Source organism: Ascaphus truei, chromosome 5 (genome assembly GCF_040206685.1).
Source record: "Ascaphus truei isolate aAscTru1 chromosome 5, aAscTru1.hap1, whole genome shotgun sequence".
Classification (NCBI taxonomy): domain Eukaryota; kingdom Metazoa; phylum Chordata; class Amphibia; order Anura; family Ascaphidae; genus Ascaphus; species Ascaphus truei.
This window is the reverse complement of record NC_134487.1, coordinates 41254449-41326537: the sequence shown is the minus strand read 5'-3', so window position 1 is coordinate 41326537 and position 72089 is coordinate 41254449. Positions and strand designations below refer to the sequence as shown.

Here is a 72089-nt window from a genome sequence, read left to right as displayed (position 1 = left end):
TTCACAAGGAAAAATGACAAATTCTAGTTAATTGTGGGTTACATTTAGTTATTAGAGCCCTCAGCATTTTTTTTTTAAACTATACCTACAAAACATAACTGACATTTCTTCAAAGTGTTTGTATGGGTTTAACCCCTCAATGTGCAATATTATATACTGCACACACCCGCCAACTATAGTGACGGTGCCTTGGCGCACCAAAGGGTTAATTGATGTTTTATGCTACATTTGCTATTTGGATGACCCAAAAACCATTACATTTGGGTCCTCTATGTAAAGCAAAATAAGTGTTTAACACAACAAGGTCCAATATCATGGTATGGTTTTTTTGTACATAGTAATAACTACATTTGGAAGCATGAAACATATAGACGTATATGCACACAGCCACACTATTATACTACAGGACTAATACGGCTACACAAATTAGAAATATTTTCTTACTAAAGGGATTATAAAGAGATATTGTTTTGCGTACAAATTTCTTAACATACTATAACCAACAAAACACAGATTAAAGTGCCGTGTATAAAAGTCACTTTGACAGAAGAGGTGATTGTTTTGCAAAAAAGTCGCAGACTCTTCTAGAACTGGTAGCCATGCCAATTTACATCCTGTACTAAATATACTGTTACTTACTTTGGGATTTTCGTCTGAAACCTGCTGTTGACTGGAATTCTCCCCTTGTTGTCGAGCTCAATGCCTAGTTCTTGCAAACCAAGGTTCTGGGTGAAGGGACGTCGACCGACACATACAAGCAAAACGTCACAAATGATGACTTCCGATTTGCCGCCAGCTGCTGCTTCAATCCTAACGGCCACACATAAGACTGCATTAGAAAACGCACGCAAGTACAACCCCCCCATCCCCCTGTATAGCAGTGCAATTTAGGCCCAGATCCAGCAAAGTGTACTAAGTTTTAAATTAATAGAAGACATGATGTGATGGACCCTTTAGTGAATCTGGGCCTTACAGACACTAAAAGCGATTAGTACATGTACCCGAATTGCCTGCATCAAATCAATGTAACAATGTAAAAATACGCAACTAAAAATCGCTTTCTGCTTCAAGCTCAGCATTTAGATTTTGCTCTATTCTGAGCAATTTTAAACCATTTTGCAAGCAAATAAATGTATATCTTCTAACTCTAGCAGCAAAAGAACTCAAATATACTCAGGAATAACAAAGTTACGTTGAGGTCTCCCAAAAATACATATTACTCCCAAGCTACAGGTGGTAACTTTTTTGTAAAGAGCCAAAAAGTATTTACATTTTTATTGAAGAGGCAGTCCCAAGTAGGGGGCAAAAAAACAACTCAGTAACTCATTTAGAAAGATTCAATCCCCCTTAGGTTACAAAGGCGTTTTAGTCCAGTTGCAACAGTGCAGGGTAAATGAGTACTTCAGAACCTTTTTTATTTGGACTAATTATTGATATTTAAGGAAACGCTGTCGAGTGCGCACTCAAAATACTCAGTCCAAGCAATATTAAATTACAGAGACTCCAGGATCTTAACACATTTTGTTGAAGATTGAGTAGAATAGTAGTAAAATATCAATTGTTCGTCCAAGAAAACAAATATGAAGTATCCGATGGAGAAAAATAAATTGATTAAATTAATTTGATTTGATTAATTAAATTGATTATATTTTCCATTTCTCAAGGACTTTGAATTCATGCTCATCATGTAATTATTTTTTTTTTGTTTTTTTTAAAGAAGTAGAGAAAATCTGAGTGGCACCTCCATGTGGTTTCATATGTGCATTGTCCATCAACGGTTTTTAAAATGTCTCAATAGAAAGGTAACAAATGAAAGTTTAAAAAAAATATTTTTTTACATGTTTGAATTTAAAGCGGTGTTAGCTTTTGGGCTAGGTGGGAAGCAGGGGGTCTCCAGTGGTGGGGACCTCTGCTTCTCAAGATACTTACATGTAAAGGGGCTGCCGGAGGCAGCACTGGCTGGGCATGGAAGAGGTCTGTTTAAAAAAGGTAATGCGGGCCAATAGGAAGCCGAGATGCCCGGCTTTCGATTGGCCCGCATGACGTGGGACCTTTAAACAGATCGGATATACCGGCAGCCCCTTTAGAGGTACGAATCTCGGGAAGCAGGGGGTCCCCGGACCTGAAAGGACAGGTCACAGGGTCCGTACTAAATAAACACCAAGCGATTCTTCAAAGCGCATTGAAGCCATACTTACGACACATCAATTTTTCCATCCGGCCTCCTTGAGGCACCAGTGACCTTGGTGTTTAGCTTGAACTTCAGACCCTGTTTCTGAAGGATCCGCTGGAAATTTTTGGAGATCTCCATGTCAATGCCCATTCCACCAACATGGCCCAAAAATTCAACCGCAGTAACATCTGATCCCAACCGCTGCCACACAGAGCCCTGAAAATACCAATAAGACAGGAGTGGTTATTTCCACTGGGTACAAAAGCAGGGTGTTTTATGGGAAGAAGAATAATTCTGCTTCAAGAATGTGAAACAAAATGATTCCATTTACAATTTGACCCCAAAAGGAGCAGCTCCAAGTTTGTATTTGTAGGATCACCGTACACATTTTTTTAAATTAACATTTAATTTAACATGCAGCATTTCTCATCTGAGATCTGACTGCAAGACTGTTCATGGTCCCAAGGTTCAACAAAGTATCTGGCCGCTCCTCCTCTTACCGTGCACCCCACAACTGGAACACTGTACCGGAGACTCTCACAGCCGCCACCAGTATAAGGTCTTTCACAACTAAAGCGGTCTCACATTTTAATCTGGTCTGTAATTGTTACATACGCCTATAATATATATCATCTTTAACTGTGTATGCAATGTCTTGTATATAATGTATAACCCTATTCACTTAATGTAGCTATGTATTTGTCATCATAACTATGTCCAGGACATACCTGGTAAAACATTCTATAAATAAATAATTCAGTTGTGGCCATCGGTAGTGTGAAAATACAGCACTTCTATTAAAATAATCCAGTTTATGAAGAGTAAGTGGGGAGTTCAAAGTTGGAAGCCCTGTAATGTATACTATGGAGTATACAATGCATACATTTTCCTGTTTTGTATAATGACAAGCTTTACATTTAAATGGGTCAAGTTGACATTTTAACTAAAAGCCTTTACTGTATATGAAAAATGTCTAAAACATAGCGACACACAGGCACCTAAGGGTCACAAAACGATTTAATTTTAAAGGACATAGTAGATATGCTCAGAGCGTCAGAAAGTTGGAATATAGAGGAATTTTGAGGGTGTGTGGGTAATATGCGATGGAAACAGAACATAAGTATATTAATTAAATTACCAGTTCCACACCAATTACACCAGCGCCAATAATCACCATCTTCTCAGGCACTTGCTTCAGAGACAGTGCACCAGTTGATGAAACAACAGTTTCTTCATCAATCTGTAAGCAATTCATGATCAATAAATTAGAGACTTAATGTCTTCTCACCACAACGTTACAAGATGTTCATTATTAAGCATAATTTTTTTTTACGAAGATGGAAGAAAATATATCAGTCCCTCACTCTAATATAGATCAGGAAACAAAACAGGTAAAAGGCTACAAATGTAAGCAAAAACAAACACTTCCTGAATATGACATTATCGGTCAGCAATAATGAGTTTCAAAGGCATTTCCTGTAGCTAAAATATGATTATAAGCCTAAAGCGGAAATATCACAAACAATTCAGTGTCATTAAATTAAGACAAAGCATCTAAGTTTCCACCAATATTCATCTAGTTCCTAGATAAAGGTCCATTGATAAGCAGGTGTAAATGTGCAATTATTTCTTAACCCCCTTGGAGACACACACACACACACACACACACGATTGCTTTAGCTCAGTATTACTAATTTCTAGTTGCAGAAGATCTTACACCCTAGTATTCTAACTTTCATAGGGCCCCACGGGTCTGAAGCAACAGGTTTCAGTGGGACAATTGGAATGTAAAACAAAAGGTGATAAGGATGGAACAGAGCTTGGAAGCTGGTAACGCAAGGTCAAGATGGGCAATACCCAGACAGAAAGAGGAAACACTACAAAAAAAAGCCAATTAGTTTCCAATAGAAAAAATTAGAATAAACTCTAGTGAACTATTTAAATTATAATATTGATTAGGTGTTGCCCAAATGCATGAAAATATGATGACAATCAGGCAGTAATGAATAGTGGATAAGTTTGATTGCTTTCACATATTTCTTTGTCGCAGTTTTTTCCTGACCTGCTCTTATTCTGTTTATGAGATGCAGAATAAATGATATACGGAGACAAACCCTACCTGGATTATTTATTGTCAAACCTTTAGAAACATTACATTGTACCGACTTCCAACTCCTTATATAAAAAGGGTACTATTACTACTACTACCACCACCACTAGATTAATGGTTTTGATTCCTAAAGGCAGTCTGAAATACTCAGCAAAGTTCTTCAAAAAGATCTCAAACTACATTCTCAGAAGAAAGGTAATACCAAAATGAGAGTTAAAATTAGTCAGGTCACATAAAAAGTATTACGATTCAGGCGTTTGTAGTTTGTGATACCTCAATTCCTGGGAATGGAGAAACCTCTGAGCCTGTAGCTATGAGAATGTTCTTTGTATTGACAATCTGAGTGCTTCCGTCAGCTTTTGTTGCCGTTACTTGGTTTTTGCCTGTGATCTTCCCAAGACCTTCAACGTGTGCAACCTGTGTGGTAGAGGATTTTACTCATCGAAAATGCAAGAGAACCAAACAGGGAGGACAGATATATCAGACATGCCTCATAAAAATAGCAGGTTTTGCTTTTAATCTCGCCGTGTTAACTAGTCTATGTAGTTTCTGTAAATTACAAACCACACACCGGTAGGCATTACAATGACCAAAAAAAAAAAAGGACAACACTTACATGTGAAAGGAATAACTTGGGAAAAAATCAAGAACAGTATAAACTGCAATTTTAATATCTTGTTACGGTTTTCAAAATGCAATTCTTTAAATGCAGTAGTGACTATGAATGCATCAAAATCTGAATTACAGATAGATGTAGACAAATCTATTTACTTGGCCTTAATATACATGAGTCCAGAACAGGACTAGAACAATTGATAGACAGGGGCACATGAGACAGTACCATACTTCGTTTTTCTGTTTCTAGATACGTTTTCTATTTGTGCCTTCTTAGTCTGGCCATGCAAACCTGAAAGTGTGAGCGATCATACATTGGCGCCTGTCAATCATGACCTCCATTATCTTTGCTGGAGACTCAACAGCAAAATGTGTTTTGAATTCTAGAGCATCAGAGCATGTGAGCAGTCAGGGCAGATACTGATGCCATCAATAAACGTAAGATACAGCGGAGAGGATCCCCAGGGAACATTGCCAGGAATGAAAGTTGGCTTAGTTTGCGGTGCATGGGAAAGTGTGGTTGCATAGTTCAACGCCCCGATACGGAAATACAGCAAAAATACAAGGTTACAAAAAAAGGTCCCCGTTCTTCATATCAGACCTGTTTACAAAAAACTGGCAATTCATTCTAAAATACTCCACGCGCCAGATTTCCCCATTTAGTTTCCATGTACAAATGGCCGCACTCTCTTTATGAAGGGCCAGAGACAACAAAACCATATATTTCTTTGCAGCTCTAATAAATGTTGTTCTTTCATGCAGTAAAACAAGATTTTATACTTGCCCTGCACTAGTTACCATTTCTTTTGAAGTAGTAAGATTTTCAAAACGGTATTTCACACGGTGCCGAGAATCTGTATGACGAGGTCTCCCACAAACCCTAACTGCAGCAAGTTTTTCAACCAGGAATATATACGCACTCTGTTAAGTGAAAAGGGATCTTTTAGACCGTCTACTGAATATACAAAATATTGACAGAGCACAAGGTTTTGGGGTGTTATTGCACCTGATATATATATATGGTCTAAAAGACCCCTTTTCACTTAATCGAGTGCGTATATCTATTTCTGAATGAAAAACTTAAAGTAAAACAAATCTTTGAGGAGTAACTAAATGCATACGCAAAAACATTGTTATTTTTTATTAATCACTGCAGCAACAATAGGTACGCCATATGTTCATTACCTAGAGATTTATGCAAGTATTACAGATCACTAAAGTATTAGTTAAAAATCAGGCAAAGGAAAATCTGACCTTGTTCTGTTTGAATAAGTGAGCAATTCCAGTTGTAAGGGACTTTACTGCTCCACTTTTCTGCTCCATCATCTTTTCTAGGTTTAAACGGATGCCGGTCACTGAGAAAACAAGCAGAAAACACAATATCACAAATTGATTTATATTAGCTTTTGAGGAAATCATTGATTTCACACCATTCTCTGATATAAATAGTCTATATCAGGGCTAGCAAACTAGAGTCCTCAAGAGCCACCAACCGGTCAGATTTTCCGGATATCCCTGCTTCAGAACAGGTGGCTCAATCAGTTGCCAGTCAACGACAGAGCCACATGTGCTGAAACAGGAATATCCTGGAAACCTGACCTGTTGGTGGCCCTTGAAGACTGGAGTTGTTCAGCCCCTGGTCTAGATGTAAATGAAAATTGTATCAGTCAAATAAAAGTATATACAGCTGTAGGAAAGTGATATGAAGTGATATTTTCAGTTGTGTGGCAGAAATGGGGGCGGGGGGGAGCATTAGATCTCTGAATTACAGCAATAGAAGGGCAGAATGTGATTATAACGACCATATTTTAATAAACTTAAGCCCCAGCCATATTCTGACCTCTACAGTCCCCAGAACGAATATAGCTAACAGCCGGCACACCAAGAATCCACAGTAAGTCAGTCTACAGGGAAGCGGATGCGGGGCTGATATCGGGCTGTAATAATGTCACCATACCCAGAACGCCAGAAAAGGACACAAACCGGCAAATTTTTTTGGGGGGGATATTTGTTTGAATTGACAGATCATCTCTTACTCAGCATGTCAAAGTATAAACACAGAAAAGGGAGCTATACCGTAATCAAGTAATTTCACAGCCAGACACCTAATATTAAGTCCGTCCTCTTGTGGGGATATTTAACAAAAATAGCATACATAAAACACAGCAAACAAAAAAAACAGCTGAAGGCCATAGTTGAGAGAAACTGTTTTTATTCTCTCTCTTGGAGTCAATGCTTCCAAATCCTTTAGCGCAGGGGTTCTTAACTCCAGTCCTCAAATTTTTAATAACTACAGAACCATTGGGGCTTGTAACTAGTTTCTGGTACCGCCACGCTTTGCTAGAAGGGGCAAAACTTTGTGGGGGAAAAACCCAGAGTCTCGGGGAACCTCTTCCTGGTTTAAAAAAAAAAAAAGAGGATTCTTTTCCTGGAAGGAATCAGTTTTTTATCACTTTCTCTGAAAAGCACAAATCTGCTAAATTGCCCTAACATTGGTTCTGGAGGTCCTAGGAACTCCCCGCCAGGGTCCCTCGATAGTGGACCCTGGGAGCCAGTAAGACAGCCTACCCCCAAGAATCCTAATCCTTTAATGGATTTGGTGTTCACCCCAGTAAGAAAGTGGATATTGGAAGTCTTACCCCACTGGCCAGGTGACGACCCTTCCTTGCATCGCAATGCCTCTGCTTGCATATCCAATGAAGTCATGGGGGCTACTTCTCACACCTTCTAGCTTGTCAGCCAGGAAATGTCTTGGGTGTAATATAACATTCCAAGGGAAGAGTGTCAGCAGTTTGCGCCTAACTCAGCCAGATCAAGAGAGGCCAGAACAAACCCTTCGATGCGTGCAGACATTCTGGCATCTCTCTGAAGCACGCGATATAACTGAAACCCCCAACCTGTACTCGTGTGTGTCTTGGGACAGCTCAGACTGTGTCAGCCTATCGTCTGGGTGAGGAGCCCTATTCCATACGCTCTGGTGCGTCCTGAGCCAAGAAACCAAGCCAAAGCTACAAACGACTTTTTGAAGAATTTCTTCAGCCATCAGCTTCCGACTGCCGCAGAGAGCTGATACCTTTAGCCCTTGCACCGCTAGTGGAGGTCAGTCCCTGAACTAGTGGGACAACCTCTACCGGTAATAGCACCAAGGACAGTTTTTATCCGTTGTGCACCCCCTCTCCAAGCGGCCCCAAGACACTGCTATACCCCTTAACGGACTGTTTCCCCAACCCAGAAAAAGAGGGACTACGGCGGCCAACCCTGGCACCACCTCCTGGTAAACCTACTCTGTGGGGAAAAGTCCAATCCCTTCCCAGGTTAGAGGTGGGTCCCAAAGTGGATAATTGTGTGGGTTTTGTGTACGTTTGTATGCTTCTATTCTGTTGCCCTCTGCGTCTTGGGTTGGCGATCCAACGAACTTGCGGGGTCTACTCAGTACCATTACGTGACGGACCCCGTGGCTGGATTTTCCCCCATGTCAAACACAAGTCTGATTAAATAGGATCCTAGGACCTCGGTAATTTGTCTTTCAAGATTTAGCAGAAAGCTCCAGTACAGCATTTACCTTCAATTCCTCGGCTTGCAAAATCTTTTCCATGCGCTATATGATACAGGTGAGAGTTGTTCAGCAAAGCCTGGAAGTAAGAGGTTTTATTAAACATTATACTCCTTGACAATTCATATATACAAATCTTAATGGCTGTAATAAATGCTCAGAAGCAGCAAACCATGTGTACACCTAGTGCAAGGGCATAAAGATTAAGAGCATTAAATAATAAAAACATTTTCAGTTTCTCTATTTGTGGCGACGAGTCAATTGTAAATAGCAGAAAGTAGCGTTGCCACTGATCAAATGAATGTACCAAACACGTTTTTCTTTGTTATTCTCTTTACTAACCCTTGCAACCATTCATGTTAGACGGTTGTTGTTCCCCAAGGACTGAAGAAAGTGATGCACTGGATAAAATGGTACCAGCAACTCATTTTCTAAATGATTCGCAGATACTACATACAAATGTACTTGTACACACCTTAGAAGGGATACAGCCCACGTTCAAGCAAGTTCCGCCCAGAGTTTCATTTTTCTCCACACAAATGGTCTAAAAGTATGGAAAAAATAAAAGCCAGAAATCAAATATTTATAGAGACAATGTCAGTTGAATCTAAACATTTATAGCATAATCGTTCTGTCACGCAAAAATAAATTACAAAAGTAGATCATATTTGATCCCGCAACCCATTCGGTGCGAGCCTGGTGCTATGGAAACGCTATATACGGTAGATGACGTGCCATATATCTGGAAAGGAACTGAGGAAGACCTTGAGAAATTCAAAAACTTCCTAAACACAAGAGTTGGAATCTGAAATTCACCATTTCAAGTAATAGTACTACTATAGATTTTCTGGACTTAACTATTTGTACCCCGGGGTCCCAGAGCTGAAATTAACGGGGTTCAGCCCCCCACTTCAATACTAGAAGAAAAAAAAGAGAGCAAGCAACGGAGCCCGCAGTGTTGCTTTTAGTCCTTTGCCAAATGTACAGTTTTATATTTGCACCCTGTCCTACTTTAGTTGCCATTTCTAACTGTCTGCCCATCCCTATCTGGGGATGTGAACTAAACAAAATAGGCGAAACAAGAGACCAAGCGATATCACTTCTTCACTGGGATACCTTCCATCCCATCATAAGACTGACTCTCCGAAGCCTTAACACAGTTTCTTTATGCAAGATGTGGTAACTACGCACACGGCTCATCTGTTATCAGTACCAATATCTGCCACTATAAAGAACAAGACTTCTTTTCTATACACTGATAACATTTCTAAATTGGGTTATCGCAGTGAAACTAAAATGGGGGGGGGGGGGGGGGGGGGAGAAAAAAAAAAAAAAACCTACCTTCGCTTCCAAATTTGAATGGAAAATACTGAATTGTTGTAGGCTACAATTTATTAAGCTACTTCAACAATGCGAAAGAAAGTGTCACGTTCCTGGAACCGTTGTAATATGTGTTTTTCTTTTGATAACACAGGAAAGTCATGTTCTGACAGATCCAATTATATCACATGTATACCCCCTGAGCCCTGTAAATGGTGGAGTGAACGGTCTTTATTTCATGTTGCTACTCACATGCTATGCTAGGAGTTCTACAAAAGCGATCGTGTCGTGTGATACAAACTCACCTTGAAACCCAGCTGTGCAGCTTTAATTGCAGCAACATAACCTCCAGGACCAGAGCCAATGACTGTGACATCTGCTTCCACTTTAGGAGACAAATATAGCGTACGGAAAAATATTAACACAATGTTTTGCCAACTTATCACTTCAGTCTCTCTAAAAATAAAAGAAACACTATGGACAATAATCCGTTTCACTCTGCATCAGGGGTGGCCAATTCCAATCCTCAAGGGCCACCAACAGGTCAGGTTTTAAGGATATCCCTGCTTCAGCACAGGTGGCTCAGTCGCTGCTGAAGCAGGGATATCCTTAAAACTTGACCTGTTGGTGGCCCTTGAGGACCGGAGCTGGCCACCCCTGCTCTACATTATGCTGTTATTTAATAGTTATTGACCCACTGATACATAGTACAATGTTTGTGTTAACTGCATTGTAAATATGCAAAATTATTACTTTTCTACTTCCCATGGAACCACACGCTGTACAAAGAACACACAATTTTGTTTAGGGGAAAATGTCTCCTTAAGAGCGACGGTTTAACAAGGCATTAAATAGGTGTTTTAGTGGTTTAACACAGGGGTGCGCAAACTTTTTTTGGTGCGCCCCCCCCGTGCCTGCTCTCCTCCTTGGTGCACTCCCCCCTCCTTCGTCGTCATTTTACGCAGCGGGGTCGTGTGACGTCACGTGACGTCACGTCACCGTGGCAACCGTGACGTTACATGACCCAGCTGTGTCATTTGATGCCACGGTAACGCGTCCTGGAGCCTGCTGAACCTCGGTAAGTAGAGATTGTAGAGGCCTTGCTCGGTCCCCCAGCATTTTATTTAAATGCCCTGGGGGGAAAGCGTGGGACTTCTGCAACCGCCTCCCCCCCCCCCAAAAAAATCTTGCGCCCACCTTGGTTGTCGCACCCCCCAGTTTGCGCACCGCTGGTTTAACAGCTGCGACTTCAACATTTAAATACATTGAACTAATATTGTCAATATTACAATCTGTACCAAATCTGTGTGAAGAAATATGGTGGTGACCTGTAAATCGAATAGATTTAATTTAACGTAGCCACCGGCAAACTAGGACCCTACTATCCCAAAATGGTCCCACCTCGAGGTACACACCGGGAATGGCAGACGGGAGGCTTGTGTGTATTTAAATCCCTCACATAACGCAGGCAAATAGAAAGCTGCAACGGATGATGGTGTGGCTTCCAAGCCCACAAGATGCAGGTGATTTAGACTGCAATTTTGTTTCTCCTTGCGTGGAGTGTACCAGTGCTACCTTTTCCAGTATATCTGGGACCCTGGGGTCCTCAGAACTAAAAAATAGCATGTTTCAAGCTCAGGGGACCCCCTGCTTCCCCACATTTAAACAAAAAAAAGGGAGGGATAAACACACACACACACACAGAGGAACTGCCCCTTTATCACCAAATTCCAAAGTAACGATTGTGTGAATGATTATTTCATGGTTGCACAGTTAACACTATACAGGTCAGGCAGAAATCATTACAACTTACATGCTTTGTCTGAGTAGGTTCTCAGCGGCACAGCACATATCCTCTGTAACCCATGTGGGATACGGCTCAAGTGGCTTTTCTAACATGCAGAAGAGAAAACATTACTGTTAATGATGCCCATTTTGCGATGAGTTTTTAACCATATGTCCAATTTGGAAACACAAGTTCCCTTATCGAGTTGAGCACCCCGAGACATGCAATTATGATTTCTTCTAAAATGGGAATTCGCTATAGTATTTGCTCCAAACGCCAATCAGGGGAAAAAACGTTACAAGATCTAAAACATCTGAGAGGTGCGCTAATAAAATAGCCCCCTGACATACGACATAGATATCTATATCACTCATGTTGCTTCTATATGCAGATCACATGGCTGGGGAGTGACAGGGGGTCCACTGTGCTGTCACAAATGTTAAGGACATCAATGTAAATGTCACCGCCACTAAGGCATACAGAAGAATTTCTTCATCTTTATTGAGTTGAGTGCAGTGGTGAGATTTACCTTGAAAAAAAAAAAAAAGATATATATTAATTAAAACAGATAGAAGTTAAAGAGTTTTACAGGTCAATTAATGCTTAGACTGAAATTGAGATAAAGGCAGAATACAACTATATTCACAGAATTTGGGGTATTAAAATGTAGCAGTCCTGGAAGCATGAAGAACCGCTAAACAAGTCCTTCCCTGTCTCCATCTACTCCAATTATATTTGTTCTGCAGTTGCAGCAGATTCAAGACCCAGAGCAGCTGATCTTGTCCAGTTTCAAATACAAATGAGTCCTTTAAAAAGGACTGCTTTTACAATGACAAGACGAAGTAAAGGTAAAACAGGATAAGGCGAGTTTGACCTGCGGTACGACTACATACACTGTTAAAGAAAGTGTAGGCCTCAGAAGCGGCCCTGTGCCAGGGACAGAAGGAAAGACAATTCTAGAAGACACACGAGGAAAATAAATCCCATGTGTACGTTACACGTGAGACTTTTCACTCAAACCCCTGCTCAATATGCTTTGAAGAGCTCATCCCTGTGTTGGAAAAGATTGACGGGGTAATTCTATATACCCTGAAACTGCTGTTTTCAGCTAAAAGGCTGTATAAAATGTAATGGGTATTTGTCAGCCATAACAGCCACTGCAGCATACTGTATATAGAATAAGGCCCGTATAACGATCCAATTAAATAGCGCTCAACTTTTCAGAAACACAGTATAAGGGCCATAGAGTAATTCAGAAGGTCAGAAATGAGATGCATCCAACACCCTTATCCCCTATTGGACATTTATGCTGCAGTAAAGTCCCTAATTATCCATTTAAAATAATACATCAGAGAACTGGATAGGGAGATATGTGGATATTATAAATGAGCCTTGAGTACCAGCTTAATGCATTAGGGTGAGCACATGAGGTATGTGTGGTATGTGACTATGACATAGCTTAAAAAATGTAAAGCTTTATAAAAAGGTCTTTGTTCAGTTACAAAACTAGGAACATTTTCTAAGGGGTGTGCCGAACCGAGCCCCACGCTCTTCCCCACAACATTAAGGCCTCGTTCAGGGTGCTGGCTTCGGAGGGAGGGCGTGCTTACGTGCGAGCTGCCGTGGGACACAATGTATTCAAATTGAATACTGGTTGTCAGGGTAGCAGCTGCCCTGTCTCCGAAGCCAGGAGTTGACGCTGGCTACAGTTTCACTAAACGAAAAAATCGTTTTTTCAAGCTGCAGCAGCGTCACTGGGACCTAGGCAGCCAATGAAATCATTCTTGAGAATGATTTCATGACTGCCACTTGGATCCCTAAGCTGCCGTGTGTAGCCCCGCCCCCTCCTCAACTCCTGAAACAGTCTGCTGGGGATAAACACCAGCAAACTGCCGCCCTCCCTCCAACTCCTGCAGCTGGCACCCTGAACGAGGCCTAAGCTGCTGTCTGTAGCCCCGCCCCCTCAACTCCTGAAAAAGTCTGCTGGGGAGGATGTGCACACATCGCCCTGCAGACTGCCGCCCGCCCTCGCGAACGCACTCCAACTCCTGCCTCTGGCACCCTGAACGAGGCCTAAAACCGATTGCCAGGGGAGAGCGTGGGTAATCTGTAACGGCCGCTTGCGTTCTCTCTGGCATCTTCTGATAGCGATGCAGCATCGCTATGACATTTGACAACTCAACATCATGCCGCAGAGATGAGAAGCCTGAGAGCCCGTACGAGGCTCCGTATTCTCCCCCGGCACCAAACCCCAACAAATTAGAAGCCGGTCCTGGGCGCTGTTTAGTGGGCGTTTAATTTACACGTGAACAGCCTTTGTTTTGCCGTCGCTTGAGAGCAGGGTGGCCCACTCGAGTGCGGGGCACGACATAAGTTTGCACACCACTGGTTTTGTAGTCCAGGTGGTGGGGAGCGCAAATGTGAATAAAAGATAGTGCAATATGTCTAACCAGATAGATAAAGTTCTGAGTAACCTATAGATTGTGTACTCACAATCTGTTATTTTAAAGCATATCCATCAGTGGGAACAACGTGACCGGTACATCTAGGTGTGTGGTAACCTTATGGCTAAAAAAAACAGACGCCCCAATAGCGTAGACTGATCTAATAAAATTTATAAGGTATATCAAAGAATTTTTACACTCACAAGGTGTCAGATTAAATCAGGCACATAAGTAATTAATAGAGTCGGAGTAGGTACCGTCTAGGACCTTCAGCGTTGCCCCCCTCCCCTCGCGTCCACAGCTCTCTCTGCAGCTTTCCACTCGCTCACTCGTAATTTGCTGGCCTCAAGACCGCAGCTGTGCACCATTGATGATCACAGCGCAGCTGCTTCCCTAAATCGGCATCCGGGTATTCCAGCCAGGAGGTGCAGAGGCTGGCCAATCACAAGCGAGATCGAGTGGAGAGCCGCAGAGAGCTGTGGACGTGAGCGGGGGTAACGCTGAGGGTTCTGGACAGCACCAACTCCAACTCTATTCACTACTTATGCGCCGGATTTATTCTGACACCATGTGACTGCAAGAATTATTTTATATACCTTCTGATAAAATTTATATCAGTCTACGCTATTGGGGCTTCTATTTTTTTAGCCATAAGGTTACCACACACCTAGATGTACCGGTCACGTTGTTGCCACTAATGGAGATGCTTTAAAAGAACATATTGTGAGTACACAATCTATTGGTTACACAGAACTTGATCTATCTGGATAGACATATTGCACCATTTTGTGTTTTTCATCTTTTATTCACATATTTGCGCTCTCCACCACCTGGACTACAATACTTCTGAGGATTGAAGAAGCAATCATTTAAAGGGTTTGAGCAGCACTTTATAAAGCAATTTTTTTTTTCACTTTTCACATTTTTTTTTTGCACTTTTGGTATTTTACCTTTAAATGATTTGATGTCATAGAACATCTCTTACAATTTTATAATAATTGCACTTTTTTGTATAGAGCGCCAGTTTAATAACGCCACTTTTTTACACCCTCGGTTTACATGATGCACAGTAGGTTTCTGGGGGTTAGCAAGTTTAGCTTTTGTGAAGTTTACTGATGTTTGCAGTTATGGGGTAAGAGATGCGTTACAATGATGTTGGGAACATTGAGTTAAAGATTTGGAAAAATGCAGCTGTGGTTTTTCAGTGGGTTAAATGTTTAAGAGGTCCTCTGTAAGTTCTGGGGTACAGCACATGAAAGCTCCTAGCAGGGAGATCTGGGGTCACAACTAAAGATCTCTGACTTGGACTGGGGCGAGTGGATTTTTTTTTAAATCACTAATAACGTAACAAAAAGGAAGATATTTTTAGCCAACCAGATACACAGGAGATGTTGTGGGATATGTTGAAGGTCAGCAGATGACGTTGCTTTGATGTCAGCAGTGGCGTATGGAGCAGAGGTCTCAAGTCTAGGCCTCAGGTGTCCTCCCCCCGCTGACATCTCCTTGGAGACACCCCACTCATGCACTCGCGTATAATGAGCCCTGGCCTCACAGCGGCCCGGCAGCCCCGGTCTCCGGGAGTCTGTTACCTGGCTTACACTGCGGCACACGCGGCTCCAGCTCTGCATGTTGACTTGGGTTGAAGCCTCTCCTGCCACCGACTGAGCTTCTCTTCTATACCAAGGACTCCCCGATCTGCGCATGCGCGAATGGGGACAGGCGGGGGATCGTGGGAGATGTAGTCCTATCGCACCAGCCCCTCTCACTGCGCGATGCTGATTGGCTCTCAGATCATTTTGACCCACCCGAGCCTCGGACTATAGAGGCGTGTGCATTACGTCAGGGCGCCTGATGCCATTTGCCGCCGTCATTGAAGTGGGCAAAAGAGAATAGGCGGTGCAATTTATCCAGAGATTTATCAGGGAAGACATTTCCATTAGGTACAACCTGACCACTCTTCCTTAATAAATCTGGTGCAGATTTATTAATGAATAGTTCTAATAATAATGTATTAATGAATACATCTGGTTTGGCCCAGTTGTGCAGCTGGAAGGCTTCTGTGTCTCTTTATAACAGACACCCAGCCTGCAAACATAATTACCTCACCAGATTCAGCAAACAAAACAATACCACTGATATTAGCGGGAAATATTTGTATTAATACATTTATGCAGTTTCGGTGCCCCATTTGCTCTTCTCACATGATCTCTATTAGGGAGATTATTCATTTTGACACCATACAGGATTGGCAGACGAGATTGACTAGTCAAATCAATAAGTGTAAAGAGGACCTAGCTTTTCAGAAAGTGAAAATGGACATAAAGTAACTCGGGATTACAAAGAGTGTGGAGTATACTGGGGCACACTGAATGGGATTTCCAGAGAGCTAGCACATATAGAAATAGAAGATATCTACCAAGATCTACGTTCACTACCAGTCAGTCTTCAGGCAGTGAATGTTCTGTTGCCCCAGACACACGTTTTTTAGCTACTGCATGCCCAATAGAAAGTACACTCAAAAAGAAAACCCACAATGAGGGGTGGCCATAAATACAAGATCACAAAGGCTCCCACAGAGACTTGTCATTTATATGTAGCCATAGCCATACCTGGTTTTGGCTAACGTGCGCATCAATTATAATTGACTATGTCAGCCAGACGTTTCTATACTAGGGACACGCGCGCGCATGGGCGTGACCAGTGCGCGGCAGACCAGGGAAATTACAATAAAATTGTATTTTCGCGCTGCTGCCACACCGTGAACCAATCACAGTGTGGCCTAACGCTGTGACAGTCACGCCCCTTTAACCGCGCGCGTCACCGCTTGCACCCTAACAACTAAACGTGCACTCCACGTGCAACGCCGGCGCACGCCCGCGTGTGCTCCAGCGCCTACTATATAACAAGCCTAAGTTGCAACGACAACTGAAATTGCATGATTTTACTCATTGTAAGTAGTTTTAACCCTAACATAAACAATCCCTCGATTACAATATTTTATAGGCTGGTCTCCGACGATGTTAAAACAGCCTTGTCAGAACATTCTAGTGCATGATCTAATTTGACACAAGCAGAGAAGACATCTATTACATCGCTGCCGAAGAACAAGGACATTATTATAAGGCTGGCTGACAAAGGTGGAGCTATTACCATCACGGATTATGGATATTATTGTAGATACATTTTACCAGTTAGCAAATACACCATGCTACAAAAAATTAGATACTGATCCTACATTGAATTACAAGAAAGAGATTGAATGTATCCTCAATATGGCATTTACTAATACATGGATTAACGATAAAGCACATTCTTATTTTAGACAAACTCACCCATTGCAGCCGGTACTCAACACCCTCCCTACAATTCACAAATCCATCACTCATCCTCCCAGTAGGCCGATAATTTCTCCATGTAGTTTCCTCAGACAGCCCATCTCACAGTTCATCGATTAGCATCTTCAACAGACAGCTTCCACCCAATACTGTACTCCTCAAAAAGGGATTGTCCCATTCAGAGCTGGTAAGAGTGGCAAGGATTACAAATGACCATAATATTAGAGATAAACAACTGATGGCGATGTGCTAAATGTTCAAATAGAGAGGTTTTGCTCCAAGTGAAATTGACAATGTTGTTTCTCATGCAAAGAACTTGGATAGAGCCACATTGTTGAATAGACAATAGATAAGGCACCAATGGACAGAATGGTCATCATTAATAAGTATACTGTACTTCTGTAGCTCCTTGATAACAGTTTGAAATCTCTGCATGTCAGTCTTTGTCCCTGCAGGCAGTGTAGGGGTTAATCATCACTAGGCCTCAGTACTAGACACTGTTACTATATACTGACCTTTTAAAGGTCAGTATAATTACTGGCTGGTTCTAGAAACTGTTTGATATGGTGTGTTCCTTCCGGCACAATTATATCTATTGTAATCTGCCCAGTTACTGGGGTGGGTTGTTGTCCACACCCCCTGGGTATTAAGGGTTAGGGTCAGCCATTTTATAGTTAGACCCCAACTACCATCAGGAATACCTCTATAACATCAGGAGGACTCTAGGGGGTCTCCAGTGGATCAGCGCCTTCAACAGCGCCGTCATGAACGCCAGCGTCCCAGAATTTTCTCTTCTGACCCTATTCTTCCCAAATCCTTCCCAGCTATTTGTCATGTTCTAGACACTGTGGAACCCATGCAGATTGCCAGTAAAGAGTTCCGTAATACCGACAGGACTGCCGATAGAACCCCTGACCGGACTGCCGAAAGAGCTCGTCGCCGGAATGAGGGCCTTTGCTACTACTGTGGATCTCCTGAACATATGGTACGTTTTTGTCCTTTAAGGCCCAAAGAACAAACACGACCAATGGGGCAAGAGGGACTCATTTTAGGGTCAATATTTTCTCACCCTATCTCTGAAGAGGAACTCCCTAAGAGAATTATGCTTCCAGTCTCGCTTGAAGGTCCGAATTTTCGCGTAACCACAGCCGCTTTTCTTTATTCAGGATCCGGTGGTAACTTCGTGGATCAAGATTTTGCTACTCTTAACAAGATTCCGCTCATCGCTAAGAAATCGCCGATTGGTCTCGAGGCTATTGATGGTCGTCCTTTGCAACCTGCCTTCATCACGTTAGAGACTCTTCCTCTCACCCTTTCTGCCGGTACTCATACCAAAATCATATCCTTTGACGTGATGTACTCTCCTGCCGTTCCAGTTATCCTAGGATTACCCTGGCTACAGCAGCACAACCCACGCATTGATTGGAGGGATGGCAAGACAATTCAGTGGGAGCCAGAGTCAGACGCCTCACCATTGCTGGTCATTTCTCCTACCACAGTCTTCGCGGGAGTGGAAACGCCCCCGGCTAATGATTCCGCTCTTCCTGAAGCATATGCGGATTTCATCGACGTGTTTAGCAAGACACAATCGGAGGTTCTACCTCCTCACAGACCTTATGATTGCCCCATTAATCTGGTTCCCGGCGCTGTTCTTCCGAAATGTAAGTCCTACCCCTTGTCTCTCCCTGAAACTGAAGCCATGGCAGCATACATCAAAGAAAACCTTGAAAAAGGATTCATTCGTAATTCTTCGTCCCCCGCTGGTGCCGGTTTCTTTTTTGTCAAAAAGAAAGATGGATCCCTGAGACCATGCATTGATTACCGAGGGCTCAATCTCATCACAGTCAAGAATCGATACCCCCTTCCGCTGATCTCCGAACTTTTTGATAGGCTTCAAGGGGCCAAAAAAATTTCCAAGCTAGACCTCCGAGGAGCTTACAATCTTGTTCGCATCCGAGAAGGCGATGAATGGAAGACTGCCTTCAATACCAGAAGCGGCCACTACGAGTACCTTGTAATGCCCTTCAGCTTATGCAATGCTTCTGCTGTTTTTCAGGATTTAATGAATGATGTCTTCCGTGATGTTCTCAACTCTTTTGTAATCGTCTATCTGGACGATATCCTAATTTTTTCTAAAAGTCTTCAAGATCATGTCCAGCATACCAGGCTCATTCTCGCTCGCCTTCGTGTCAATAATCTCTACGCTAAGCTCGAGAAGTGTCTTTTTCATCAAACCTCTACTGCCTTCTTAGGCTATATAATTTCAGATAAAGGATTTTCAATGGACCCTGAAAAACTTAAGGCTGTTTTGGATTGGCCTCAGCCCAACTCTCTCAAAGCCATCCAGCGTTTTTTGGGCTTCTCCAATTACTATAGGAAATTCATCCGAAATTTTTCCACCACTGTGGCTCCCATTACGGCCCTTACCAAGAAGGGAGCTGACCCGTCTGTATGGCCTCCGCAGGCCGTCTCGTCCTTCGAAACCCTGAAACAAGCTTTCGTCTCGGCACCCATCCTGCGACATCCCGATGTTAGCCTTCCTTTTACTTTAGAAGTTGATGCGTCTGATTGTGGTGTAGGCGCCATCCTGTCCCAGAGATTCTTCCCTCAAGATAAGCTTCATCCATGCGGTTTTTTTTCAAAGAAGTTTTCGCCCGCTGAAAAGAACTATGATGTTGGCAATAGAGAGCTCTTGGCTATCAAGATGGCCTTACAGGAATGGCGACATCTCCTGGAAGGTTCCCGCGAACCTATTTCTATATTGACCGACCATAAAAATCTTCTGTATATCGAAAATGCACGTCGTCTGGGGTCTTGTCAAGCTTGTTGGGCACTATTTTTCTCAAGATTTAATTATACTCTGTCTTATATTCCTGGTTCTAAGAACACAAAAGCTGATGCCTTGTCCCGACAATTTTCTCCGGAGGAAAGATCCGAAAAAAACCCTGAAACTATCGTACCCTCTAAGTTTATAATTTCCGCCAACTCATTTGACATTCTCGAAAAGATCGTTGAAGCTCAAACACAAATTCCGAGTGGTCTAGAGCAGGGGTGAGCAAACTTTTTATGCCGAGCCCCCCTTTTCATCCATGAAATTTCTCGGGCCCCCCCCTGCCTGATGTAATCAAAATCACATGACGTCAGCGCACGTGAGCTGGTTCAGCCATTGAGGGCGAACCAGCTTTGTAACGCCCCCGCCACGCGTCTACAAAAAAAGTATTTATAGCACAAATTACATAACTTAAAAATAAATATTATAATATTTGTCTAATAGCGTTCCCATTTCTGCTGTATTATTAATCTCTCTCTTCCCGCCACATTAGAACACCTCAGGACCTCTCTAACATCTTCCAGTCTCTCCCTGTATTTCTCACTCCCCCTCCAGTCCCTCTCTATTCCTCCCCTCAGTGTCTCCCCCTCCCCCCCACTCTCTTTCCCTCCCCCCCCACTCTCTTTCCCTCCCCCCAGTGTGTGTCTCTTTCTCCCTCCCCCCATTGTCTCTCACTCTCTCCCCTCTTCCAGTCTCACACTCCTCTTCCAGTCTCTCCAACTCCCTGTATTTCTCACTCCCCCTCCAGTCCCTCTCTATCCCTCCCCTCCGTGTCTCCCCCCACTCTCTTTCCCTCCCCCTGTGTGTCTCTCTCTCTTTCTCCCTCCCCCTAGTGTCTCCCTCCCTCCATTGTCTCTCACTCTCCTTCCAGCCATTGCCTCTCCCTCCCCCAGTGTCTCTCTTGCACTCTCCAACCAGCTATTGTTTCTCCCTCCACCCGGTGTCTCTCTCACACTCTCCCTCCAGCCATTGTGTGTCTCTCTCCCTCCTGCCAGTGTCTCCCTCCCTCCCACCAATGTCTCTCTCATCCCCATCCCCATGTAGCTCTTTCACCCCCCCTCCCCATGTCACACTCACTCTCACCCCCTTCCCCATCTCACACTCTCACCCCCCTCATGTCACTCACACCCTCCCCATGCCTCAGTCTCACACTCCCCCCCAATGTCCCAGTCTCACACTCCCCCCCCCCATGTCCCAGTCTCACTCCCCCCCCCCATGTCCCAGTCTCACTCCCCCCCCATGTGCCAGTCTCACTCCCCCATGTGCCAGTCTCACTCCCCCATGTGCCAGTCTCACTCCCCCATGTGCCAGTCTCACTCCCCCATGTGCCAGTCTCACTCCCCCATGTGCCAGTCTCACTCCCCCCCATGTCCCAGTCTCACCCCCCATGTCCCAGTCTCACCCCCCCATGTCCCAGTCTCACCCCCCCATGTGCCAGTCTCACTCCCCCATGTGCCAGTCTCACTCCCCCATGTGCCAGTCTCACTCCCCCATGTGCCAGTCTCACTCCCCCATGTCCCAGTCTCACTCCCCCATGTCCCAGTCTCACTCCCCCATGTCCCAGTCTCACTCCCCCATGTCCCAGTCTCACTCCCCCATGTCCCAGTCTCACTCCCCCATGTCCCAGTCTCACTCCCCCATGTGCCAGTCTCACTCCCCCCCATGTCCCAGTCTCACTCCCCCATGTCCCAGTCTCACCCCCCCATGTGCCAGTCTCACTCCCCCATGTGCCAGTCTCACTCCCCCATGTCCCAGTCTCACTCCCCCATGTCCCAGTCTCACTCCCCCATGTGACAGTCTCACTCCCCCATGTGCCAGTCTCACTCCCCCCCATGTCCCAGTCTCACTCCCCCATGTCCCAGTCTCACCCCCCCATGTGCCAGTCTCACTCCCCCATGTGCCAGTCTCACTCCCCCATGTGCCAGTTTCACTCCCCCATGTGCCAGTCTCACTCCCCCCATGTGCCAGTCTCACTCCCCCATGTGCCAGTCTCACTCCCCCATGTCCCAGTCTCACTCACCCCATGTGCCAGTCTCACTCACCCATGTCCCAGTCTCACTCCCCCATGTCCGAGTCTCACTCCCCCATGTCCCAGTCTCACTCCCCCATGTCCCAGTCTCACCCCCCCATGTGCCAGTCTCACTCCCCCCATGTGCCAGTCTCACTCCCCCATGTGCCAGTCTCACTCCCCCATGTCCCAGTCTCACTTACCCCATGTGCCAGTCTCACTCCCCCCCATTACCCAGTCTCACTCCCCCCCCATGTCCCAGTCTCACTCCCCCATGTCCCAGTCTCACTCACCCCATGTGCCTGTCTCACTCACCCATGTCCCAGTCCCACTCCCCCATGTGCCAGTCTCACTCCCCCCCATGTCCCAGTCTCACTCCCCCATGTCCCAGTCTCACTCCCCCCCATGTCCCAGTCTCACTCCCCCCCATGTCCCAGTCTCACTCCCCCATGTCCCAGTCTCACTCCCCCATGTCCCAGTCTCACTCCCCCATTTGCCAGTCTCACTCCCCCATGTCCCAGTCTCACTCCCCCATGTCCCAGTCTCACTCCCCCCCATGTCCCAGTCTCACTCCCCCATTTGCCAGTCTCACTCCCCCATGTCCCAGTCTCACTCCCCCATGTGCCAGTCTCACTCCCCCCCCATGTGCCAGTCTCACTCCCCCATGTCCCAGTCTCACTCCCCCATGTCCCAGTCTCACTCCCCCATGTGCCAGTCTCACTCCCCCATGTGCCAGTCTCACTCCCCCATGTGCCAGTCTCACTCCCCCCCATGTCCCAGTCTCACCCCCCCATGTCCCAGTCTCACCCCCCCATGTCCCAGTCTCACCCCCCCATGTCCCAGTCTCACCCCCCATGTGCCAGTCTCACTCCCCCATGTCCCAGTCTCACCCCCCCATGTCCCAGTCTCACTCCCCCATGTCCCAGTCTCACTCCCCCATGTCCCAGTCTCACTCCCCCATGTCCCAGTCTCACTCCCCCATGTCCCAGTCTCACTCCCCCATGTGCCAGTCTCACTCCCCCATGTGCCAGTCTCACTCCCCCATGTCCCAGTCTCACTCCCCCATGTCCCAGTCTCACTCCCCCATGTGCCAGTCTCACTCCCCCATGTGCCATTCTCACTCCCCCATGTCCCAGTCTCACTCCCCCATGTCCCAGTCTCACTCCCCCATGTGCCAGTCTCACTCCCCCATGTGCCAGTCTCACTCCCCCATGTGCCAGTCTCACTCCCCCATGTCCCAGTCTCACTCACCCCCTCTCCCCATGTCACACACGCAGGAAGGAGGAAGCAACGAGATGCTGCTGTGTACTGTAGCACAGCGCAGCACAGCGCCACCTAATGGCCAAAAGAAAAATTGCAGCTGCAGCCTACTTTTTTCCCTCTGCTCCTGGCAAAATCGCCGCTGCTTCCTGCGCCCCCCCTAAACAATCTTGCGCCCCCCCAGGGGGGCGCGCCCCCCAGTTTGCGCACCGCTGGTCTAGAGGTACCGGAAGGAACTCTTTATGCCGCACCCAGGTTTCATCAAAAGATATTAGAATGGGGCCACTCTGTCCGTTCAGCCGGCCATCCCGGCTTCAAAAGAACTTTGGATCTTATCAAGCTTACTTTTTGGTGGCCTAATATGGCAAAGATGGTTCATGAATTTACTAGTGCTTGTCCAGTATGCGCACAAAACAAGACTTTTCATCAAAGACCCTCAGGCTTGCTCATGCCCTTGCCAGTACCTGAACGTCCATGGTCACATATTTCAATGGATTTCATTGTGGATCTACCCCCTTCCAGAGGGATGAATACCATTTTGGTCATCGTTGACCGTTTTTCAAAACAGGCCCACTTTGTTCCACTCAAAGGACTTCCCTCCTCGCCCACCCTAGCTGATATCTTCACCAAGGAGGTGTTTCGCATCCATGGGATACCTACATCCATAGTCTCGGACCGAGGCACGCAATTTATATCAAAATTTTGGCGGCCTTTCTCCAAGAGGCTTGGCATGGCGCTATCCTTCTCGTCAGGCTTTCACCCCCAGACTAATGGGCAAACAGAAAGACTAAATCAAACGCTGGAACAATACCTGCGGTGTTTTATTTCCGATTCCCAGGATAATTGGGTTGACCTGCTACCTTGGGCAGAATTTGCAACCAATTCACTTCGTAATGAATCCACGCACGAAACCCCGTTCTTCGTGAATTATGGTTTCCACTCAAGTCGACTGCCAATCTCAAACATTCCGATAGGAGTGCCGGCGGCTGATGAACGGGTAACTACTCTTCAGAAGTCATGGATCAAGATTCAGTCCGCGCTTCTTAGCGCCGCTCAGAAATTCAAGTCTCAGGCAGACCACCGTCGTCAACAGGCCCCTAATTACAAGCCAGGGGACCGAGTTTGGCTTTCGACTAAGAATATCAAGTTGAAGTCTCCGACCCCAAAATTAGCACCTCGATTCTTAGGGCCTTTTCTGATCCAGGAACAAATCAATCCTGTGGCATTTCGTCTGCAACTTCCGTCTTCCATGAGGATTCCAAACGTATTCCACGTTTCCTTGCTCAAGCCATTCGTCCAGAGCAAACGGTTCCCTGCTAAGACCCATAGACCCAAACCAGTCACGGTACAAGTACAACCTGAATTCGAAATCCAGACAATCATGGATTCTCGTGTATCCAGAGGAAAGATACAATTCCTTGTTCACTGGAAGGGTTATGGCCCAGAGGAACGCTCTTGGGTACCCAAGGAGGACATCCATGCTCCAGTTCTCTTGGACCGCTTCCACAAGAAATTTCCACAGAAGCCTTGGATGGATCGTCCTGAGGTCGATCCTGAAGGGGGGGGTACTGTAAGGAATCGGGGGCCACGTCCCTTGCAACGTGACCCCTCCTTACCCACTACCAGTACTGCAGCGGCTGCTGCCCCTGCCCCCCGTCGCTACCCATGCCGCCGCCCAATGCATACAGTACCTTGAACTCTGCCGTCGCCATCTTGGATTCTGGCACTGGTGTTACAGACTCTCAGCTAGGCTCTACTATTTCCTGGTCTCTCAGCCACTCACGAGCAGCTTCTCGACACGCTTCCGCCATGCCCCTCGTCCGGATTGGTCACTGTCGCTTTAAATATCCTGCTTTGACTTCACTTCCTTGCTCTGCATAGCTCCTTGCTTCCTGTGTAGCCTGGAAACTGTGTCGTGCTCCTGTTTGTTTTTACTCCTACAGATTTGAACCGGCTTGTCTGACTTACCCCTCTGGCTCCCGACTTCGGCTTACCCATCACGATTCTTACCTCTCAGACCCTTGGACACGGAAACGGATTTAACTATGGAATTCTCTATACTCCTGAACTCGGCAAGTACAACGACTATTCTAAATCTTAATCCAGGCCTGGCCACGCTACAACCACATCCCGGACCCGCTCCCTCTGCTGTCGGTTTGTATATTCAACATCCCACCTCAGTACAGGGGACTGGCCTGGTCTGCGGGCTGCACAGCGTGACAAGAATGCTGTGTTAGGGGTGGAGTGGCTATTAATACTTTATACCCCTTCTTGACTCTAGTGGGATAGCTCCTCGGTCCTACAACTGGCTGTATCAGACAATTAGTGGTAGATTATAACTATCAGGTTTAGTGCACTCCTACCCTCGCTATCCTGTCCGACCAATGTTTACCATCCCAGATGACGTCAGAGCTGTCTGTCTACTACCTGCGGAGGAACCGGTGGACGTTCCCTACCTTGATGTGGGTGAGCCGTCCAGCTCTTACCTTGCAGCGGATCCTGTCACGGCCTACTCGCCTGAGACGCCGGTTGCGGCCTCGTCCGGTGCGCAGCTCGGTGACGAACTTCCGGTCTCACTGGACGTGACGTCATCAATGGCGCCGGGCGTGTGCTGTGCCGGTCATCTCGCGAGACTGTCGCTCAGCCCTGACGTCACCAAGATGGCGTCCGCGGAGCCGGTTGCACATCCGCTGGGCTCTGAAGCGGTGAGTGTGGACTTGCCCCCAGCAGATGTCACCATCCCGGTGAAGGCCAGTTACATCACTAAAGAACTGAGTGTTTCTGCACCCACGCTGCTCCCTGCAGGGTGAGGGAGAGGTTACCTTGTGGCCGCCTCCAAGTTGCAGTCCCCAGTGAAAAGGGAAAAGAAGCCCCATACTGTGTCCCAGTTACTGGATGTAATTAAGCCCCAGTCACTGGCCCTAGTGCTAAACACTCCATCTGTCACTACCACGGTGGTGGACATTCAGGACTTTTCCCAGGCCCATTCTGCCCCGTCACCCACCTGTAGCTCACAAAGAGTAAGATGTATATACCCTACTGTTCAGGTGTTTGTATTGACAATATTTCCTGAGGATGAGGAGCCAGGGAGATGGCTAAGTGAGAGTTCTGAGTCAGAAGGAGATATACCTGTGGCTAGGTGTATTAAGAGACCAGGAAGTAGAGGATTCTATCAGTCCTTTAGGAGATCCTCAGGGTCTCAATCAGAGGTTTCTGTAACATTGTCTCACTTTGTGTCATCTAATGCCTTGTCCCCTGTACCCCTCAGATATGATAGCACAGGATCTGAGTCTTTATCACCTGACCAAGAAAGTTGGTGGTACCCTCTGTATCAGGGGTATGCCCATGAGTTAAAGTATACGAGGTTCATCCTGCGGAGTGGCCCTATAGTTGACCATTGGTGGGAGGAAGGTGCCTTCACTATGGAGGAGTCAGCTGAAGCTCTCTGAAAAAGAGAGAGCGAGATCAAATTGGGGGTGCACATCCCTAAGGGCTCTGAAAGTCTCAAACTTAGGATAAACCCAAAAGATCCAGGGTTTTGGGTACTACCCAGCCAGGGAGCTGTCCGGAAGGTGCTTAAGCTAAGCAGGGCTGACCGAGCCATAAGAACTAGGTTCCGGAACCCATAATGCAGTACATAGAGGACCATCGCCATGAGTGGTTGAGGCTAGCTGTTATTAATTATCTGCAGCATAAGACTAGCCATAAAGAGTTTCTTACAGAGTCACTCATTTGTTCCATCATGGGGGAGTGGGTGATAGGCACCTGCATCTATATGGACAGGGTAGAGGTCCGCCAGAAAGCTGGTGTACCCAAGGTCTACTCCATATGGATAGAGGATTATGATGGGTGGCCTGTTAAAAAGCCGGACCCTAGGTATTACCATTAGGTTAATACATCTAGTTATGTTAAAATAGTAATCATCATTGTTATCAATGAATGATAGGATATTGTGTATTACCATACTGTATATATGTACTGATGTTGTACAAATTTTGTCATTCTGCAAGTTTCAGGATGACAGTTTGTGCCGAAAATATGGACCCAAGCGAGGTCTTTGGGAATTTCACCAGGGGAGAGTATAACAGGGTATGTCCCATTGTACCGTTCTTTCCTCACATAGTAAAAAAAGGTGAAGACTGATCACAGCGAAGAAATAGGGCTGGAGGCTCGTATCCAAAACAAAAATAATTTATTGATTGCGCATTATAGCAAACAAGGCAAAAAAAGAGGTCCTCTGACGCGTTTCTCACCCAAAGGGTGCTTTATCAAAGAGTGACCACGCATGTGAGAAATCTCTTTAAATACCCTGACTGCTCCCTGTAATGAGTGTATTCGCACCAAAACACCTGTAGTCAGGTGATGAGAGACAGGTAATGGGCTACAGGAGCCTGCATGGGACAAAAGACCCAACCAAGGAGTTAGTCAGAGTATAACAACAAAAGTAAAAAATATATTAAACAATTAGTTAATGTAAAAAAAAAGCATAATAGAAAAAGCACATAATAAATGCTATAAATATAAATAGAGAATATAACAAATCTAAAAAAAATCGAAAACTCACAAGTGAACATATTATTACATCTATGAATCTAAAAATAAAAATGAAAAGACAAATTAAATAAAAAAGTGCATAGAATAAAAAACAGGAGCAACCCCCACGCTTTGGCCAAAGGGTTTAAATATAAATGACCCTTATTCATGAGAATACTAACATTGAAGTATTTAACTATGTATTTTGTCACATTGGATGTAGCATTGGGTATTTTTGTCTTTTGTTGTATACATTTTGTATACATGTTTTTTAAGTCTGATGCTATTGGGAATTTAAGTACATAGCTAGCTGGCCAGGAAAAGTACAGCCAACCAGACAGCGTGACGTTTCCGCTCACGAGTGCCAGCGCGCTCGCTCCCTGCCTGGCCGCAGCCTTATTCTCATAACTGCAAGTTGCGTCAATCCGTGTGTAAAGAACCCTTTCCGATTGGCGTGGCATGCTTTGCTATTCTCTCAGCCCTTCTCGCATGTCCAATACATGCAGAAAAGCCTTTTTTTAAACGCGTTTTCTTTCCGGCTCTGCCAATCCGATCGGTTTGTCAAAAAAGCCTTCCACTCACATTTTTTTTATGACAACGGAAATTCTCGTAGCTCTGTTATCAAAACCGTTTCTACGAATTCGCTTTTTTTTTACACGCCACCTCAAGGGTGGTGAGATATCCTCAATAGATGAGGCTTTGCATCCTTACAAGTCACAAAAGCAATTTCTGGACTGCAGAACATGAACTGACTTACTTTATATGTGTTAAGTATTCTATATTCATTTTAGCCATTTTACACTAAAGCTTAACTCATGATGTACATTGCACAAATAATTTTGTTCCCTATAGAAATATGAACATCCCACAAAAGTACATATAAACTATCATCACCACTAATAATACAAATAATATCAATGATTTTTATTATTAATAATAATACAAAATAAACGCAATTAATATCATTTTATAATAATAAACAGCAATTAATATTATCGTTAATAATTAAAATATTTATCTTGTATAGCATTGACAGTGTATGCAGATGTCGTCATTTTTTCTCCTTTAGATAAAGTGACTTTCCCAGGGTCACATGGAGATCACAGCAGGATTTGCAGCAAGCTCTGCTGTAGTGCATTGTTTGCAGAGTAAGGCTGTGATTATAAATGCGACGCGCATGTGTGCGCCGCCAAAACAAATGAATGTTTTCAGTTGAGCGCGCACACAGTGCGTGCGACCGACATGTCCAAGTGCGCAAATTATTGAGCAGGCATCTGAAATTGATCTTGCCGCACGATGGCCTCGTGACGGTCGCATCACGTGAGTGGTTCAGCCAATGAGGGCAAACCACTCACGTGACATCATGGTCACGCCTCCGCCATGCCTCCCTGTCGCCTCCCGATGCCTCCAGCCTGCAGTGCAGATTTTGCGCACATCGCGCGAGTGGCATCATGAGGTCGAGCACACGCACAGCCGGAGCAACTATAATCGAGGCGTTAGTGCATTTACTCACTGCACCCCTCCTTCCATGCACCATTGTAGTGTGAAACCATCAGTGGACTCATTAAAAGGCACATAACCTAATTAGCTGCCTATTGACACTCACTTGATAAACTAAACCCTGCATGCATCTGCCAACATTGAACACAAATGTTCGTATTTGGCAATCGAAAACATTGGTTCCATAGTGCAACTGGCATAAATATTTTAACCTTCTGTAGGTGTACATGAACCCCCAACCAAAGTAGAAATATCTTATTGGTAACAATCGCATCATGCATATATATTTACGTGTAACCCCTTTGCAAGGGATGCAGCTATGCTGCCTCCTGGATGGCTTCTCTCTGCGGTGTGCTAATGCGTCACTCAGTGCAATGTTTAATAAGAGCAGTATCCTCTGCACATTTACTGATTTTACTCTTATGTTCAATAAATCTTGTCTTGAGCATACGATTGCTCTTACCAATATAACACAGTCCACAAGGGCACTTAATCATGTACACTATATTGGTGGTTGTGCATGTGATACGCTCCTTAATTTTAAACAGTTTGCCACTCCTTGGATGATGAAACTTATCCCCAGTATTCAAACTGTTACAAACACTGCATCCATAACATTTATAGCAGCCTGCCTTGGGTGCACTTAAGAAATCAGGAGTAGTGTAGTGTTTCTGGTTGTCAGCTTTAATTAAAATGTCTTTTAGGTTCTCACCCGCTTATAAGCAAAGCGTGGAAGATCTTTACAGACATTCTTCAAAGTGTCGTCAGTTTGTAGTACTCTCCAGTGTTTTTTCATAGTGAAAAATTAATCTCTCTTCAAAGTCAGTCATATACAGGTTAGCATAGGAAGGAGCCACATTGCTGCCCATGGCTGTACCAGCTGTTTGCAAGTAAAAAGTGTTCTCGAACTTAAAATATTTTTTATATAGAACAAAATGGAGGAGAAGCAAAATATAGTCCACTGGTGGATTTGATTTATGTGAAATAGTCAAATTTTTTCTAATTACGTCTAGGCCACCCTCGTGTGGGATTATAGTGTATAAATTTGCCACATCCATTGTGTAAGGATGGATTTACTCAGTTTACTGCTTACCTTGCCTTACAGATTTGTGCAGTCCTGGAACACTCCCCCTGATATCTACTGCAGCTGTGCAAGCTATTACTGCAGTCCCAGCCTGGGTTCAGTCATTGGAGCAATGCTGTCACACGCCCTTTCTGCTATTGAGTTCCTGACCTTTAAATACAACTTTCCCACAATGCTTCTCTGCCGAGCATAATCCTTCTTGGATGTCCTGTGTTTTCCACAGCCATCTGTCTTGGCCACCTTGTCGCTGTTTCTTGTCCTTTGTTCCTAGCCCAGGTTCCTGGTTCCTGTGCTGAAGCGTTGGATCTCCAGTGTAACTTCAGCTCCCTGTTTCCTGAGGCCTGCTGCCCTTCCCATAGCAGAGGCCTGTCGCTGAGTCCTGAGTTCTGTAGCTCTCTTTCCCCGCACAGGCTCGTTCTGGACTCCTGCGCTGAAGCATTGGTTTACCAGTGCTGCCTGGCGGTGTGCCCACTCCGGTGGGCCTTCTCCATCCTGAGACTGGCGCCATGGGCCGTGGATGCCACTCGCGCAAACCCCGTTCCCGACCTGCATCAATTTCGCTGAAGCAGGAAGACCTGCTTGATCTCCTATTGTCGACTCCCTGCTTGGATTACGTTTAGCCTGATGTCTCCTATCCTGATCCTGGCTTGTCCACTGACTACGCTGCTCTCTCCAGTCCCGACCCTGCTATGTACGACTACGAGCTGCACAATCCGGATCAGCCTGCACGGTCTAAGGTCGGTGCTTTTAATACCCCACCTCAGCCATGCGGTCAGACCCTGATTTGTGGCGAGCACAACCGTGACACATTGTAACCATAATAATATTCTTACCTTCCAGAGGCACCGAATGTATCTTATTCAAAAAATCAAAAGTGTCCTGTATGTATGATTTACTCTTAATGACCAAAGGTTGCAAAAAGGTATCAACATAAACTGCCAATGGTTGATTGATGGAACATGCGGCTGATATAATTGGCCTTCCTGGAGGATTTTGCAAACTCTTATGTACTTTTGGAAGTAAATAGAGGACGTGTCGTCTTGGATTTTTCATTGTTAGAAAGTTAACCGTTTCTTCATCTATCCACAAATTGTTTAATGCTAACTGAAGAATGCCTTTAACTTCAGTTTGATACCTTAATATGGGATCATAATCAAGTTTAACATAACACTCCTGATTATCCAAGTGTCTCAGTGCCTCTGCTTTAGGCCTGGGACCCGGTGCGCTCGGCGGCGCGGGTGGCCACACGCGAGTTCCCCACCAGCAGGGGAATCCTCCCGAGCCGGTCCCCCCTGGCTGCACAGCTCACTACACGCTGTGACGCGTCAGCCGCTACGGGATACAAGAGAATGGTGATCCCTAGCGTTGACGCGTCACGTGGTGAGGCTGTGAGCCAATGAGGAGGGGAGGCTTTGGGAGGAGGAGAGGCTTCGGGGAGCGGGGAGGAGTGTGGGAGGAAAGCAGCGTGAGTGCCTGTCTGTGTGTGTATGTGTGTGTCTGAGTGCCTATCTGTGTTTGTGTATGTGTGTGCCTGAGTGCGTGAATGCCTGCCTCTGTGTGTGTGTGTGTATGTGTATGAGTGCCTGCCTGCCTGCGTGCGTGCGTGTGTGTGTGTGTGTGTGTGAGAGTGCCTGCGTGTGTGTGTATGTGTGTGTCTGAGTGCGTGAGTGCCTGCCTCTGTCTGCGTGTGTGTATGAGTGCCAGCCCGAGCCCGTGGAGGGAGGGGGTGGGAGTAGCGGGTCCCTCTGCTCAAGCCACGCCCCCCTTCCCGCTCAAACCTCCCACTCCCGCCCACCTCCCGCTCCGGCTCCCGCTCCCTACAGACCGCATATCGCGGTCTGTGTCTGTCAGCGCCCCGCCTGTCTGCAGTGCGGGAGCGCTGACGGAGGGAGCGGGGCCTTAGCCTTATACATTGTGTAGTCTTGCAATATAAGTGCTCCTCCCTTATCTGCTCTTTTGAAAATAATGTTATTATTTTCCCTTAGATTTTTTAATGCCTCCTTTTGTTTAAGTGTCATATTGAAATTTGTGTAATGCTTTCTTTTGAAATAGTGTTTCACATCATTTTTAATGAGGCGCATAAAAACACTCACACCTGTGTTCTTAAAAGGTGCAATAAACCTAAATTTTAATTTACACCGATTAGGGTTTTCCTGTCCTTGTTGCTGCCACTGATGGGTCTGCTGATCTGTGGATTTGCTGCAAAAGCAGGATTTTAAATTAAAATTTCTTTCAAATTTAAACAGCTCCACCTCTAAATCAAAGGGATTAGGCCTTGTTGTGGGAACAAAGGAGGGACCTTTAGATAACACACAAATGTCAATTTCTGTTAATTGATGAGAAGACAAATTAATAATCAAATTGTGCTTACAGATGTTTGTTTGCGGACGTAGAACTGGAGGTGTTCTGTGACCTTCGGCCCCCCCTCCTTATTTTGCGTCTTTGGTCCTTGATGTCTGTCCTCTTCCTTTGTCTAAAAAAGATCTCCCTGGTGTTTGGGCGGTTGCACCTTCGGCTGATGAGTTTAGAATTAAAAAAATCTGTTGTGCCCTGTGTTCCTTCTGCTACTGATCTAGGACTGGAAACAGGCTTTCGTTCAACCACGGGAGCACCGGTAATTGTATAATTTAAATAATTTTTCTAGATGTGCAGCATTCACTTCAGTGATTTATATAGCGCCATTAATGTACACAGCACTTCACAGCAGTATTACACGTGACAATCATATAGATAACAAATAATATAAATAACTCATAAAGGGGAGAAATGCTTCAGACATAAAGGTAACATTTAGGAAAAGGAATCCCTGCTCCGAAGAACTTACAATGTAATGGTTGGTAGGAAGGACATACAGAGACAGTATGAGGGCATTCTGATAAGTGCGTCTGCAAGGGGCCAAGGTTTATGTATGCGGTGTAAAACTATCACTCATAGAGCCACTCATATGCTTCCTTAAGTAGGTGTGTTTTGAGTTGGGTCTTAAAGGTTGATAGAGAGGGTGCTTGTAGGATATTGAGAGGAATGGCATTCCAAGGGTGTGGAGCATTCAGTGAGAAAGGTTTAAGGCGGTAGAGGGCTTTAGATACAAAAGGGGTAGAGAGAAGACATCTTTGAGCAGAACACAAGATGATAGTACTTCCAACAGTAATTTGGAAGGAGGTAGTAGAGCCAGGTTTGGGAGGAAGTATGAGGAGCTCGGTTTTTGCCATGTTAAGTTTGTCGGCGGAGGGCCATCCAGGATGATATAGCAGAGAGACATTCAGAAACTTTAGTCTGTACAGCAGTTGTAAGGTCAGGGGTTGAAAAGTAAATTTGTGTGTCATCAGCATAGAGGTGATATTTGAACCCAAGAGATGTGTTTAGGTCACCTAGAGAGAGTGTGTAAAGAGAAAAGAGAAGAGGTCCCAAGACAGAGCCCTGGGGTACCCCCACAGAGAGATCGATAGAGGAGGTGTTAGCAAAAGAGACACTGAAAGTATGATGGGAGAGGTAAGAGGAGATTCAGGATAAAGCTTTGTAACGAATACCAAGAGTATGGAGAATGTGAAGGTCCACAGTATCAAACGTTGCAGAGAGGTCAAGTAATATGAGCAGAGTGTAATGACCTCTGTCTTTGGCAGCATGGAGGTCATTAGTTATTTTAGTGAGGGCTGTTTCAGTGGAGTGAGCAGTGTGGAAGCCAGATTTTAGAGAGTCTAGGAGAGAGTAGGTGTTTTGAAAATGGAGCAAGCGAGAAAATACAAGATGTTCAAGGAGTTTAGAGGCAAAGGGCAGGAGGGAGACAGGACAATAGTTAGAAAGACAGGTAGGGTCAAGCTTGCTGTTTTTGAGTAATGGTATAACGGTATACTTCAGAAGGGCCCCTGGGGTGGCACTTTTATTGATGTACCCTATACATCATTAGGGCACTGAAAGGGTTAATGCATACTATGCTTCCAAGAGTAACGAGTTAGTCTAATAGTTTCATAATCAGCTTGATAAAAAGCATATGAAGTTCCTTGTTTGCTCCAGTTTTAGTGGTACACGGTGTCTGTTGATCCAGTTCAGACTTGGCAAATTTTATTGACACTGATAAGAGGGGAGAAAACTATCCTTCTTGACACGGAAGTTGATACATCTTCAGTACATTATGAGGGTTATTCATTAAACTGTGATAGTGCCGATCAGGCACTAGCATAATTCCTCCCCAACTCTACAAACAACCGTTCCCCGAATGACTCACTAACACAAGCAGGGTGAAATAGGGACAAAATACCTGATTAATTTATTAGATATAGAATAGATTACTGAAATCTCTGGTTTATCATTCATTTTAAATAGACCTCTTTATTTCCTAGAAGAGCAAAGACAAAGAAATCTGAGTGTATCAGCATATCTTCCACAAACATGTTCTTCTTTACTCTATAGTCACATGTCATACAGTGGTTAAATCGCAAACCAGGATTCTACTGCAAAATTCAATGATTATGGGCAATGACATGCAAATTAGCACACTCAAGGTTCCTTTATGCAATGGACAAAAGGGGCCGTTGCCCAGGGCCCACTACCACCAGGGGCCCACCCAGGATCTCCGACAGGTGGGGGATTGCTGTCCCAGACCCGGGGAGTCAAGGGTCTGGCGACCCAAAGATGTAGTGCCAGATCTGCAGAGGCATCTGTCAGAGTGGCTCCGCTGAAGGGTGTCTGTAAGAGGGGGCCTGCTGGAGGCCCTTGGAAGAGAGGCCCCCTCTGGCAAGTCCCTCTACTGGCCTCTAGCAGTCCCTCTCCATCCTCTGAGGCTCAAGGTGGGCACACTCTCCCCCCTCTGTTGTGGTTCTCCCTGCCCCCCAGGCCCATACCACCTTCAGAATCAGAAAAAACACACATTTCGAGCCTGATTACTGATTCTGTATTGGGAAGCTTCAAGCTTGTAGTGATTTCACTCTCTCGCTCTCTCTCATAGTTAAATCCGTGCATTCAATATAACGGAGCTCTATGGATATGTGTTGTTAGAAGGAACAACTCTTTTGCATAACATTAGCATTAACATCCATTACAGTTAATGCAAGGCCTGTTAGGGCTGAAAACAGCACTTAACACTGCATTAGTGAGCTTTGAAGATACCTGCTAAAACTTAATGAGATGTTAACGCCTCGTCAATTGCAGAGCTCTGTGGATTTCACCATAATTTTGATATGCCTTGCCCTTGAGTAGAAATGCATTCACCAAGCAGTTCATGAAAGTCGCCACTAGATGGCAAACGTCTCTCCATATAAAAAAAATGGGAGAAGGGTGTGCTTGTCTGTCAATATAAGACTTTTTTTCAGCAGCACGGACGTGTGTCATATATTGTCATATACTGCTGGAAGTGGTTTATAAAAGTAACTGTTGTAGGTTCTAGGGAAATGAGTAACTTGATCAGTTACTGTTGCCTAATTGTTTATTCAGATCTGTCATCTTCTATAAAACCCGGTCGCTGCAACCTGTGCAGGTGTGGTGTTGCTAGAAGCAAGACAAATAACTGGCCTTCATGGGAAATAATGTTACTCACCAATGTGTTGGTTTCTTTTAATTCTTCTTGTTCTGTATTGATTTTGTTGCAGTAGGTGTAGGCATATTGAACTTCTATGTGTCACTTAATATTATGTTTATGATGTTTATGATGTGTAGAGATTTGGTTTGTGGGTGCAAGATTTATGAAGTCAATAATGAAAAACTTACAGGTGGCTATCAATCATTATGTTTCTGTATATTTAACCCACTGTATGATATAGTAGCAGACAAGGTATTGCCTTTCTAATCCTTTTTCGCATACACGTAGTGTTCAAGTACTGTAGATTAGGGATGCTAGAGCAGAGGGGCGCAAACTTTTACTGCTGCGCCCCCTGTCTGGCCTGCTCCGGAGCTCGCGCCCCTTTTGTAAGAAATACTAAAACAACCGTATGGCTTTAAAAAAAAACAGCATCCCAGCCCTGATGCTCTGCCGCGGTACCGCCTGCAGGATCTCAAAATAGGTCATCCCCAGCAGGTATAACGTAGCGTACATAACCTTCCCTCGTATACTATGGGGTAAGGTTAGGAGGACCCTGCCCTCCTACCTTCCAGCTGCATCAAATGACGCTTTGGGGTCATGTGTTGTCAGGTCACGTGACCCTCGGCGTCATTTGACACCTGTGATGTCACATGACCCCGTGGCGTCATTTGATGCCCCGTTGCCATGGAGATGCGTCACAGCGTCTGAATCCCGGTAATTTTTATTGTTGCAGAGGCCACACGCGATCCCCCAGCAATTAATTTAAATGCCTTGGAGAAGAGCGCGGGACCTCTGCAACCGCCCGCGTCCCCCCAGAATAATCTCCCGCCCCCAGTTTGCGCACTGCTGTGCTAGAGCATTTGTCACATAAATTCCTTACATATTAAAGAGAACAGGTAGGCACTGATTGTCCATGCCCTGTTTTCAACCACTTTGACTATTAATATCTCTTTTTAAAAGTAATTTGGTAGAGGTATTTTCATGTTGCTTCAATGTATTACGGTATTTTTACTCCACATTTGCTCTATGTACATTAGGTCATGACTGGGGACGTGTCCGTAGGAGGAGTTAGGGAGGAGTAATGTGACACATTATACCTAGGAGCTGAAGGAGCGGCTCAGAGAGTAAAGACTCTGACTGTAAACAATGACACTGTGTTTGAAGCAGTAGAGCCCATTTAAAATCCTGGTGTCAACTCCTTGTCACCTTGGGCAAGTCACTTTATTTCCCTGTGCAGGGCCGGCTAGGAATATTGCGGGGCTCTGTGCAGGACATGTGGTGTGGAGCCCTTCTCCTTCGCCATCTGTTCCTGCCGGGTCCTCATCATGACACTGCAACGACAAATGACATTGTGTCGCCATGTCAATGGGACGGCCGTGACGCAATGCAGTGTCACGTTGTCATGGTAACGCAGCGCCACAGGGTGTCCGGTTGTCATAGCAACGTGACACCACTAGGCATCACGACATCACATGATGTTCTGTTGTCATGGTAACGCAATGCCATTTGACGTTGCGGCGCCATGGTGAGGGACCCTGCAGGATTAGATGGCGAAGGAGAAAGTAAGTTCGCTGCAGAGGCCCTGCGCTTTCCCCTGGCAATCATTTTAATTGTTGTGGGGAAGAGCCTCTGTAACTGCAGGGTCTGGTGCAGTGGCACCAGGCCCGCCAACAGGGAGGGTCTGCCTGGGTTGGCATCCCGGGCTCCGTGAGTCAGGGGCCAGGCCGACCGGGCCCCCAGCCTGGCCGGGCCCGTTAATAATAATAAATGTAAAAAAAAAGGCAAGTCTCTCTGACGGCACCACCAGCTAAGCTAAGCTCCCGGCGTGAAATGGAGGCCTGGCACGTGCGTGTTAGCGTGGGACAGACAGTTGCCTGCAGCAGGGCGGGGCCAGCAGCCACTGCTGTGACCTGCCATCGGCCCCCCCGCAGTCACTGCCCCCCCGCAGCATAGCCAGCCATGCCCCCAGAAGCACCACCAGCCACGCCCCCTGCAGCACCACCAGCCACGCCACTCGCAGCACCGCCACCCCCCGTAGCACCGCTACCCCCCCCGCAGCCACCGGCCACCCCACCCTCCCATAGCACCACCGCACCCCGCAACAACCGTCCCTCTGCAGCCACCGGCAGACCGCACCCCCCCCCCCAGCCCTCGCAGCCACCGGGCCTTACCTGAGACCATCCCCAAGTTAAGTCTGATTTTTATATGTATTGGGGGTTTATTTGATATATGTATTGAGGGGGTTGGGGTATATTTGTATATGCATTGGTGGGGGGGGGGGTTGGGGTATATTTTTTATATGTATTTGGTGGAGTTCGGGGTATATTTTTATATGTACTGTGGGGTTGGGGTATATTTTTTTTAAATTTATTGGGGGGGTCGGGTACTTTTTATATGTATTGGGGAGGTGGGGGTATTTTTATATGTATTGGGGGGTTATTTTTATATGTTTTGGGAGGACGTGTGGGTATTTTTAATATGTATTGGGGAGGGGCTATGGCTATATTTTTATATGTATTGGGTGGGTCTCGCATATTTTAGCATTGTGTCCAGTATTTTTGGACACGCCACCTGGCAACCCTAGCTGCTTTCCCCCCCACCCCCCAACCATCGGCCTAACACCCCCCTCCCCATAGCAACGGCACTCCCTTCACAGCCAATGGCCCTCCCGCAGCAATGGCCCCCCCAGTAGCAGCAACCCGCCTACTGGCCCTCCCTAAGCCACCGACCCACCGCCCATCCCGCAGCCACCGACCCTCCCACAGCCACCGACCCACCCCCCCACCCAGCAGCTACTGGCCACCCCGCAGCCACTGGGCCTGACCTGAGACCATCCACAAGGTAAGTCTGATTTTTATTTGTATTGGGGGTGTATTTTTTATATGTATTGGGGGAGGGGGGTGTGTAGGGGTATATTTTTATATGTATTGGGGGTTTGGGGGTATATGTTTTATATGTCTAGGGGGTAGGGGTGTATTTTTATACATATTGGGGGGTTACGTAAAAGTTGCGCGCAAATTTTTTTTTTTACATTGTAGTTGCGCTATGGGTTGGGGGGTGGACACCTGCTCCTTTCATTTGTCCTGGGCCCCATAATTTCTGTTGGCGGCCCTAAGTGGCACCGATGCACCACCATCACGCCGGCCCTGTCCCTGTGCCTCAGGCACGAAATACATAGATTGTAAGCTCATCTGTGCAGCCCTGGAACCGGTTAAAGAATGATCTGCAGAATCATTTGTTCCTCCTCCTATAGAAGTTTTATTTTCTTTACTTTACGATAGGTAAATAACTTTTTAAAACAATTGTGAACAGAGTGAATCATGACAAAAATAATTTTTCATGTCTCCTTTACTGATACCTGGGGTGACCTCTGCTCAGTGCTATTTTTCAATGTTTGTGTAAAGTTGTCTAATTCTGTACTTGTTTCTTACCCATGTGCCTGTGCTCAAGACCTACAATTGTTTCCTTGTTGGCAGTAGAGATGGGCGAGACTGACAAAACCAGCTGATATGGAGTATTATTGTCATGTCCTACTTTTGAGCTGCTCACTGCTTACACATGTAGCTAATTTAGCTATTAGCGTATCTCACAGGTATCTCAGGTGGGCTCCACAAGGAACATTAAACTGTTAACCAGGAAGTGGAAGTGGACTGCCTTTTACAGAAAGCCAGGAGGGAGAGATCTACTACAGGTATATGCACTAATTTTGGTGCTACATAACGGATATGCGCAAAAATGGCTACGGTGTAACAGAACAGGGAAAAAAATATTCACTGCCAGAGTCCCAGACACATGCTGAATTGAAATACTTGATTTTACAATAATTAAAACTCTACTAACTGCAGGAAGTGATTCCACTTGGTAACGTCACATGACCTGCAGAGGCTCATGTGTCACTGAGTTTTTAAGTGAGTGTATAAATAGTTATGTATGTTTGCCTTGATAAAGGTCCTACCTTTGGACCAAAATGTCAGTTTGTAGGGCAATTTTCTACTTTTTGCATTAATGCCCGGCTGCCTACTCAGTTTTCAGTTTTGCCTTTTCAGTTTCATGCCACCATATTTCATTTTATGAGCCTTTATATTTGTAAGCATGGTAACTTTTCTTTTCCAGACTGGAATAAAAGCGCCAACTTCCCCACCGACAATGAAACAGGCCATTATTATTATTATGTATCTTTATAGTGTTTACTGTGACCAACGGTTTTCTTTTCTCCTTTTCAACAAAGGAATATTCGGCAACATAAACAGCGCTTATTGAAGCAGGTAACAGGTTTTTAAACATAATTTAATAAATGGCTATATCAAATGGAGATATTGTTATATGAAAATACATTAAAAATTAAATACTAAACTAGTTCTAAGGCGGATTCTGAACAGTACTTAAGGTTCTTATATTTACGTTCTCATTATGTTTTTGTCTGGGATGAGTCATCATCACACCGATGTTTATCGTGCAATTAAATGTGAAGTACACTTGTCACACAAACAGGGAAGATTATACGGTAGCTTTTCAACTGACAAAACACTTACACAATGCAGTCTCATAACATTTTACTTGCATTCCTCTACCTTTGGGAACTCATAGTTACTTATTCAATTCCCAGAGAAGCCGTATTCATGCTGGAGAAGATTTTAACCCCCTTCATTTGGATGGAGCTGAAATTCTCTCCAGCACTAGAGGTGGCTTTATATTGAATAGGTGACCTAGGGCCTCATGCAGTAAGCGTTGATAAGGGAATTATCACCATTTTATAGCCAAAATTGGGTTTGAGATTCAGTAAGCGCCGATAAGTGCTTGATTTCGCCAGGTTTCGGAGCCGATTATTTTGTTATGGCCAGACGGCTGCCGATAAGCCTGTTTTCGCCACTGATCGCCACTTTTTTAAATCGGCTGGATTCAACAAAAAAAAATCAGCTTATCGGGGCTGATCGGCACTACGAAATTGAGATGTTATGGCCGATTTCTCCCGCCAACTAAAGTTGGCAGTTTGGACGGGAGAACAATCGCTAAGGCTGCCGGAACGGCACTTAGAAAAAAAAAATCTTCTGTACATCAATGGAGTCAATGGAGCGGGGACGTATAACAGTATAGTACTGTTTACGTTTCATTGCTCACAATACAAAGGGGATTTGCATTACAGTGTGGGGGCATTCCCTGCATTGTGTCACAGCTGACGTGTATTATTTGCATAACATTATACTTTTACATGTTTGCAGCATTTGCGGGTCACATTACTCATCATGTGATGATGTGGCAAGGGAAAATACTATACTCAACTCTTAAAGGAGAACCTCACATCATAGCACACATTTTACTGAATTGATCGACAATTGTTTACATGATGTTACACATGTCACACATGTCACACATACACAGTATATTCATGTTCCTTTACATTACACAATGCTTGTAATGTGTCACGCATCTTTAAACGTTCATGTACATCTAAATTCTCATGTTTACATCTAGGTTTGGTCCTCCCTATTTTCATGACGTCACTTATTGGACGCGCAATCACATTGCATGTTTACATTATAACCGTTGCATTACAAGCACTTCAACCTAACTTATACACACATGTACAGTAATTCATCATTGGGACACCTTGTAAACTCATTCTATAGCAACTATCCTCATTACAGAAATGCATGCATATGCACACGACTATTCATTGTTGGCAACATGTCACAATAACATGGCTAATTACACATGTTACACAAAACTTTTCCCACATCAATCTCAGCCTTTTTGTCTCATTACATGACTGACTCTTGCGTTCACAAGTTTTACATGCATTGCACATGCAACTATTTATTTGCAAGCAATGTTTGTACAAAGCATCACGTCACATCATTGGCAAATATCATCATTCCCTGCAGAATACACACAACAACTGCACACAGCTTGCCACACAAGTACTTTATTATGTTAATGTAACACCTTGCATTTTACTATGTCACCTGACATCATCACATACCTATTTAAAGGACGCCCATTACCTGCTCATTCACAGCTACTCATTTCAAAATGTTGAGATTGTTTAGGAGACGGAGGAACATTCTTTTCTATGACATGCTTGCTGATGAAGAGAATGACTTAGGGCAAGGGAGGGACACACCGAGGGACAGTGACAGGGACAGTGACGCGGATACGACAGGGACAGGGAGAGGGACAGGCCGAGGGACAGGGAGAGGGACAGGAGATCAGAGGAGAAGACAGAGGAGACAAGTTGTGCCTCGTCCGCGTCTGTACAGGGAGAGAACCCTATTAGATGGGATGAGTGAGGAGGAGATTGTAAGTCGCTATCGTTTGAGTTCAGCAGCAATCTTATCTCTTTATCAGGAGATAAGGGGAGATTTAGATTTTTTCACAGCCAGAGGTCGTGCAGTCCCTGGGCTTGTTAAAATGCTGTGCTCATTACATTATCTTGCTTCCGCGTCATACCAGACAACTGTGGGTATAGTGGGCGGGGTCTCGCAATCTACATTCTCGCGGGCCTTGACCCAGTTTCTCTATGCACTCAATAGACGCGCTAGGAATTATATTCATTTTCCTACAGAGGCGACAGAGTGGCTGGAAGTCAGGACTGGCTTTTATAATATAGCAGGGATACCATGTGTGCTGGGTGCAATCGATTGCACACATGTTGCTTTGATTGCACCTAGTCAGAGTGAGCATGTGTACCGCAATCGTAAGCACTACCATTCACTCAATGTACAGGTGGTATGTGATGCGACGATGAGGATAATGCATGTGGTACCCAAATTCCCTGGTTCCAGTCACGATTCCTCTATCCTGAGGAACTCTTCAGTCTTCCATGCGTTCGAAGAGGGACATTTTGAACATGGTTGGCTGCTGGGTGAGTACACATTTACATGTTATAACACAAAACACATTTTTATTTAGGAATGTTGGCATTGTACAATTTGATCACTAATGTCAGCTTATGTGTGCTCCATTCATTATAGGTGACTCAGGATACGGAATTAGGCCGTGGCTCTTGACTCCGGTGCTAAACCCTCAAACTGAAGCAGAGGAGAGGTACAATGCAGCCCATATATCTACAAGATCTGTTATAGAGAGGACATTTGGCCTACTCAAGACCAGATTTAGGTGTCTGGACAGAACTGGTGGGGCTCTTCTATACAAGCCTCAAAAAGTGTCTGATATTATCCTTGCCTGTTGCATTTTGCACAATGTTGCACTCAGGCACAATGTACAATCAGACCTAGCTGAGCCTTTGGTAGACGAGCATCCCACCCATGTAGCTGCTGAAAATGAACAAACAGCCAGTGGTGGCCAGACACGCCAGAATCTCATCAATTCATTTTTTTCTTGTAAGTAAAAACAGATATGTTCCAAGTTCTACTTTTATAGTTTTATTATGTTATATTAACATTAATGTTTTTTTATATAACCTTCTGTTAGGACACAGATGAATATGGGTTGCACACCTTTCTTTTCTCTGCTGTGTGCACAAAGGGATGTGGCACCGGTATGTTATTGTTGCACAGGTTATATAATCCCTCTTCAATTGTACTTTAGTTGTGTGTATGTGAATACAACTGGGGTAACAAAGCACTAATATTTTAGCATTGTTTTGTTCCTTATGCTAAGACAATACACATATTATGCCCATACTCATTCATGCTTGTAGTATGCTTACATACAATGTTATTGGTGCAGTGTAACATGTACATCCATATGATGTGTACACCAGGCTGATTTACATTTTGAATGTGATTAAATATACATGGTGTTGCACATTTAACACCAAATACACACTTTGCTGTGTTGTTTACGGTACTGAAGATGGCATGTCAATGTTTGCAATTTATATATTGTTCCTTTGCATTATAGGTATATCTCCAGTATGACTGATCATGGTATGTATATTTGCTGACATCTCTCATAAGATGTGCCTACCTCAATCTTCCTATAATTATTTGAAGTAAAAACACAACATATTGGTTTAAAGACAAATGTAACATACATGTACTTTCTGTATCATGTATATGCATTTAGCTACTCTTGAGCTTTCATGTGCATTGTATTAGAAAATGATTACTCACATTTTATCACATTTTATGTATGTTTCCTTATAAATTCCATTCATGTAATATAGAGCTGTTTGGAGAAAAGGGGATAACTGTACTTATTTGTTTACTTACGGGAGCTCATTCATCACGGATGAAATTGACTGATCATAACACTCCATGCATGAATGCCTGTAATCACAACAATGCGTACTACATCTTATATTTAGCAATGTAGGTGTTTTTTAATGCTAGGAATTAATAGTCAACATGAATTTAAATTTGTGACATGTGTATGTATAAGTCACACGTGTGTGGATGTGTCCTACATGTACCAAGTGTAAAACTGTGAACAGAAAACACTATTTTGTTGCAAATGTTACTGTCATTTAGCATTTCTAATTTACCTATATGACAATGTTGGTAATATTTTTGCAATATAATTCACGTCACTTCATCATTATCATGATGATAATTATCAAGTATTCTCACAATTGTAACGTCAATCACGTGCACATTAGCATAGACACACTTTTTAAGACAACTGTTTGTGTCTGTATCAATTTGTGTAGGATCCATGTATAACACCGACAAATGATAACACCAGCTTTATTATGGTAGCTTATATCATCATATTGACTATACGATGTATTTTTAGAAAGTTTAATAAACACAGTAAACTATAGTTAGTTAGGTTAATGAAATATACACAGAAACGTACTTCATTACATGATGTTGATGTCATATTCAGAACATCATGCATTGTAGGGGACCACAACATCTGGCCAATAACATTAATTGCTACAGTCCCAAACCATTTTATCAACATACCCATGTAACAAGAGATTTTTAACAATAAAGGGCTAGTTGGTTGTAAGTGTCCTTTACATTGGGAGAAGGAGTGGCTCAGTGAGTAAAGACACACACTGGCACTGAGAGTTTGAAGCAGGGGAGTCTGGTTCAATTCCCGGTGTCGGCTCCTTGTGATCTTGGCCAAATCACTTTATCTCCCTGTGCCTCAGGCGGCCAAAAATAAATTGTAAGTTCCACGGGCCAGGGACCTGAGCCTGAAAAATGTGTCTGTAAAGCGCTGTGTACAACTAGCAGCGCTATACATGAACATGCTCATATTATAATTATTATTATTATTCTTATTATTATTGTTACATAGTTTCGACAGTCATACGTTCCATTACACAATAGAATACACAAATGTGTTAGCAGAGTGGGAATGGTTGTTATATATAAAACACACCATGCCATAAAATGATAGTAGTCATTAAAGAACACTCAATAAAAATTCATGAGGCACTATTTTGCAACATCATTATGTTAATTAAGTGCTTATGCAATATAGGCATAAGTGTATCACATTTTTAATTGTTTGTTAATAAGCGCTGCAAGCAATATAAAATTAGTTCCATATGTAGTATAGTAGTCGGTGGCTCCTCCTCACAATCATCTCATATAAAGGTAGACTCTTCTGAAATCATACATTGATCCGATTGTATCTTCCCCGACATCTCTGAAATACAGCAAACACATGATGGTCAAAGATGGCACCTTACTATATATGTATCCGTGACAACGCGTTACACAGCTCTATATGATTGTGTACATACACACGTCACTCACTTATATTTTAGAAGTACAAGTGTACATCAGTATGTAATGTTTCTTTAAATTTGTAGCAGGCATAACTATGTATATGATGTGAACGTTGCCTGTATACTGAAAAAATCTTAGTGTGCGCACGCACTTCAGGCTTGGCTGCACTAACTGTTTGCGCATGTGCAAAACAAAGCGTACGTTGTGTGTTCAATACAGGTTGAAAATATGATTAAACATACAATCTTTATTTCAAATACAATGAATACGAAACTACATTCGTTCTAAACGAGTACATCTGTATTCTTTTTAAACAGACGTGTTTGGACAGAAAGGACGGCCGATAACACAATGCGCAAATGCAATACGTGTGACGTCATGTTAAACCAGCGTGAAACGCACGCTAACACTCCTCCCACTCAATTAACATTCGGCTAACGCCCAGTGTACGCCCCCACTGTATGACACACTGCAGTTACCGTTACTATAACAAAACATGACAGCCAATAGGCTTTGAGGCGCGCACGTCGCTTGGGGGCGGGACTTACATCCGTAATCCTTTTTAAGGACGCCTTGGGCCATGACAATGGTCCCACGTCATACGTGGTGGACCCGCTTTTAAATGTTGTAGATGTAGCATGATAACAAAACAGGTATGTGTTAGAGTTATGGTAAAATGTTGCTAATATGTTTAAAGTGATAGGAAAGTACGTATATTTATTCCGTCAGCAATGTGTACTACTCTTTCAGGTTCTACTATATTGTATTCGGAAACAATTTGTTTGTGATCGCTACATGTTATGCAGTCTGCTATGTTACGCTGTATCCACGCATTGAAAGGGAAAATGGTGGTTAGACCAAAAAAAAAAATGTAAACGCAGAGTCAACGCATAACGATTGTTATATTTACCATTCTTCTAGAATTAACTCTTCGTCTGCCTGCAACTGGTCACTCCAGAAATGCAAGGCATTTTCATCCACGCTTGACCCAAACGCTGAATCCAGTATGAAACACATCTCCTCCATGAAGCGCTCATAGGAATCGCCACTGCTTTCTTCAAACAATTGGTCGGGAGGTATGTTCATTTCTTCGGGTACCCATTCCAATGCATTTTCAGCTGAAAGGCTTGGTACAGAATCATAGTAGTTATGTTCATGTACAATGTGGGTTTCAGGAATGGAGGGTGCAGATATTGCAGCAGCTATCGATTCACACGGAACAGTAGTAGCGGATCCATTGCTATTGGCATTAGGAATAAATATGCCTTTAACCACAATATATGTGCCTTCTTTCACGGTGAAATGTTTTTCTTTGGCAATCTTCCAGAAACCATAGTTGTGTTCTAGCTTATCCTGCACACGTTCAAAAAAGTCATTTGTTGATAAAGTGAATCTTATTGATGAATTAAAATTGCGCGCATGCCGACGGTTTTGGTAATAAGGATATTTTGCTCGAATCAAATCATATATTTGGCGTGTGCTTGCTTGATGTCCGCAAGTTGATAAAATAGCTTCTGAAATCATGTATTTATAACCTAAATTCGGATTCATAATTGTCACCAATTCATCAGCCATTGCAGAGTAGCACAAAAGATGTGTGCAGGTATCTGTTCTTTGCTCATCAAAATGAAACTGCTCAGTGGCTAACAAATTGCTGTGTTTCCTTTTCAAGGTCAACAAAAGTATAAACTGTAACTCCTTATTTCAAACGCCAATTGGATTTCTAGTTATAATTGCTTGAACATTTGTGGTTAGTGATAGCCGCATGTGGGACAAACATGTATCCTTTTTTTATCTCGTTTTTGAAAACATTAGTACACTTTTCATTCAGTAACATTGAGTTTTCTTGCAAAATAACAAAGAGCACTGTGTGAAAATAGTGCTTAGACAGCCATATCAGTAAATACACACACCTGCAAAATGAAATGTTATTTTCCCACATACATTTCTGTGTGTATTTGAAAGTCTGGTTAAGTCCCTGTCTGCATGAGTTTAAATACGTGTGTATCTATATATATATATAAATATATCTATCTCATAAATATATATATATATATATATAAAGTGTATATTGTACTATATGTATATTGTGTGTATGTGTATGTGTATGTGTATGTGTATGTGTATGTGTATGTGTATGTGTATATGTATATATATATATATTATATATTATATATAAAAAAATATTATTATTTTTTTTTTTTTTAAATATTGCTGGAGTACACACAACATATTGATGGCAGTAAGTAGGCCTTGTATGAAACCTATTTAAATGGTGATAAACATGAGTGAATTAAGTAACAAACATTTGTTTGCGCCCAATAATGTTAGAGGCTCACACTTAGTATAGTTGTCAAACATTAGGCCTGTATTATTAAAATACTGTGTTTTCACAAGGAAGCATGAAGTGTATGTTTTTTGTAAATACATCTATACCAGTTTAGATAGCACTATATATACACACACACACACACACACACAGTGTGTGTCTGTGTGTGTGTGTGTGCATATATCAATACATACTACATATATATTAGTATCAATTCAGAGATGTTCTTGAAACAAGAACACATAAATGATTAAAGGACAACATTACAATGGCCAGCAAAGGTAAGTAATATTTAACACAAAATCCTGCTGTACACGTACAAGAAAGATGTTTGCAGTTAAATAGGTGCTTTTATAATTGCATGAAAATAATATGCACATGCAATGATTACATCAATTAACACACCCAAATGCAATGTTTTGCTGCTAAGTCAATGGCAGCTTCTCTAAACTTAGCAACTGGCTCCTGGTGGACCATTACTGAACAGACGATTAAAACATAAATATTTATAACACTATTCATTAATTAGGAGTGTTAACATTTCCAAAACTTCACGTGTACAAGAACATACTTGAAAGTTTGGAAACAACACAGTCTTCAGCATACATACAATAGTAATTAGATAATCTGAAGTCAACAAAACAAGGCCAAAGACATATGTAGTGAATTATAACATTTATTTTTTTTGTTCCTTTTGCGAGCGAGTAACAGGCCTGCTTGTTGTCTCTTGAATTTTCCTTTTTCTTTTGCCACCAACTTTAGGCACAACAGAGCCACTTTGACTGGCCTCTGGCACTTCACGGGCAGGGCTTGTGGCCAGTGACTCACCTACAGGGCTTTTGGGCAGTGACTGTTCACCTACGGGGCTTGTGGCCAGTGACTCACCTACAGGGCTTTTGGGCAGTGATTCACCTACAGGGCTTTTGGGCAGTGATTCACCTACAGGGCTTTTGGGCAGTGATTCACCTACAGGGCTTTTGGGCAGCGATTCACCTACAGGGCTTTTGGCCAGTGACTCACCTACAGGGCTTTTGGGTAGTGACTGTTCACGGACAGGGCTTGTGCCCACTGACACATGTGAGCAAGTTGGTAGACACTGCACAAGTGATGGTTGGTCTGTTTCATGTGTGTCTTTTGTTGTTTTTGACCAAAAACTGGTCAGTAGTAACTGCTTGTGTTTTGTTTTTGTGGGCTCCTTTGTAGGTGTCTGCTGCTGAATTTGTACAGATGGCAGCGGTAGGATGTCATCAGGAACCTGCACAGCAATGTCTGCTACTTGACCGGTAACATTTGGGCCTGGTGAATGAATATCAGATGAATGTGGTGAAAACTGACCTGCATGAACAGATCCTGGCTGGGAGGTGTTGATTTGTGGTACATTAGTCATTCTCCAGTAATTAGCTTGTGTTTGCTGAACAACTAATGCTTCGAATGAGGTGTTGATTTTTTGCAACTGTTTCGGCACTTCAATGAAGACTCTGTGGAGATGTGCCAATTGTGAAACTGTTTCTTCCTGCAGTGCAATCATCCTTTCCAGCACTGTCATGAAGTCAGAATGGCGACGATTTTCTGCTTCCACAATTTTTCCCTCAGAAGCTACAATTGCATCGTATGTCGTATTTGCTGGACGATTTGCCGGTAAAACAGTTTCAATTGGAACGTCTTCATGGTCACTTGCTTCTATTTGTGTGTCTATGGCGGTGGCGTCATCATCATCATCATCATAATCCTCTTCATCATGTTCTACAAATAAATGTACAAATTATTAAATGTCATGTTAATCTCTGCTGTGTTACTATGTAATTGTACTGTGTCATAAGTAACAACTAACATGTTTCCATACGTTTTATAACCTCACATTAAAAACTACCTTGACTTAAGAATAATGTTTGGACTCAGTATGAAATATGAGTGAATGAAAACTTGCTGTAAACTCACAACTCCTACATGATAGTTAACATCACTAACACAATACAAGTTGCCTTACACTTCATTTTCACTGACACTAAGTAATCCTATTTAAAGAAGATGTGCAAAACAAATAATGAACATGACAACATAACATATAGAAGAGCACATATTATATGGCCACCAACTGATACACTCACCTTCTAGGTGTGTTGAGCTGGCTGACCCAGGTGAAGACACTTGTTCAGTCTCAGGTGACACATGTCCTTCAGGGGCAACTATATATAACAATAACATAAGTTTTACATTTACATGTGTAAATATTGAACAAACAGTTATTGTATGTTCTGTATTTATGAGTACCTAACAGCATCATTTCCTTAACCCAAAATGTGTGTGTGAAAGTGAACATAAATAGTTGTAATAACAATGTACATGCCTGTGTACTTAGAAGTTTTGAGTTCCCTAACATACAACATACTATGGTTCTGCAGTAATGCGTGAGGAAAAATACATTAAATTTGTACATAAAAATCATATGTTGTGTAGTGATATCAGTATCATAATGTACATAACTATCATGAGATGACCATTCACAATGGTTATCATGAAGGTGGTCATATTGCAAAAAGTGTTGTTTTTGGTAGAGGATATGTGTGGTACATTAATATAAGATGTGGCACACATGAATGTGGCTGTGACTAAACAAGACAACACATGCAGTGTGTGATAATGTGTCGTTGATAGTAGTTCAACTATAGATATGAGTGAACTAATGTGTGACGTACGGTTTGATAAGTAATGAGTTGTTGGGGCATTTAGTAGCTAAAGTGAAGCTTTCAAATGAGTGTGATTAACTTCAGTTGTGCTAGTCAGGTTGTAAGAACGGTATTCCCTTCCCCAAAAAGCCTAATCAGCCACACCTTTCAATTACTTGAAACAGGTTAAAATGGTGTGAACTAAGTTGCCCCTAAAATGAGGCTGTAATTAGTGTGTGTGCTGAACCCCACCCCCTCTGTTGAAGTGTATGCTGTGATGAGATATTAATTGCAGCTGCTTTAACACAATGGTAGATGAGCTAAATAGTCGTGTGCAGTTTTTAAGTTATGAAAACAATGACATAAAATATGATACGTGTGCCTCATTATGCTGTCTGTATATGACTTAAAGCAAAAATGGACCTTTTCATTAACAACTATAGATGTGTTAGTGCAAGTGATGTTTGTAGGCCGTTGCATGCAATATATTTGATGCATGCTTAAAATAGGCAGTAATGTCATGTTTGTCGGAGTAAAATAAATAAAATACACAATAATATTCTACATATTTCTGTTCTGTACCTGTAGCTAGTAATAATTTCTCATTAACATGTGTTACACATGTGTACTACCCTGTTGTTCCCCATCTTCGCCCACCATCAATTGCTTCCACTGCAGCAATGCATTTTGGGAATTCACATGTAAATGAGCACGCAATGGCACGTGCTATATTAGTTACTGCTTTTAGTAGGACTACAACATATATGTCTATTTTGAGATATATATATATACAGAATCAGACATATACATATATAGATGCAGGTATGCTTATATTGTGAAGACAGTATAAAAAGCAGTGTAACTATGCAAAATAACTGTAAGCAACGACACGCCTAGTACAGTAATATTTCTCACCTGGTGGAAATTGTGAGGGGTAAATTCCTATATCACGGTCACCAGGTAAGCCTTCCACGACGACGGGAAGTAATTTTGCCCGAAGCAGCTCCTCCAATGGACTTAATATGAGACGTTGTGGTGTGGGCCCACCTCCAGTGCCAGTAGCATGCACGCGTTGGTGTTGTATTTTCTTTTTCAATTTGGACCTAATATCATCAAATCTCTTGTGACAATTCCGCTTGTCCCTCACATGATTACCACACGCATTGATACCAATGACTATTGTGTCCCACATTTCTTTTCTGCTTGCTGAACTTGTCCGCCCTTGAAAAACATATAAAATATATGAGGTAAATTAATAATAATATAAGCACCAGTTTCCTACACTGCTAGCTGTTCCAAGAGATAGCAAACATGCTGTTTTATGTGTAATATGTGAAGCACATGAGCATTCACTACTAAACCTATACATGTAAGCAAGGTTGCATTCATATTGTATGCAGTTATGGCAAATTGACCGCCTGTGTTTAGTTGTCCTTGTAAGGCATGATAAAAAGCTGTGTTTCCAGACTAATTAACATAGAAAGATATTGTGAAGCCATATTTGCATATGAACAAAACTCAGATGACCTAGGATCACATGTATTTGAATAATAAATGTAAATGTACACTTACCTAGTAAATGTCCATAGATACTGTCATAGTGCTCCAGAATGCCAGTGACAAGAGCTGTATTTTCCTGGTCATTGAAGCGAGGATTACGTGGCTTCTCCACACGTTTCTTCCGAGCAGGTTTAGGGTCAGAGCTTGGCTGGTGCTGACTGGACTCTCCTTCTTCCAATGGAAGAGCCTCCAAAAGCTGCCCACCAGCAAGCACGCCACCACCATCCACCCCATCAGCAACTGCGCCACCAGCAGCACTCCCAGCACCAGCACTCCCACTCCTAGCACCAGCACTCACACTCCTAGCACCAGCACTCCCAGCACCAGCACTCCCACTCCCAGCAACAGCACTCCCACTCCCAGCACCAGCACTCCCACTCCCAGCAACAGCACTCCCACTCCCAGCAACAGCACTCCCACTCCCAGCAACAGCACTCCCACTCCCAGCAACAGCACTCCCACTCCCAGCAACAGCACTCCCACTCCCAGCAACAGCACTCCCACTCCCAGCAACAGCACTCCCACTCCCAGCAACACCACTCGCAGCACCAGCACTCCCACTCCCTGCAACACCACTCTCACTCTCAGCAACATCACTCCCCTGAACAGTACGTTCACTCCGACGCGTACTCGCACGAGTAGCACTCCCACTCCCACCAGCATCACTCTTCCCACGCTTTGCGGGCATACTTCCAGCACTCACAAAAAACAGACAATAAATGTACAGCCAATCACACGAAACACTTCCACATATAAAACAAGACAAAGATGTAAACAAAACAACAATGGACAAAGCTCACCCAATACACAACAAGTCTCTCAGTCAATATGCAAATGTTCAAACAGCCAGCTCTGTGCGTCTCTCTCTCTCTCTCACTCCCAACAACACAGAGAATGAATAGCAGTACACGTTGCCTTTAAATATGGCGCGCAATCCAAAACATGCTTGTTTCGCCTGATTCAGCAAGATTTGTGATTGGGCAACCTAACAGCACCCCGCCACGCACGCCGATACACCTGTGTGTGATCGGCTAATCATCGTGAGAGTGGGCGGATTTGTTTTCGGGTTGATTTTGAATGTATTCGGCACTTACTGCATACGGAGAGGAAAAAACGCCAATAACATGACTAATCGGTAAGATTGCCGATTTCACATAATCGACGCTTACTGCATGAGGCCCCTAGTGTTCAATATGTTACAATATTCTCGATATGCTCCAGACCGACACATGAATTTTATAGGGATTCATTGTAATTAATAAATTCCATTTACATGTAATGGTACATCTAAGTAGAGATGGGTGAACCAGTCCAAATCCGTTTCCCGGGCTTTCCATTCAAAATCCGTTCCATGGGTTCAAATCCGCAAATGGATTGTTCCAACTTTAATCCACACGGATTCGTTAAAATCCTCCAATATGGCTCGGTTATGCACCATTTAAAATAACCCCCCTGGCAGGTTTACCGTAAACCTATTCCACGGATTGTGTTTATTTGTAATCCTTCAATAACCATTCTATAGGGGGAAAATATATATATATATATATATATATATATATATATATATATATATATATATATATATATGTATATATATATATATAATCATATCATATATATATATATATATTTTTTTTTTTTTTCTATAGAAGGGATATTGTATCTAGTAAAATAGGTTAATTTCATTGCAGAAACTGCCCCTCTTTCAATGATGTATAAATGTTACCAGTCTTCCTTGATAAACAGGTGTACAAAATGCTAATTGGTACTTCAACTCAGTTATGTGTTTTAATTTTAAACTCTTGTGTTCTATAATGTTGGACTTATGGATTGATCACTTAAAAAGTTATACTATATACTGTATATACATTCCTCTATTCATATATTTACTCATATTTTGTTCTTAAACATCTAACACTTAAAAATTGCCTTTTTTATATACAAGTACATTTTTATAGATGCCCCTATATAAGATAGGATTGTGTGGGGGGACATGACACTCCTGCCGAAGCCAATCCTGCGGGCGAAACGCGTTGAGTGGGAGTGTTTTGAGGTGTAGGAGCACTCACAGAGGCGTTTGAGCCAGAAAGCCGAGAACCGAAAGTGACGCCAGACGAGCAGGACGTGATGTGACGGAGCTCACGGGGCTCACGGAGATACCGGGAGAAACTCCCACAGCTGAGGGAGACGATCTACAACATGGGCGTCACAGGGGATCGGTGGCGGTGAGCAGATTGGTCACTCACGTTGTCCTTAATGTTGTGAACTGCTTTTATTTACCGTACAGAGTGAGTGCGATTCTTATATTTTTACTGATATAAAGTTATTTTTCTACTGATCTGTGCTATGTTCCATTGTTCCTTCTACTTTGAGGTACATCTCTTCTGAACATATGTACTGACAACAGTTTTGGAATTGCGCATTACTATTGGTCACATTGTAAGTAGGCACAACATATGAGCCAAGACAAACCGCTTATCACATTTGTCAAAACACCTGCACTTAGATGTTTTTTTCTTCTCTTGGCTGATTATATCCCATGCTCCCCTGGAATCTGAAGAACACTTCAGCCTTTCTGGGACCCATAGAAACAGTCCCTACCAAAGGGTTTGAGCAGGGAGTTACAGCTTTATTTGTTTAATCACAATATATATAATTAAAATCATTCACTGTAATAATATTTGCACAAGTACTTTGTATCATCGATTAAGTTGTAGGAGCGCCTTTTTTTATATCACTTTTTTGTACCGTATTTAGCTATTGCCTGGAAACGGTTAGGAAGGAAGAAAGCAGTATGGTCATCAAGATATCGTCGGCAAAGAGTGATAATTTGTGTCTATTTTCCCCATGGGTATACCATACCTGATACATTTGGGTCCTTTCTAAGAGAGGCCGCCAGAGACTCAATGGAGATAGCGAACAGGAAGAACGAGAATAAACATGCCTGCTGTGTACCATTAGCAATATGTATAATTTCTGATAGCAAGCATTTGTTCCTTATCTGGATGCAAGGGGCAGGGTATAAATCTTGCACCCCCTTAAGGAAGTGTGACAGGGCCTTACCCCAGTTTAAAAAAGTCAGCACACCTAGAGCCTGTCTGTAGCTGATGAGTCCAGCAAGAAGCTGGTTAATTGCAGCCAAAATCAATTAGCCAGTCTCAACAGCCTCATCAAGCCGGTTTAAAGGTGTGCTGCACAAACTGCCTGGGTTTCTCTAGCCCAGAAGGAACAGATCTCTCTAGCACAGAAGGACTGTGCTGCCAGAGAGAGATCCCAGGGAACTAGACCCTCTATTCCAGGGTACAGCAGACCCTAAAACCTGCCAGAGAGTGCCCCCCCTCCCACCCCCAAGGAAACACCAACCTAGACCGGGCGACTGATCTAAAAAAACCCTGCTTACAGGTACCTCTTTGGACTTTGGAGTCAGAGGTTGGTAAGAAGCCTAGCCTCATAGCCCTGCATATAGGGACTGGGAACAAGCCTAGCCCTTACAAAGGGATAGGCCTGTTTTTGTTTTGCATGCTGACATAAAGCTGTAATGTTTAAAGCCGCGGGCTAAATAAAAGCCAATGTTTTTTCCCCTCACATACGTCTCCCTGGTTATACCTCTGCACATGTCTACACCAAAACGATAGCTTTCTCAAAGTGTTTCAGCAGCCTGCACAGCTAGGTATCATATATAGAGGTATCATGTGCTACTGTCTAGGCTGCAGAAAGTCATCATCCAGCTGCCTACAGCCATGGTATTGTATTATTTGTCTTTATTTATATAGCGCCATTAATGTACATAGCGCTTCACAGTAGTAATACATGTGGTAATCAAATAAATAACAGACAAAATCATTGACCGACGTCAACTTTTCATGGAGGCGCTCAAGCCTCAAGGTGGAATTCCAGTGTGTCGTCACCTCCATTTTTAGCTGGTACTGAGGCAGGTTGGTTTGCTTTAGCTCTTGCAGATTAGGCAGGACAGTGTGAGCTGTGTGTACGATCAACTAAAGTGAGCACATATTTTCGGACACTAGGAAACTAATGACTATTAAATGGAATATATGTGCAAAACAAGGAATGTGTGTCATGTTGCCTTTTTTCAGTGCTGTAACCAAGTTGGAACTGTTATCCCCAACACAAACCCAACTCTAGTGCCCTAGGAATTAGTCAGTGCTGTATGACATTCTTTATTTTTGCTAACACATTAGAAGCTGTGTGTACCTTTTCTTCAAAACTCTGCATACAGTACATAAAGTAGCAAATCTTCAGAAAGTCTTGCAGCTACAGACGTGTTTGCTTTCCTTCCACCACCTTTTGTGGGTTGACAATACTAAAACACACCCAATGGGCATTCAGGTAGCCACAGCCTCCATGACCACTACTCCACGTCAGTAGTGAGGTGTACCCTACTTCCCTCTGACTGTGCAAGGGTGTCAACCACCGATGCAACAACTTTGCTGTACAGTTCTGGGAGCGCCTTGTTAGAGAAATAAGATCTGCTTGGGATGGTCCAACATGGCTCACACTATGAATAAGCTCTCTGAAGCCCTCAGATTCAATGCAATTTAGCTAAATTTGCCATTCAGCACCAAAGCTCTTTCATGTGTGTGGTGGAATTTTTTCCCCTTTTCAACACTTTCCAAATGGTGGTGTGCTGCATATCAGGTTGCTTGTACTAGTACTACAGTAAGTGTATTAGCACTAACATCATCATGTCTGCTTTGTAAACTGATGCTGCGCAGAAGACCATGTCTACCACCCACGCCATCATGATCCTCATAATCCTCATCACTGCTATTGATTATCATCATCCCTGTTACATCAAAATGATCTAAATCGACATCATCAAATGCATTGTCATCATGAGATAATATTGATTGTGTTGGGAGTGTGTGTTACTGAGTCTACTAACACCGGTGACCTACTGTATTGTCTCCATCGCCATCTGTGACATTACACTGTGTTATCTTATTGCTGCAACCTCCCTTTGTCTTATACTGGCTGTTTAAGGTTACCTGACACTTTGTGTGGTGGTGGTGGGACATGTGAGCTCCTAAAGAAGAGGTGCTGAGATGGGTACCCAGCTTACCCCTTTTCACAACTGTTCTACATAAGCAACATCTAGCTGTAACATGATCCTGTGAGAGTTTAAAATAACACCACATAATGACTCCTGTTGTTGTTGACATTACTGGTGTTTGTGGATGAACTTGTGAATGTAATCATGGTCATCTATGCTATGGTGCAGGTGGTGTTGGCCCTGGGCGGTTGACCCTGATCATCACAACAACCAAAACCATGATCGGTCAATTGTTGTAGTGATGATGATGTCTGTGTAACAGAGCGTGTCGTTCTTGATGCTGATGAGGAGGAAGAAAACATCAATGTACGGATGTTGTTGATGATGATAATGGCTTCTGTTTATTAAATCATGAATAAACAGGGTTGTTGTTATATTATTATTATTACCACTTGTATTGATCTCTTTACTTGATTGAATCTGTATTTTCACAATCATGAAGAACAATCACAATATTTTCACTTTTTTTCACCACCACCACCACCACCACCACCACCACCACCACCACCACCACCACCACCACCACCACCACCACCACCACCACCACCACAACCAGTGGCACTTAAATCAGTCTTTAACAGCATCAGCACTATCCTCATCATCAGCAGGATCCTCATTCATAACAAGTGATATTTGAACAAATGAATCATCAAGTACAGCCTCCCTGCTCCACAAACGCAACAGGTCCCTGTGATTAAATGTATGACTCCCGCTCTTCAACATCTGACTATTTTAACAGTTAGATTCTAGTAATATCAAAGTTACAACTTGTTCGCACTAATTGCTTTTTTGGACTGTGAAAAGAAGTATAAGCTTTTTTTAAATGACTTAATAGTGGCTATTTGATGGCACTGGTAGCAGTAACCGGCACAGCAGAAGCTGGCGTTGGTATCAGTGTTGATGGTAAGACTTTTTGTTTTCCAGTAGAAGTGACAGTTTTATTAACATTCTCAAAATTATGCTTCCACACATTACCCATTTTAGTTGTTTCAGAAGTACTAGAGGGATATAGCAGGCTGACTTGAACTTACTCTTTCAGTTTCTTTTTTATATTTCTTTTAACTAGAAGTTCATTGTCTACTTGACAGAGGGGGAGCAGGGAAGTGGTCCTTCTGCAGTGAGATTGTTGTGAATGTGATTCATTGACAGAGTCATAATTGTCCTTTCGCTTATACTTGCTGTTATGATGACTTTGAGTACTAGTAGTGGGATCATCACCACCAACAGCACCACTTTTAATTAATTTAACTTTCAGATTCATCACCAGCACTGCGAGCACCACAACGACCACCACCAAAACTACATCCATCTCTTCTTCCCCCACCTCTACGTCTACAAATATTTATTCAAAAGATTATAATTGGTATTTCTACTATTAGACATGTTGATGTAATTATTTAACTTCACTTTTGTTATATATAGAGCTAAATTATTATGCCATGACAGCCAGTAACTCTTGCTGTTGTTGTTTGTTCTGCTGCCACTGCATAATGAGTGGCACACAAGGTGCACTGCAGAGAGAGAATGCTATAGAAACTCAATTTGGGACCAGTTTAGTTTATCACATTGATTAACCAAAAATCTACATTACAAACTGTTCAGGAAACGCAATAATTATTCTCGGGATTATTTCCCCCAGTAATGTTAATAATAATAACTGCTGCTATATACACAAGTAAATATTGTACAATACCAAAAACATGTGCAGTATGAGGGCCAGAGCTCACGTCATTGAAGTCCAGTCAATCACAGCAGGTCAATGCCTGGTTGTTAATGGTTCTGCAAAAACTATTATTAATTAAATAATGTATTCATTTTAAAGATATAATACTACATCAACACACAGCCTAACCAACCCGCAACTAAACCCTGCAACAAATGGCTTCATCTTGAGGCTGCACCTCTATTTATACTTGTCATCAGCTCCTCCTCCGCATCATCGGGTTGCGGATTATGTTGTTTAATTCAAATTATTAATCAATCGTGTGGATTACCAGCGATAGAAAAAAATATTGGATTTACATTTTTGAGACTGATCCGTGGAAAACCCCAGGCCAAAGGAACCAGCCAATCTGCATCAGATCCTAATGCGCAAAAAAAAAATGTGCCCATCTTTTCATGCAAGTATGATACTATATGGGTTTTAGAAGGTACAGTATAGTAGTGAATTTAATCCCACCACAACTCAATTTAATGTACTCCTCAAAACAGACCTGTGTCTTCAGTGCTGCTTCATTTGTACTTTCTCAAAATGTGAACATGAGAAATCTTGTTAAATCCTGGTCCCATATAATAATTCCCACCGAAACCTTTAAACAGAAAGCTGAAAGTGGCTCAGGGATCCATATTCTTTATATATCTGTTATTGTTTGACGTCAGACCAGGAATAATTTACTGAAAGGTCACAAATTATTTTCTTGTAGTGAAAGGTTATTAATAACAAATTAATGGAAAAGTATTTACTATTAACACATCAACATGACTTTGCAGATTCTTTGTATTAAGCAATAAAACGTAATCATCTGCCAATAGATTAGAGACTGCACTTAAGGAACACAGGGGGTTATTTAACTGCTATAGTGCAGATGGGGCATTATCGCAAAGAAACTCCCATTGACTTCAATCAATGCCGATCTACATAGACACAGTTTAATGAATAACCCCCAGTGTTACAGTTATACTATCTTCTAGAAAGGTTGGGGATCCACCCAAAATACATATAAAATAGAATTTGTCAGCAGATAGGGACCTTTTAGCCAACCTAGTCTACCCATTATTCTATCTACTGTGAAACCACAGTCCCTCTTTGATCCTTTTACTTTCTTATATATTACAAGCACAGGATACAGAGCTCAAATACCCCCTGGTTTATGCAAAAGTAAAACAGGGAAATATAGAACAACACTGCCAATAGTAACTATCAATAAGGGCAGGGGAAAATAATAATAAATCCCTTCCTCCCACTCACATGGTGTAATTTAAATGTAGGCAGTTTGAGGTTAAAACCCTCTTTTCCAGACTATAGGTGACTCCAAGAACAGACAGCAGCGTCTAGTGATGCTCCAATGTCCTACGCGTTTCATTCTATTCGACTTCCTCAGAGCGTATGAGGACTTTCGAATAGAAGGAAACGCATAGGGCATTGGAGCATCACTAGATGCTGTGAGACGGTGTTGAGATCTACACATGGGGAGAGTCAGCTGTAACCCGCTCCCCTCAGATCTTGCAGACGGCGGCACTTACGGAAGTGACGTCTTGACTCCTGTGCGGAGGAAGGAGTGGGGTTTGGTCCACGTTTCCAGTGCTTGATCCTGGACCCAGGGTGCTCATAACGTTTGAAATATAGCAACTTTTGTGAGTGTATAGCTGCTATTCTTTTGTGTGTTATCTGTAGTAAATGCATATCTGTACTATGGCCCTCTCTCTCTCCTTTTTCTGAGTGGAGTACCTGCAGTTTAGCTTTGGATCTGCTGTTTGACTGGAAGGTCTTTTAACCTCTTAACTACCTGCATGTCTGCACCATTGATATCCTGCTGTCTGATCTTGGAATCACCTATAATCTGGAATAGAGGGTTTATCCTCAAACTGCCTACATTTATATTGCACCATGTGAGCGGGAGGAAGTGATGCATTCTTTCCCCCCTTCCCTTGTTGATATTTACTATTGGCAGTGTTGCACTATATTCCCTTTATTTATTTTGCATTCGGCAGGGAGTATTTGCGCTCTGTATCCTGCGCTTGTACTCTACCCATGATGATTGGCAAAGGTATTTTTCATCTGAGTTGCACTACCCACTAGGGTTATATTGTTTGTGGCTTGTTATACTATATTTGTCACTATTACACTTGTTACTTATGTTGGTAATCACCAATGTATTTATGTAAAGTGTGATTTGCGCTTCAAGTTTTTACCACCGTTTTCTCTTATATTAGAAGTCTGTCCCAAGCATGTTTGAATTCCCTTACTGTATTTGCATCTACCACCTCTGCTGAGAGGCTATTCTACAAAACCACCACCCTTTCAGTGAAGAAGTACTTCCTTACATTTCCCCTCAGCCTGTCACCCTCCAGCCCCGGAGAATGACCGATTGTTGTTAGCATTTCTCTTTTTCTGATGTATTCTTCCCTCCTGTACTTTGTTAAAATGCTTTATGTATTTGGAAATTGCAGTCATACAGTATTCTCTTTCTCTGCTGTACATATTAAGTCTCTCTCTCTCTCTCTCTCTCTCTCCATATTATGGTCCTTTAGTCTTTGTTTAGAAGTTTTGTTTTAATATAGATAATACACCATTATAGTAGCCCTTATTTGCACATCCAATGTATCTTATAATGTCAATGCTTGTATATTTTGTTTTCTTGCCTTGTTAGCCTTTACCATAACTGCACCCTGCATTGAGTACCATATCTTGTTTTTTTCCTTGTGCTTTTATTAACCTCCCTGAAAAAAAGAGGAATAAATCCAGCACACTAAAATAAATTAAAAAGTCAATATGCATCGCTAACAAAAATAGAAGAGAGGGTACAAAATACTGTATACACAGCCTGATTACACAATAGTATCATATTTTTTTGATTAAAGTAACAAAGTCAGGGGGTCAATGTTTTGGTCCCAAACAGAGACCCAAACCTTGGTCCCAAACCTTCATCAGGACTATGGAAAGAGAAATAACACGTAATACAAACAGACAAATGTAGCAGGGGAGGGGGCTTGGCCCGGTATTAAAGGGGTTACACCCCAGTTGGCCACCACCTACCCTCACCTGGGAGGTGAGGGGTTAGCTGGGATGATGTTCAGTACTGTGTTTATGCCCCTGCTTCAGCACCAAATGTGTGTCCCCAAGGAAATGTGTATTTTCCCCATTTCAGTGTTTGCACCAACACATACACTGGGATCAGGTCGGGAGGGAAAGGGTTGATTGCATTTTTGTTTTTATGGCCCTTTATTCCCTTTCCCGCCTTTTCAATCCCCATTTGCAGTCTGTGCCATAGGTCGCCATTGAGACTCCATGCAACCTTATGGAGATTTCAGTGGTTTGGGCCCGATATCACAGAAGACCTGCAGGTGGCGCCCGAGAGGAGGAGCGGAGCTTCTCCATTGAAAGTGAATGGAGTAATGCATTTCAATGGGGATCCCTCGAGTCCGACCTCCAGGAAGCTGGCAGCCATAACTCCAGTTCTGTACGTCCCAGATGGCTGGGAATTGGCCACCATGTAGTCATCGTTCTGGCTTGACTTCATGGCAAATACCGACCCTCTCAGAGCAACAGGACGGAGTCAGGTTAATTGTTTAGTTTGGGTTTCTGCCATTGACTTCAATGGCAGAGAAATGCAACTTCTGTAAATGTGCATTTAAAATGTATTTCTGTAACTCCAGTTCGGTGGGTCCTATTGAGCTGAAAGTTGGCCACCCTAGAGAGTCCTCTCCGGCATGAGGGTCTGGAAATTTCTAGCCCGCTCGGCCCAACCGAACGAATTATTTTAATATGTATGTAATTGTGGGAATGTACTGTATTTTGGGTCTGGCAGAAAGCTCGCGAATGATACGGACCCTGCAGTATGTTAATGTCCAAGGGGGCACCCATATGTCTACACAGGGCCCCTGATCAAAGGCTCCCTCACCCTGATTGTATATAATAGGGCGGATGAGAGCAGGACATGAATGGTTCTGGAAGTGTGTGAGGATTCGGGGATTGCGTCCCTTGCGGCGCGGTTCCTCCTCTTTACATAATAGTACTGCAGCGGCTGCTGCCTCCGATCTGCCCCCCGCTGGTGCGCGCACCCCCGCTCTGTTTACAGAGCGCGTGCGCACCCGCGCCTCTTCTACCAGGTCACAGACCTTAGCTCTGCCCCCTCAGTCACGCCGCACCTCCGCTGCGCGCGGCGTGCACGCGTGACATCGCGCAACGAGCCCCAGCTGCGAGTCAAGATTGCTGTGAGCCCTTGTCTCCTGCAGCCTATCCTTTGCATCTGCAGAGGCTCCGCCTCCACTCCGCCTCCACTCCGCCTCCTCTCCTACTGGTTCCTGTCTCCTATAAGAAGCTTCCTCTTCCTGTCATACCTTGCTGAACATAACCTTGTGTAGCCTTTGCGTGTGCCTGTCTTGTCCAGCCCAGTCTTGTCTTGTTCTCTGCAGTTAACCTCTCGTGTACCGACCTGGCTTTGCATTTGGATTCTCTCTGGCTCCTGACCCCTGGCTTACGGATAACGAGGACGAGTACCTCTCCAACCCCAGACCACAGGCTTACGGACTCCAACTACGTGTATCTCTCCAACCCACGGACCCCGGCAAGTATTGGATTAACCCTTTCTACATACCCAGACCCAGCAACGCTACAAACCACCTTCTGGGCTCGCCTCCGCTACTGTGGGTGTGTGGCACAGTCCTTCCCACCTCAGTGCCGGGGTCAGGTCTTGTTTGTGGGCTCGCGCAAGCGTTACAGTATGTTCAGCCCAACAAACATTGACCCCCCTGAGGTGGGCCGAACCACAACTGTTGCTACTCTAGTGGGAAACATACCCCAGGAACCACGTCTTCCGATACCTAATCAGTATGCGGGTGAACCCCTAGGATGCCGAGGCTTCCTGAACCAATGTGACGTCCACTTTGAATTAACCCCTTCTCGCTTCTCTACCGATAGATCTAAAGTGGCTTTTATCTTTTCATTGTTAACCGGAGATGCACTGGCCTGGGTATCTCCTATCTGGGAGTTAATGCCTGAACTCACGCATAACTTTATTTCTTTCAAAAGAAGGTTTCTGCAGGTTTTTGACACTCCTGGCCGCAAGGCTACTGCGGCCTCTTCTCTTTTCCATATCACCCAGGGCCACCGGACCGTCGCGAAGTTCGCTCTTGAATTTCGGATTATTGCAGCGGAGACCGGTTGGAACAACGAGGCTTTAACTCCATCCTTCTGGCATGGCCTCTCTGACTCCGTGAAGGATCAATTGGCTGCATGTGAAAGACCCACTGCCCTGGAGGATCTGATCTCTACATGTATACGGGTGGATCAACGCCTCCAAGAGAGACGAAGTGAACGCCGGATTACACGTACGCCGGTACCTATACCTATCTCTCCTACTCTCTCTCCTTCTTTTGTTCCAGTTCCTGAAGCACCAGATCCCATGCCGCTGGATACTCACCATTTGTCCTTTATGGAAAAACAGCGCCGGAGAAGCGAGATTCTTCCTCCACATCGTCCCTTCGATTATCCCATTGATCTGATTCCTGGTGCCGTTCTGCCTAAAGGCAAGTCTTACCCTCTGTCCCTTCCTGAGTCCCGAGCCATGTCCGAGTATATCCAGGAGAACTTAAAGAAAGGTTTTATTAAGAACTCCACCTCTCCTGCTGGGGCAGGGTTCTTCTTTGTAAAGAAAAAGGACGGATCTCTTCGCCCCTGCATAGATTATAGAGGCTTGAATAAGATAACACAGAAGAACCGTTACCCATTACCACTCATATCTGAACTGTTTGACCGTCTCCAAGGTGCCTCCATTTTCTCCAAACTTGATCTCCGGGGTGCCTACAACCTGATACGCATAAGGGAAGGAGACGAATGGAAAACGGCCTTTAACACCCGCGACGGCCATTATGAGTACCTAGTAATGCCGTTTGGACTCTGTAACGCCCCTGCGGTCTTTCAGGAGTTTGTTAACGAGATTTTCCGTGATGTTCTCAATTTATTCGTCATTGTATACCTTGATGATATACTAATTTTTTCTAAATCCTTGCCTGAACATATCCAGCATACCAAGCTACTACTCTCTCGGCTTCGCCAGAATCGTCTGTATGCTAAGATGGAGAAGTGTATGTTTCACAAAAATTCTACTTCCTTCCTGGGTTATATAATCTCCGAGAAGGGATTTTCCATGGATCCTGAGAAACTAAAGGCGGTATTAGATTGGCCCCAGCCCACATCGCTTAAAGCCATACAGCGATTCCTTGGATTTGCCAATTATTATCGTAGGTTCATCCATAAATTCTCCACACTGGTTGCTCCTATTACCGCTTTGACCAAGAAAGATGCTGATCCTTCCTCCTGGCCTCCGGAGGCTGATCTTGCTTTCAAGTCTTTAAAGAAGGCCTTCACCACCGCTCCCATTTTGCATCACCCCGATCCCTCCCTTCCCTTCACGTTGGAGGTCGATGCTTCGGATATTGGAGCCGGGGCAGTGCTCTCCCAAAGACGTTCTCCTCAAGATCACCTGCATCCATGCGGCTACTTTTCCAAGAAATTCTCCCCCGCAGAGATCAACTATGATGTAGGGAATAGAGAACTTTTGGCTATCAAACTTGCACTCCAAGAGTGGAGACACCTTCTTGAAGGTACCGAGAAACCGATCCTTATTCTTACTGACCACAAGAATTTATTGTATATTGAAGGTGCTCGACGCCTTGGTTCCCGTCAAGCTCGCTGAGCTTTTTTTTCCTCAAGATTCAACTATGTAATCTCTTACATTCCTGGTACAAAGAATTTGAAGGCCGATGCTTTGTCCCGTCAATTCATTTCCAGAGACCGATCCGACGACCTTCCAGAGACTATTCTTCCTTCAAGATTGATCATTGCAGCAAATTCCTTCGATATTTTGGACAAAATTCTGGACTCTCAAACCCGGATTCCAGAGGGTCTGGAGGTACCTGAGGGCTGCCTATATGCGGCAACCAAATTCCGTCAAAAGATTCTTGAGTGGGGTCATGCTTCCAGGTCGGCCGGTCACCCTGGGATCAGAAGAACCACCGATTTAATCAGACATACTTTCTGGTGGCCAGAGATGTTGAACGACATTAAGGAATTTGTTTCATCTTGTTCCATCTGTGCTCGGAATAAGTCCATTCGAAAAAAGCCTTCTGGTCTGCTACGCCCGCTCCCCATTCCTGAACGTCCCTGGTCCCATTTATCAATGGATTTTATTGTGGAGCTGCCCATTTTCAATGACATGAATACCATCTTGGTCATTGTGGATAGGTTCTCCAAGCAAGCCCATTTCATACCCCTCAAGGGCCTCCCTAACTCTGCAACTCTAGCTGATATCTACGTCAAAGAAGTCTTTCGTATACATGGGGTTCCTGTTTCAATTGTATCCGACCGTGGATCTCACTTTGTATCCAAATTTTGGCGAGCTTTTTCTCAAAGACTCAATATCTCGCTTCTTTTTTCTTCCGGGTATCACCCGCAAACCAATGGACAGACTGAAAGGGTAAATCAATCATTAGAACAATATCTAAGATGTTTTGTTTCTGATACACAGGATAATTGGGCTGAGCTCTTACCGTGGGCTGAGTTCGCACATAACTCCCTTAGAAACGAATCCACCCAAGAGTCGCCCTTCTTCATCAATTACGGCTACCACCCTAACTCTCTTCCCATTTCTTCTAATACCTCTGGAGTCCCTGCTGCTGATGCCAGAATCAATGCTCTTCAAGAGTCATGGAATAAGATTCGGAGAACTCTCCAGGAATCCGTTCGGAGACAAAATACCCAGGCGGATCGATTTCGTCTAGAGGCGCCCAGGTTTAAGACAGGAGACAAGGTATGGCTCTCATCAAAGAACATCAGATTAAAGACACCTACCTTAAAATTGGCTCCCAGATTCTTGGGACCATTCAAGATCCTGGAACAGGTTAATCCTGTGGCGTACCGCCTGGACTTACCTCCCTCTATGAAGATACCATCGGTATTCCATGTCTCTCTTCTGAAATCTGTCAAACAGAGTTCCAGGTATCCTGATGTTGTTTCCCCTCCTCCTCCTGTGTTGGTGCATGGTCAAGAGGAATTCGAAATCCGCTCTGTCATTGACTCAAGAATCTCCAGAGGGAAGGTGCAGTTCCTTGTACACTGGAAGGGTTTCGGTCCTGAAGAACGTTCTTGGGTCTCCTGTGACCAGATTCACGCTCCCGGCTTGCTCAGACGCTTCCACACCAGGTACCCAGACAAGCCATTTATGGATCGTCCAGAGCTTGATCCTCAAGGGGGGGGGGTACTGTGAGGATTCGGGGATTGCGTCCCTTGCGGCGCGGTTCCTCCTCTTTACATAATAGTACTGCAGCGGCTGCTGCCTCCGATCTGCCCCCCTCGCTCTGTTTACAGAGCACGTGCGCACCCGCGCCTCTTCTACCAGGTCACAGACCATAGCTCCGCCCCCTCAGTCACGCCGCACCTCCGCTGCGCGCGGCGTGCACGCGTGACATCGCGCAACGAGCCCCAGCTGCGAGTCAATATTGCTGTGAGCCCTTGTCTCCTGCAGCCTATCCTTTGCATCTGCAGAGGCTCCGCCTCCACTCCGCCTCCTCTCCTACTGGTTCCTGTCTCCTATAAGAAGCTTCCTCTTCCTGTCATACCTTGCTGAACATAACCTTGTGTAGCCTTTGCGTGTGCCTGTCTTGTCCAGCCCAGTCTTGTCTTGTTCTCTGCAGTTAACCTCTCGTGTACCGACCTGGCTTTGCATTTGGATTCTCTCTGGCTCCTGACCCCTGGCTTACGGATAACGAGGACGAGTACCTCTCCAACCCCAGACCACAGGCTTACGGACTCCAACTACGTGTATCTCTCCAACCCACGGACCCCGGCAAGTATTGGATTAACCCTTTCTACATACCCAGACCCAGCAACGCTACAAACCACCTTCTGGGCTCGCCTCCGCTACTGTGGGTGTGTGGCACAGTCCTTCCCACCTCAGTGCCGGGGTCAGGTCTTGTTTGTGGGCTCGCGCAAGCGTTACAAAGTGTTATAAATCACACTTTAAGACAAAGGTTTTCCTGGCCAGATCCCCTTCTGGCAGACTTAGAGGCGCCACTTCTTTAGTGTGGGGTTAGGGAAATGAGACCCAAAGTAAAGAATTATGCGCATGTGCCAGTTACCTGGGGCAGGTACCAAAGTGCTTCCCATGTTAGCTGGCAAAGGGTCATTGGGTACAGGTATTTGATAACCAATACCTGACAACCAATGTTAAGGGATAGGGCTTAAATCTTATATAAACATGTGTAAGCCCTATGCCCAGTGTCTTCATTACATCTGAATGATTCCTGACTACCTGATGAATTGCTAATCCTGTCTTGATTACTTCATTGACCCCTTCCTACGTAAGTGTTCATATTCTGTGTGTTATTTTTATATTCTGTGTGTGCACCTTTTTCAAGGAATAAACTTTCTTTATTATATCTTAGTCGCATTCAATTCAACCCAGTGATTTTGTGTGTATATTATAACCCTGCACAAGCTACCGTGACAACAAAGCACGAACATTTTGAAAGATTGGTGTTCCAGGGAATGCCTTGATTGGGACAAAACATTTTTGCTATCGGGGGTCCCTGACACAACCAATGACACGGTCATAACCGCGGCACTCGAAACAGTTGAAGTGTGGGGAAGGGCACAAATAAAGGGGAAAGTGTTACACTATGATACTAAAGATTTATTTTTACTGTGTGTGTGTACTGACAATCTTGACCTTGACCATGTACCTGAGAGTCTAGCAGGGGCAGGAGAGGGTGCTGTGTGGAAAATCATTACCTCGTATAGTTCCCCAGTTGCCCGTAATGTCTCCGCTAATGTAACTATAGTAGATAAGGTCAAAGAGGGAAAAACAATGGAACATTTTCAAAGTGAAATGTGCCCTGCTGTCCCCACCTTCTCCATGGAGAATTCCCAGACGTCCCCTGAGGCACTCATGATGGCCATGGGAAAGCTAGTGGAGAAATCCATGCAAGTTTGAAAGGGCAACAATTACTATAGGCAACAATGGACTTTCTCAAGAGCATGACCACCTCAAGTGGTAAAGATGATTTTGAGAGTTGGATAGAGCAGGCCACCCAGATGGTGCAAGAATGAGAGCACGTAAGAAAGTCCGGATCGCCGAGAGCCTTAAAGGGCCCCACTCACTATCAGGGCCGCCGATAGGGACGAAGAGCCGGGACAATTAGGGGTCCCAGCAGCCGGACAAAGCAGTTGGGCCTGCTGCCGTTCCTCATGTTGCCTCTGGACCCGGCTCCCCCAGCTGCAGGCATCTCCCTCACTGACTGTCCCACGCTGAGCTTTTGATGCTGGGTTCAGTTTCCAGCTTGCACTGGCATGAGAGAGAAGCCTGGCGTGTGCCGGCGTAAGGCACTCTGCAAGGACAGTCAGTGGGAGAGGCCCTCAGCTATGGGCCAGTCCCGGCGGCAACAAGAGGACCAGAAGTTCGGGGAGAGCCAAGGCAGCAGAAGCCTGAGACCATCCCCAAGGTAGGTAAGTTTGCGTTTATGTTTTTTTTTTTTTGCTGACTGTGCATGCGCAAACAGCTCTTGCTGGGTGCTCGTGCACATGCTTATGATCGCAGTGGTCTCAGGTCTCTGGTGTCCCCGGTTTTCCCCAGCTGCGGCAGGCCTCCTTCCAGGCTTTCCTCTCTCACGTGCTGCTGTGGGCCTCCCTCACTGGGCCTCTCTCACGCCAGTGCATGCACAGCTGGGCCCAGCTTCCGGCGTACATTGGCATGAGAGAGAGTCCCGGCACACAGCGACTTCAGAGAAAGGTTTGGCATGCACCGGCATCAGAGAGAGGCCAGGCGCGCTCGAGTGAGGGAGGCCGGCAGCTGGGGAGACCTGTGGCCCAGTGGCACCCAGAGGCCCAGCAGCCAGACAAAGAAGTTGGACCCGATCTTTGGCCAGGCCCAGCTTCCAGCGCCAGCCAGCTGGGCCCCTGCAGTCACTGGGCCATGAAGACTTGTCCCAGCTCTCCCCCCCTGTCGGCGGCCCTGTCTGCAGGTCTCCCCTCATCCCTTTAAAAACCCTTCAGTAATGGTGAGGACTCTTCCAGGGATGCTGTTTAATCATAAGAGACAGCCTCAAGTCCCTGTCCTTCAAATTCAACCGGTTGTGTTTCTGAACTGCCATTTTCTGCCTAATATCCTCATCGTACTTCCACCAGGCAACACCCCATAAACTTTTTGAAGCATCCTATATGATGGCTAGCTATTTAAGAAGCGCAGAACAACCATGCAGAGCCTTATCTTCCACTATATTTACCAAAATTGAGAGTGCCAAACAACCCATTGCCATATATCTTGGCACTTGCTTCTTTATCCTCATCCTGCCGCTCGCCATTCTTGACCACTTTTTCCAGCAAGTCCTTAAACCCCGGCAACACACTCTACTCCTCCAAATATTCAGCCACCCAATTTTTTTCTTGTGTTGCTACCGGAAGATGAAAACCCCAGCACCTTGCAAAACACAGGTAAGATTCCTTAACCTTTTTGACCTTCCTACCATAGCCATCTGTTCTAACGGCTTTGCCAGTCTCGCTGCCACCCAGATCCCTGCTGCCAACCCATCCACCTCACTTGCCCTCGCCACTGCCATAACCCCAGAACCTAGCTCCCCTAGTCTCCAAAGTCCCCCCTCCTCCCCCCACCGTCAAACAAAAATCCTAATTTTGCTCATGTGCTCAGTTCAGATGTTAGGATTAAGGCATGACTAAAATACTACAATGTTGTCCTCTTGAATAATGTTTATTTTAGAGAGAAATAGAAATAGAGACATGGATAGAAAGACTTACTGTAATGTTTAAAACCTTTATGCCGCCAGAGTGCCACCAGGCTTCCAGGATTGCAACCGTGTTATGTGAACAGAAGTGGAGGGGCCCCCACTTGCGTTCCAATCAAGTTCACCAACATGATAATAAGATTTTGCAAAGCAAACTGTTTAGGACGAATTCGCAAAAAAAAAAAAAAAAACAAACTCGCAAAGGAACGCCATTTTTCCAGCGGATTCAAAATCTGGTGAAAACTTTACCCATCTCTACCAGTGGGTTCTATTTCTTAAGGTCGTCATCTGCAAACTTGGGGTGAAACCAGTGCATCAAACAGCGCCAAGTTTATTGAAGAAAAGCAATCCCATGTAAGGCAATTCGATTTTTACATTTTTGTATGAAAAGGTTACTCTGTATCCATACAGTACATGGCAGTTTTCTAATGAAACATTTATTGTTTCTGCTTCTTTTCTGAAAAGACAAAGTCATACTACAGGATTCTTCCAGATAAACGGGAATAGGCCAGCCATACAAGTGTGCCTTTGAAAGATAAGCTGATACAAGTGTGTCTTCAATGCACAAACAACTTGTTAAACATCTTGTCATATGTGTGCTGCGGACATGAATTGGTCTGTTCATGGAACAGATGAAGAATGGTATTACAGTCTCACGATCAAGAGTAACATCTACAGGAATTTGTTCATCTGCCAACACCGCAAGAAATATTGCTGACATGGGAGTTGCATAAGAAACATTGACCTGATTGGCTGGGACGGTTTTTGAGGTGTGTACTGTACAGTATGTGTTGTGCTAGGAGGAAAAAAAAAACCCATAGCTTTCAGCCTATTGGGTAATGTACATGATGAGGATTGGTATGGTTTGTGCACACACTGCAGAAAATATCCTGTGATGATGCCTTATTAGCTGAAAAAGTTACTGCTTATTGGATCTTAGCCACTTGTTCGATATCCAGTTATTTCATTGGTAGATCTGACCTAATTGAGGACATCGCTATCATGATAATCTATTTAAGTCTTCTGACGCAGAACACCTAGGAAGTGGATGAAACACGGCTCCGGTGTAAGAGTTGACCACCACGGGTATGTGTGTATATCACCAAAGATTTGGAGGGATGTCCATTATTCTGTGATTGGCAGTTGTGATCTGAGGGTAACCCCAAAAGTCTCTACGCCTCTGATCCGTACTAGACCCATAACCGAGTGGTGAGTATTAATAGGCTAACAATGGAGGT

The 72089-nt window shown here is 44.1% G+C and overlaps 3 protein-coding genes across 8 annotated transcripts in view; 1 reads left to right on the top strand and 2 right to left on the bottom strand.

The window, feature by feature from the left end:
- DLD (dihydrolipoamide dehydrogenase) overlaps positions 1–15743 on the bottom strand; it is a 21963-nt gene extending 6220 nt beyond the window's left edge. The window contains exons 1-10 of the mRNA XM_075599732.1: positions 15591–15743; positions 11585–11663; positions 10077–10156; positions 8927–8995; positions 8461–8530; positions 6153–6253; positions 4557–4700; positions 3312–3413; positions 2199–2389; positions 640–810 (exon numbers count right to left, since the gene is read on the bottom strand). Of these exons, the coding sequence (XP_075455847.1) occupies positions 640–810; positions 2199–2389; positions 3312–3413; positions 4557–4700; positions 6153–6253; positions 8461–8530; positions 8927–8995; positions 10077–10156; positions 11585–11663; positions 15591–15704 (1121 nt within the window). The 5' untranslated portion in view covers positions 15705–15743. The remainder of the gene's footprint in view (positions 1–639; positions 811–2198; positions 2390–3311; positions 3414–4556; positions 4701–6152; positions 6254–8460; positions 8531–8926; positions 8996–10076; positions 10157–11584; positions 11664–15590) is intronic.
- Positions 15744–34500: 18757 nt separating this feature from the next.
- On the bottom strand, positions 34501–58645 carry LOC142494636 (uncharacterized). Its single transcript, XM_075599068.1, has 5 exons — positions 58368–58645; positions 56667–56752; positions 50148–50225; positions 48979–49782; positions 34501–34619 (listed from the first exon to the last, which is right to left on the bottom strand). Exons 1-5 carry the CDS (start codon positions 58643–58645, stop codon positions 34501–34503), a joined length of 1365 nt encoding a protein of 454 aa, XP_075455183.1.
- A 13018-nt stretch (positions 58646–71663) lies between these two features.
- The window catches only part of LOC142494962 (chloride anion exchanger-like), a 93262-nt gene continuing 92836 nt past the window's right edge, over positions 71664–72089 (top strand). For 4 of the 6 annotated variants that reach the window (XM_075599728.1, XM_075599724.1, XM_075599725.1 and 1 more), the window contains exon 1: positions 71665–72060. The gene's annotated coding sequence lies outside the window, so the exon portion shown is untranslated. Of the gene's footprint in view, positions 72061–72089 lie in introns of all 6 variants that reach the window. The other 2 variants (XM_075599729.1, XM_075599727.1) reach the window with 2 other exon arrangements.

Coding starts and splice junctions, on each gene's coding strand:
- LOC142494636 (XM_075599068.1), bottom strand. CDS start 58,645: ATGGATGTAGTTTTGGTGGTGGTCGTTGTGGTGCTCGCAGTGCTGGTG. Junction 50,226..56,666: donor CCTTGCACAGTCAGAGGGAA/GTAGGGTACACC, acceptor TGTTATATATAG/TTGCCCCTGAAGGACATGTG. Junction 34,620..48,978: donor ACTGCCCAAAAGCCCTGTAG/GTGAATCACTGC, acceptor CCCTCTTATCAG/TGTCAATAAAATTTGCCAAG.